General features: G+C 43.6%; 1 protein-coding gene across 1 annotated transcript; it reads right to left on the bottom strand.

Annotated features, from left to right (window-relative positions):
• Nucleotides 1–14,113: 14,113 nt before the first annotated feature.
• On the bottom strand, nt 14,114–28,772 carry LOC139300406 (neurexophilin-1). Its single transcript, XM_070923485.1, has 2 exons — nt 28,716–28,772; nt 14,114–14,887 (listed from the first exon to the last, which is right to left on the bottom strand). The coding sequence occupies exons 1-2, from the start codon at nt 28,770–28,772 to the stop codon at nt 14,114–14,116; spliced, it is 831 nt and encodes a 276-aa protein (XP_070779586.1).
• Between the last annotated feature and the right edge of the window lie 43,317 nt (nt 28,773–72,089).

The raw sequence follows: 72,089 nt of genomic DNA, 5'->3' as shown, positions 1-72,089 counted from the left end.
AGAGGAAGGAGGGGTCGATGGAGAGTGCAAGGTTGAGCTGCAGATACTCAGACTCAGGGACATTGTGGCTGTTTTTTATCTATATCAGTGACTTGGAGATTTAGAAAAAAATTGGTCGTAAAATCTAAATGAAATATTTCTATAAGTCTGCAGGACATTTTTCACAAGTAATAACCAAGATTTTTTTAATGTGAAGAAATATTCACTTTGCTACCGTCTGTCCTGACTGATATAACTACTTAACTACTAGTCGACTGGTTCAGTTCTACATGTTGTCAAGATTAGCCAAATCATTTGCTGTACAGAAAGTGCTGCCACCGACGACGATCATTTGTTTTGAATGAATGAATACAGAGAAAGAACTAGAAAGTTCACTCAAACAATTATAGATGAAAAAGACTAAAAGTGTATTGGGTGTACTTGTCCATTCATCAGAGCAAATGGGTATTAAACTAGTGCGTGAAGACCACAAGTATAACTGCAAAATACTTTTCAAAAGAACATCACTAATATGTCAAAGTATGAGTCCAGTATCATTTTCAGATGTGCATCCTTTGTATGTAAATGCCAAGTGAACAGTTTTCTATGTGAAAGTGCGCTAAAAGTATTAGTATTAATCTGAAAAACCGGCAAAAAGTACTGGTATCACATACTTACCCCACTTTGCTACCAATGTTGTGAGCTAGCAAAGAAACACAAGGGAACACCAGTTAAAACCCATGTAAAAGTGTCGGACAGGTCTTTCTTATGTTCAAACTTGTTTGGTAAAATGCACCATTAACACACAATATAAACTGAATTGATAAGGGTCTTTAGGGGACTCCTGCATCTTAAACTTTTTTTTAATGCCCTGTCCTGTGGAGGGGCCCTCTGTTGAAATCTAATTAAAATACCTTTAATATTTCAGCCTGTGTTGTGTTGACAGCGTGCTATATTCCTGCATAAATTTGGGGATGGGGGGGCGGGGGAGCCGGATTGACGACCCATAACTCATCTTTGCGACGGGGCCCCCTTGTGGGTTAATCTGGCTGTGCTTTGTTCAATAACAAAAGTAGAACAGATAGTCGTATGTTAGCTAACAGACAGGTGTGGCTCGGCTCTGTCTGATGACACAATATCCAGCCGGGGCATTACAACATTACAGCACATGCTGGTCTGCTAACATCCCCTCTAGCAGGTTCGACTCTGCTTCTGTGAGGCTTCAGTTCAGCTCGGCCTCCGTGAATTCTGTCCACAGTTGACCTGCCTCCCCTGGCGGTCCAGTCCAGCGGTCCCTCAGGGATCAGAGCCATTAGCATTAGCAAGCAGTAGGGATGTTGGGATGGACGTCCACCTGCTACAGGGCAGCTGCTTATGCCCGCTCAGCTAATTGGCTGGCAGTTGGCCGGGAACGCAAGTGTGTCTCAGCCAGGAAGAAGAAGAGGGAGGACATCAAGTCTCCCGGTATCCTGGACCAAAGATGAAAAGGCTTCTGGGTAATGAAAACAAGTCTTACGCGCACACACACACACACACACACACACACACACACACATACATACTTCCTATTTCCAATTACAAACAAGCTTTAACACACACATGCGTGCAAACATTCATACACTCGCACGTCTTGCAGCATTTGCTCTCAACACACACAAACACAAAATAAACGCCTGCATGCGCACACTTTCCCTCTACTTTATTTTGTCACACACACACACACACACACAGTCACACACACCGACACACAGTCTTTGAGCTTCGTAGAATAACCTTGGCACCAGCATGGTGCCTGCTTCGCCAGCCTGGTAGATGGATGGTCCTCAGCGCAGGCTGGCACAGGCTTTTCATTATGTTCACTAGCAATCCATAGCAACTGAGTTTTGGATTTCTTCCCTTTTTCTTCTTTCTCATTTGTTCCTGGCCTCCAGTTTAAGGCCAAATAACAAAATACATCGCAGCCGATCGACACGTCAAAACTGCAAAACTCCCCATTGTTTTCTATGTACAAACCCACACTGAGGTGACTCGGTGCGCACCGGCCCTGAAAGAAACACATTTCTTTTTCTAGAGAAAAAGCTGTTTTGTACTTCAGTGTTGGCCCAACTACAGACAGATGTTAACTAGTTTGTTACTTGCTTTTCACTGTAGTTTTAACTATTTTACTTCTATCGTATCTACAAGGCAAAATTTAAATAAACTCTACTGGCTCCTACTTGTACATCCCGGCTCCCGTAGCAGCTTTTCTTCCTCTTCTCTCCTCTTGCTGTCGCTGTCTCTCGTGTGTGAGACCAATGGATGAGGAGAGAAACATCCCGAGCTTTACGACCCACAATCCCAAAATCCCCAAAAAGACATGACCTGGCGAGCCATAGCTCTGGCTCTTTAGTTGAGAAATCAAGTTTAAGTCGTGGGTCTCCAAACATAATTTTAAGCTAATGTCTGCACGTTGTTGAATACATTTTTATACCGTGGCTATTTATTTTATGGTAGTGTAGTTTGATCAATGTTTTACATGTTATATCTTCTCATCAGCCACATAATGTATGGCCGCCCTGTGTTTTACTCTTCTGTACTGTACCTGTGCTGCTCTCTTTCTGCATTGTCGGTGACCATCCTTTTCTCCTCTCCTGGCTTAATTGGGATGTGGGGGAGCTGGTTGTCGGTTGAGTAAGCTCAGTATCAGATGATTAATTGCTGGAGGGGGGTACAGCAGCCCAGGGGCAGTATGGCCGGGGGAACACAAGGTTACAGGATGGTATAGCCCCCCTCCATCCTCCATCCCATCCTCCTCCTTCCCTTCCCTCTCTCTCTTTCTCTTTCTGTCTCCTTCAGCAACTTGCTCTCTCCCTCTATCCCCCTCTCTTTATCTCTGTCTCATTTACCCTCTCATTCTCCCCTCTCTCCTTGTTGATCTGTTGTAAAGTAAATTCCCCACGTTTCCTTGTCTGACCTACGCATGTTTGCCGGTGAGTGCCGGCCAGGGCCGCCTCAGAGTGAGAGCATCGCTGCACATATGTGTGCCATTAATTAAGATAAAAGGCCGACGGCAGATGAACGGCAACGCAAACCAGCTGTTCATCGCTGCATTGATCATTAGCTCCATGTATTCATTAACAAGCCTGATTTTATGCGTTTCAGGTGGTCAAAATGCTCAGCCTCACACTGTCTGCCGCTGTGATTTGCAGTAATTCTCGCTTCAAGTCTGTGTTGTGGTGGTCAGTGGTCCGCTGACCTTGGCTGCCAGCAGGTTGAGAGTGTCAGACTGTGGCTATGATTAGTTTGCAGATAGTGGACCTTGTCTTCGGTCGGCCAGAGGGCAGAAAATCTATTATGTGATTGGTTGGTTGGCACAGCGCTTGGTAGTGGCAGCATCAATCGGGAGCTGAGTCTAGACTCTAAATTTAGATTAATGGAAGAGTAACTGGCTAAGTTTGTAATTAATAGCAGTGACCTGCAGGGGCTGCACGTATTACTAAAGCCTGAGCAGAGCTGGACACCTCCCTGACCCACACACACCTCACACACTCTGTCACAGGGAATGGAGACCTCATCTATTTTCTCCGGGTCTCTTTTTATTTATGGCTTGTTTGACTTCACTGCTTCTCGCAAAATGTTGTTCGGCAGGCAGTGTGCGTTTGGTTTATTGTGCAGAGTCACAAAATCCTGTAGCGTTTCAGACTGTGCCTGCGAACGGACAGCAGCCCACCTTGAACAAAGAATTTACTGAGACAAAATGCTGCTTCAGCTCTTTGCGCAGAACTCATCTTCGACCATTTCGTTTGTACCTGAAAGAGTCTTTTTCCGTTGCCGTTCTCTGGCTACGACTGTGTTTCGAGCTGCATTCCACTCTTGTGACCCTTTTTTCTCTTCCTCATTCATTTCTTGGTATTTTCACTTTCTCTCCCTCCCCTCCCTGATGCGGACTTTCTCTCCCTCCATCATATCGAGCTGTCCGTCAGTGTGGGTCCTCGTGTCTCTTGGTCTTTGATGGATGGGGAACACGTAGGAGGAGCAGCCGTCCTTAATAGACATGGTGGATTGAAACGCTGGGGAAGTAAATGTTAAGGGCCTCATAAAACATCCACTTCCCCGCCCTCGTCCTATGCTGCCCTCCCCCACATCACCCACACACCTCCCTCCCTCAATCACCCTCCCCTCCCTCCCTAAATCTCCACCCACACACCACCGCTGACTTATCAGTCGCCTGCAAGTGTTTCTGTTTGTGACTGTGTCTTTCTCAGGACTCAGATATCTTTATGTAGAGATGTGTAAGCATTTGTATTTGTGTTTGTGTGGATGTTATTGTATTTATGTGCATCCAGCGGCGTGATAACAGTGATGGATGGAGTCACAGGAGAGAGGACCACCTTCCACCCCAATCGTCTGTAGGAGCTGTAGATCAGATTGTATGGCAGTTTCCAGCAGCGACGTGTCACTGCGTGTATATACAGTGACCGTGTCGGCCCTTTGCCCCTGACCTCAGCTAACCGTCGGCTCCTACTGGGTTGTCGAGATGTAGGAGGGGGATTAAGAAGACATTGGTAAAGTTGATTTATTTCCTCATGCCTCGGGCAGAGACAGAGCAACAATGTTAAAGAGCCTCCATCAATAAGCCTGTGCTCTGGCTACCATGTTTGCGAGGGGCGGTAAGGTCAGCTTTTAAAGTTATGGCTGCAGGGTGATAGCTGTACCACTGAATAACTCAATTCCCCCCAAGGTGGAAGGGTCAAGAGGAGTCAAGGACAGCGGCGAGGTGGGGGTGGGTGGAAAGTGAATTTAGCAGGAGAGGGGAGACTTGCTGTTTCATCTGGAGCATTGACCCTGGTTATAATTCCAATTGCCTGACTTGTTTGATGCAGAAAGAAATCCCTCAGTGTGAAAGGAATTGCCATACCCCAGCAGCTCCATCGCGTGTGTGTGTGTGTGTGTGTGGAGGAGGGGTTCTGCCCATGATTTAGATCTTCAAAAACGGACCCTGAATTGAAAATCTTACCGTAGAAAATATTTGAGGCAGTATCATACGTATGTGTCTGAAAAGACAGCCTGAAGCAAATACGAGGGCTCTGCAGATTCAGCCATTAATCATCATAAAGCAGGAGGCATCCAGCGATGAATTAGAATCCCCTGGCCCATGCAACCTCAATAATCCAATTATTTAAAAGCCAAAATAGAAGTTATAGTAGTATGCTAAAATCTTTAAGGTGAAGGTCGACACATTACACCACAGAAAGGCAAATGGCATCAACTCCCCAGCGTGCTGTTATTCCCCGAGGGCAGTATTTCATAGCTAACACGAAGACCTGTACAGCGAGCTCTTGTTGGGGTCGTGTTTGGAGCTCAGGACAGAACAGCAAATGATGTACGTTATAAAATCATGAGACATTCAGAAGAGTTTAGGAACAACGTGCTAATTTGGGCTTGAGTCGTAATCCTGTTTTACAGTAAGATGGAGTCTGAGCTGCAAAGCCGACGTTATTCTTCAGGTAATGAGCAGGAAAATATTTGCTGGATAGAGATATCTATCACTGAAATGAGCAGGGCGTCAGCACATTTTAGAGAACACTCTTCAAATGTCTGTACACATTTGGCTGCAGTATCTTTGTCATCTTTGACTTCTTCCATTTATTCTGAAGATTTTACTAAAATACAGTATTTTAGTAAAATCTGTGAACTGGTGTACTGCTTGGTGTGTGCTTAGTGTAAGTAAGCCACCGTTTGCTAATGTCGCTAACGTCCGCAGTATCAACTTAAGATGATAATATGTCAATGATAACTGGCCTCAGTGGCCAAACAATATATTAATGTAGGAATGCAGGACTCTTACTTTACTTGTACTTGAATATTTTCACATTTTGGTTTTGCTGCTTTAACTTAAGTAAAGGATCCAAATACTTCCCCCACCACTATGCTCAGATCATTCACATTGGAGGAGCTGCAAAGGTGGCGTTAAGTTCCAGCACTATATGTGAAATAATTAATCAACACCAGGATCCTCTTATAATTTGCTAAAATGTCAGACGGCGACTTACTGCATGGTCATCCATTGCCATTGAGAGGTCACATTAAAGTCTAGTCTTCCAATTACCTTCCGGCAATGATTCTGCTCTCCATCGCAGCTCCCTCTTTTTACTGAGTTGTAAACGGGAAAGCCCAGCCATCGATTTCACTTCATTCAGAGCAATAAAAGAAGGTCTTTGCAGCAAGAAGTTTATTCAGACATTTTAAAGAGGGAGCATGGCCAGACTTCTCCATTTCATATGAAGAAACTCTGATAGCATTTGTTGCTACGTCTTTGGAGAAAAACTCCTGAGGTGAACCAACTGTTTGTCCATCGACTGCAATTTAGAGTTATGAGAGGGAAGCTTTGCTTTTACAGCATTCATGCATGTGCCATTTGCAGTGAGTGCCTGTGGGGGAGTGTGCTGCTGTGACGTGACTGTTTTTCCACTGCCTGCGGCTCAGTCCTGGTTTTGGAGAACCTCTGGACATGTTTCACAATCAGCCTTTTGTGAAAATTCAGCCATTCAAAATAAATCTGTGAGAGGAAAAGAGGAGAGACGGAAGCAAAATAAGGCTTCTCACTTGAGAGATCCCCATTTCCTCTCCCCCATATGAGAGGGAAAGTGTTAAAATATGACAAGGAAGGGCAAATGAAGACTGATTGAGATGCTGGTTGTTGTCTGCAGCTGAGTCTGCACATCTGTGGGTCTTAACTCATGCAGGAGCGCTGATAACGATGTGAGCCCAACACACTCCCATAACAAGCCTGGGGAGGGAAGATCGCTCTGTGTGTGTGTGTGTGTGTGTGTGTGTGGTGGGGGGTGGTTCCCTGTGAACAGCCTAAAAGATAATGAGAGGCATCAGGGCCCCCAACTCTGTGTTTGACATCAAGCACCCAACAGCCCCGCAGTACTAAGGACTGGACTGTCAGCAGAAACAAACCTGCAGAAATGTGTGTGTGTGTGTGTGTGTGTGTGTGTGTGTGTGTGTGTGTGTGTGTTGGGGCTACTTGGTAACTTTGGGGCAATAGAGGGAGCTCGAGGGAGATGGAGCTTTGCCAGGAGGAAAGCACTGAGGATGTGTTGGGAAAGATAGAAGCAAAACCAGGGCCAAAAAAATCCATCAGGCTGCAGTTTTTGAAGGACAGTTTCCCAATGAGAGTCTCATCCCATCAGCCCCTGGGCTGAGCCTCGGTCTGGCCTCAGCGGGAGAGAGAGCTCCTCCTCCCGAGATCACGCCGCTTCTGGTTGAAGGTTATAAAGGAATAAAAAAAGTGGACAGGAGGAGAGAACAAGCTGGCGAGAGACAGTGATGGAGAGGTGGAAAGCTAACCTTTACCAGCTCTTGTTTTATGTCTGCCTCTCTCCTCCCTCTCACGTTTATCACCCGATATGAGCCCTTAGCTGAACACCCTTTCTCTCCTCTGAAGAGTTTGGCATAAACACTTCTCAGTTACATGAAAAGAGGAGAAACTGTAACATTTCACACCTCCCTCACTCCCTCCTGGTTCACTCACTCACACACACGCAGATGCCGAAACAAGTGAAGCATGTGGGCGCACACATGCACACATCCACACATCCACACCTGATCGTCTTCTAAGGGAGTGAATAATTACTTTGCCAAAGGGCACAACTGTGATCCCTGGCTGGTATTTAAAGCCTTGTCACTGAATTTAAATTACCCCTCCTCTCCATCGCTTCCTTTAGTTAAGTGGAAATGTCCTCTTTTCGGGCTAATACAGAGATCACAGCCCTAATGTCTTCATCGTGGCCTCCAGCTAAAATACTGCCACATTGCATGACACGGACGCCCAGCTTGACTTTCCACATCGGCATCGACGTGTGAAGCTATTTGCCGTCACCCACCGCAATCCAAACTCCACTTTCCCTGTTATTGTGTTACAAGATGCAGCGACCTGTAAAACCCCGAGCTTTGATATTAGTAGCTCCATCTCAAAGTCTTGTTTTCTCTGCGTGAGAAGGATTTATAGATAAAACATATTTTTCAAGTGGAGGTAGGGAGTGCTGACTTGATGGAGGTGTGCGTGAAATTCTGCCCTTCTAATTAGTTTATTCAGTTATTCTTTCCTCTTCCCACCATGTTGTAGCCCTAGGCCATCTGTGCTTTCTTTTGCAACAAGCTCTCACAGCCTCCACCACCCCCCTGTTGTTTCCTCAACCCCTTCACTGCACTATAATTTTCCAGCCTCTCTCACGGCCTCCGTCGAGCATGTGTGTCCTGCGTCGTGTGTCCAGTCTGTCTAGAAATACAGTGAATTGCAGATAGGAGCTGCGCTGCTTCATCATGAAAGAAGCTGCAGGGGTTGAGAGGCTGATCCTCTGTTCATCTCTCATGATGCTCTGTTCCCGAGACTTGGCCCACCTGCTTGTCCACTCTACTCCAGGCTCCATGATTGGCATGGCGGGCCAGAGAGACTATTAGGATGCTGGTGCATGAAACCATTTAAGGTGTATGTGTGCCTCTGTGTGTGTGTGTGTGTGTGTATGTGGTGGCAGCAAGCGCTTGTGTACATTTGCAATTACACATTTGTGCTCGTAGTGAGAGCGTGACCGTGACCACCCTGACACACAATCCAGAATATCAAAGAACATTCAAGTGTATTTGAATTCAGCGAGTGCAGCGAGGGGACGTATCATAATAAATTGCATCTGGATGGAGTTGGTATCCAGGTAACAAAAGCCGTTTCTATAAGATCTGCAGTCCTGTGTCCAATATCATGTGGAAACAGACTGCAGAGACACTGAATGGTAGACTAGGCTTTTGTCATATGAAATACAGAATATAAGTTGGCAATATGCTTTCAGTCTCACCAAGTATCCATATATCCCCAGAATTTCATTCTTCTAATGTTGAAAAAGCCTCAGAAGCCACATTTACACCAAAATCTCTGAAACCCCAGACTAATGAAATCTTCAGACAGGTTAGCGGGCTGACCCAGCACACCTATTCCACATGAGATGAGATTTGGGAATACATTAGTCCTTTAAGTGAAGAAATAATTTACAGAAATAGATTAAAAAAACAGAATTATGCCAAGAAGATTATCCTCATCGCAGGGTTTACAGACTGCTTTAATGTGGCTGTCGTCAGGGAGAAACCTGTATCATATTAGTTACAGATGACTGATGAAATCAGATTTTAATAAGACCTCAGTATCACTCTAGTTCTGTATATCATCAAACTGTTATACCAGTCTAATCCTCGTCGATGATTTCAAAGTGTGAAGAAATGAGAGCGCCGCGGTTGAAGCTTCGACTTTGTCAACACTGTTAGCGAGGGGATGATGTTGCCGCGTGCAATATCTACCGCCAGAGCAATACCACACTTTGTGGTGTAACATGTCATGGAGGAAAATGACACATAATAATTACTCCACAGGAAAAACCTGCAAACCTGATAGCCTTGCTATTCAAAACCTGCTAACAAGGAGTCGGCGCCGTCCCTTCTGTCTTCGCTCACTCTCCTTGTCTCTTGTTGCATATTTTGTGCCAGACACACGTTTTCGTACCTCAAGGTTATTTTTCTGAATGTCTATTTATCATTTTAAGCTTTGCACGCCTTCTCCCGCCTCCTCATGCCGTGACTAGTTATTTTGTCAATTGACTATCGTCCAGCTTCCCATTACTCATGCCGAAATGCCCTTTCCTCTCTGAGAAGCTCACACTCTTGAATTGTTTTCTCTTCCTGGACAACCAAAAGCCTCTGTACTCCTTGTAAACCCTTATGTCCATTATCAATGATTGTTGCCTGCAGTTTCCACCCTCTGTGTGTGTGTGTGTGCGTGTTGCAGTATGTGTATTCATGTGCAAGTTTGACCCAGTATGCTGCTCTCACAGATTCCACATAAACCTCAGTCCTGCTTTCATCCAAATTAGATTTCTATTCTTCTGTCTCCATGTTGACTTATTTGCTTCCCTTTCATCATCTCCGGCAAGGTTATCCCGAGGCAGGCAGCACTTTTATGGGAACAAGGGGGCGTGGAGGGCCTGGCTTTGCCGCCAGCCATGCCTTAATCGATCTTGTTTAAAGGGATGTTGTGAGCTGAATGTTTGAACCCGTCCCCTCGTTAACAGTTGTCTGGGATTTAATTAAGAAGTAGAATGAATTTAATGTCAGTTACATCTTAAAATGAACTGGGAGTGTGAAGATGAACAACAAAGAAACCAAGAGTGAGAGAGTGGGGGGGGGGGGGGAGAAAGAGGAGGCTAATTAGGGGATCGAGTTGTGTTCATGCATCATTCCAGTTGAAACATTTCCTTCCCCTCTCTCTCAACCCCATTTTCCTCTCTGCTCCTTATTCCCCTTCTATTTCTCTCTCTGCATGTATTTCTGCAAGAGCCCTCAGCAAAAATTTTGTCACATCTTTTCTTTGCCGTTGGCACACAGTATGGGTATGCAAATATGAGAAAATAGAGATTTCAGCATTGTTGACACACTCTTCCTACACATGAAGCACAACCAGATATAAGACTGGAGTCTGTCTCTCTACAACTGAAGTGGTTTAAGTACTTTGTGTACTTTATTGATTTTTAGGATGAAAACCACAGTAAATGCCATCATATCATCCATACAGTATATCATCCACATGACATAGAGAAACAAAACCATGAGGAACAAAAAGATAAAACAGACAACCTCCACTGCATGACCCACATTTAAATACAACTTTATTCAGATCTGAGGACTCTTAGCTTTTATATATATATATATATATATGTATATTTATGTTTTTGACAGTCGTGTTTTGTTAGTATTCTTTGCTGAGTGGACCAGTGTTGTCTTGCAGTCTCTAAGGCCAAATATCCACATGTCTGTTGGCACAAGATGGGTCAACAGTAAGGCTGCTGCCGTAAAACAACACCGTCCATCCCACAGCAACATGACTGTCTCTTACATGTAGTCCAGCAGCCTTTCTTTAACTCGCCCCGGAGAGGCGGAGAGGGTGGAGTCTCAGTGAGAGTATTGCTGTAAATCTGAGAGGATCGGTAAGGAGCGGAGTGAGGGGCTTCTTCCCGGCAGGTAGCCCAAGAGGAGTCCTTGTGTTTTCTACATGACTTCAGTGCTGTGGGCTCATGTTGCCCAGCTTTGATTCCAACATGTGTGAGTATCCAGCTTCTGTCAGGACTCCCTGCAGGGGAGGGGGTTGTATTGAGGTTACCGGGGCGTATCTGTGGCGGGCACTCCGTTGGCATGCTCTCGAGGAGATTTCATGTCCTCGCAATCCAGGGGCTTATGTAAGATGCTTTGAACAGGAGAGAGGAAAATACCTAAACCAGCACATCTTAAGACTGTGTGCACACGCATTTGTTTGATGGGATATAGATATAGTGAGAAATAGGTAGATAGAGAAGGAGAGAGGGGAGTTCTCACTGCTGATGTTCAGTTGGCTCTGCATTAAGCTCGCAGAGATTAGCCAGCTCAGCTCGGCGCTGTGCGCAGGAGGGTGTGCGGGGCAGCAATGAGGAACTACCCACAGCAGGGTTCAACGCCAGGGTAAGGGAGGTAGAGAGGGTATGACGGTTTAGGCCAGTCAGCCGGGTCACACACAGGGTGAGGACGACAGCGTGAGGACAGCGGGGCGTATGGCTGAGTAACATGCGGACGTCTGGAGGGGAAAAGGGCAGAGAGAGCTGGAGGATGAGGAAAAGGATGAACAGAGCAAGAGGCAGTGGTTCATTCATGCTGGTTGATATGCATTTTACATCATCCAGCTTTACAAGAAAATGACCTTCAGACAAGTGTCAGGCGTTTAGTTTCAACAGCTGCCAAATCTACATCTATATTGCATGCTCCAATGGGACTCTTTATGTATGCTTTCAAATAAATACTGCATAATCAGCTACTGTGATGTGGCAGAAATCAGACTCTGTCTCCACAAGCTAGTTGGCACTCTGATTGATGGTAGCCTCTTTAGGAAAATCCCCTCTGTGAGGATTCTTGATTGTGAGACACTTACAGTAACTACGAGCCAGACAGGTACGTGCGAAGCAAGCAGCCAAGCCGGTACATATAAGAAATATCTGATTCGATAAAACAATGACATGCATGAGGAGACAGAGATATGATTTCGCCAGATGAACAGCCTTTATCATTGCCGCGGGTGGTGTAGCTGTCTGTCGCCTGCAGACTTGCTTGTGCGCTGCTGCCATTGGCTCTGAGCCACAAGTTGATTTGGTTGCATATGGAGAGGAGCTACCCCCCTCTTTAAGAGCAAATTAAAAACTCAGAGCTTTGATGTGCAGATTTACAGGTCTTTGTCACTATCTTTAGCCCTGGGACTGCGTTTCTCCTCCTCTTACCTGCTCTCCAAGCTCACACAGAGCAACCAAGGCGATGCATTTATGTCTGACCTTATGCTACCCCCCACAGGAGGACGGCTTCATGCTGGCCGTTCACTGCTGAACGGGTCCACCTGGGACATTGCTGGGCAGCTCAAGACGATCTTGGCTATATCCCTCATATCTCAGCGCATTAGCATAAAACCTGTGATCTGATATCACAGTTTAATGACTCCTCTCACCTGTCTTGTGACTGTTCATCGTTAATGAACTGAAAAGTCATAGTGTCCTCATAAGCAGGATGGCCGTAACCTCTCAGCACACAAAATGTCAGGCTACCTAATTCATAGCTCCATTGTGCGCTGTGCTCCACTGATATTGTTTGTGAGAGCAACATGAGACGGGCCAGCCAGTGGCCATTTATCTTAATGAGAGCAGTTAACTCTGAGCTGAGCTTTGGCCGCCGGCTCCACGCAAAAACACCATGAGCGTCCTCTTATCCTCCTACCCACTGACTTGATTTTTAGGAATACATTTCGCCCTCTCGTTGAAACCTTAATTAGTTCTAAAGGAGATTAAATTATATGTAATTATTATGATAATATTTTCATTTATTCAAGATAACGGGCCGACTTTAGTGAACACGGTATTTGTCGGGAGAGAGCAATCTCCCTCACACAGTCAAAGTTATCAAGGCGTGAAATCAGGAATCCTGACGGCAACAAAATGTAATCTTTTTCATACAGAGGGGACAATAGAAGGAGCTGCATACTCTACGTCTCCTTCTCCACTTTAATTAAAACAGCTCACTGAATCTCTCCCTCTCTCACTCCCCCACCTCTCTCTCTCTCGTAAGTGTGGAGGGCCAATTCTATCTCTATGCAGAATCTAGTTATTTCCTTTGCACTGAACTTGTCTTAAGCCCTGGCCCTAAATCTTTGTTGAGCAATTGCTTTTTCTTGCAAATTTTATTATTTTCTTCTCTCTCTCTCTCCCTCTTTTCCCTCTTTTCTTTGAAATGGGGTTGACATAACTGAGAAATATAGTGTGATTAGATTTGGCAGGCTGCAAAAGTAAACACTACATATTGACAACACCATGGTGGGATGCTTACATGTGAGGATGTGGACAGTGGGTGAGAAAATGAGTGAGAAGATGAACTTTTAACGTTTGTCTGGGATGGACTTTAAAAAGACTTTGAGTGTAACCTAAATGATCCTGTGGTCGGTTACTACATTCATCTGCTCTTTGTGCTCCCTCTGCTGAGATTTAAGTCATCATTGTTTTTCCCTTTGCAGCGTACGATGTTAGAAACTGTATGATGTTTGTAATAAAGTGTGAGTTTGTACACGACTCTCCAGTGAATCGTATCACAGCATTTAAATGCGCTCTTTCACTGAAAATACTGCCTGGTGACTTTGTAAAAGAGCAATATTGTAAAGGGTGATTAAAAGGACTTTCAGACAACATTCACAAATGACTTAATGGAAGAGAGAAGTAGCTGGCGAGAAGTTGGCATTTAGAAACTGGATTGAGGTAAGAATGTGCGTGTTGGTGATATTTGATTTTCACTACCAGTCCAGTTAATGAATGCTGCAGTTAAGCATTCCAAATGCCTCATTATCTGCATACCGTAGTTTTTGTTTTGCATATATGTTTTTACATCTTACAGAAGTCAGGCTACAGAGAGGGTTTTTTTTTAAGGTGTCTTGCTGCCACAGTGGCACTAAGGACGATTCACAGCCCTGGTTTTCTCATGTGTTGCAGTCACTCCTACTCACCCCCTTTTTTCCTCTCCCCTCCCACCTCTCCTCCCTCCTACAAGTCTCCTAGCCCGAGGGCAGGTAGGGCATCTCGTTATGGTAGTTGTAGTCCGGGCAAACCTTCTGGACCAGGCGGTAGTCCGTACTGTAGAAGGAAATGTAGATACAGATGACCTTGAAAGGCTTGGAGCAAATCCAGGACACGTGGCTCTGAATCTGCTCCTGGAAGCAGGTCTTGGACGGGTCGTAGTTGCACAGCGAGGTGCGCTTGCTGCGATCCACCTTCTCATAGTCCACGCGGCAGTTGAAGATCTTTGAGTCCTTGGGGTAGACCACGCTCTGGCGCTCCAGGTCAAACTCCACCGCCTTGACAGGTGGCACCAGGCTGACTGAGATGTTGCCCTGGCCTGTGGAGTTGTGGCGGAAGTAGACGCTGAACGTGCCGTTACCGTGGTCCACAATCTTGCCAGTGATCAGCAGGTTAAGCCTAACCGTCTTGATATTGGAATAGAAGTCTCCCCAGCCAAACATCTTCTTGAACTTGCCGGTCTTAACAATGGGCCGTCGCTTGACCCTGGAGCTGGAGGCGTCGGGTTTGAGCAGGTCGCTGCCCAACATCTCCCAGAACTCCTGTTTAGAAAACTCCTGCTTGGAGAAGGGGACCGGGGAGCGATAGGGCAGCTCCAGAGAGGTGGTATTAGCAGCTCTGCTCTTACTGTGAAGCATCCAGCGGCTCAGGGGCGAGAGGGGAGCCTGCCCGCTCAGGAGGCCCACCGTCTTGGAGGAGTCGCCTGAAGAGCTCTTGGGGCTGGAGGAGTCGTCTTCTTGACCCAGGGCCACCTGGAGAGCGGAGGTGGAGGTGGGGATCGAAAAAGAAAATAGAGAAAGAAAGGAGGCAGTTATTAGCAGGGTAGAAAGAAACGTGGACAGAAAACAAATTAAAGGTTTAATCGATACTTAATTTACCGTTCATACCTCTAGTGGTAGTACCTGTGACATTCTATCAATGTTATTTATATATATATATATATATGTGCTTGAAATTTTGCAGGTATTGCTATTATTACATTCTTTTGTTTACCTCAGCTGTGAGAGAAAATACTATGAACAGTAATACTATGAAATTACTGTCTAGTTTTCACACAGCCGATGTAATTCCCTCAGCTCACTAGTAATGGGCTCATATGCGTCCTTCGAGCTTCTGGTGAGGCCAGAGGGATCAAAGAACAGATCCAAACATAAAATCCACTCCAAAAACTGAATTCACATAAAGCGTGTTTCTCCTGTGGTCTTGGGCAGTTTAATCAATATTTCTGAGGGTGGACAATTTTCTACAAAGGCTATAATCCTGTAAAACAATAAAGCTCCGTCATTAAGAAAAGCTTTCCAGAGTTGTTTCTCTGACAACACAGGTTGGAGGTTGATTTATATACTTATAAACTGTCTGAACGCATCAAAAGGAGCAGGATTCATGCAAACGATTATAAAACACTCATTTCTACATTGCCTAAACATCGCCGAAGGTGCTATCTCAATGTTTGCCTCTCAAAGAATCTAATTTTCACTGGAACTAAGTTGGAAAAGGTCACTTGAAGATCACCTAACTGGAGAGAAATTGTTCTTATATAAAATCTTAAAGGAAGAAAAAGTAGAAAGCAGACGAAGCTGTGTTTCCTGTTTTAAAGTGAGCTTTTTGCTTCTTAAGCACTGAGTCTGAGAACAGGGGAAACTATTATTGCCTCCAAAGATTTGGTTGGAGGATCAAAGTGTTTGAGAAAGGGGAGTTGGGCAAGCGGGGTGGGGGGGGGGTGAAGAATAAAGTGTAATGTCCAATTAAGACTTCCAGTGTTTTAATTAAAGAAAAAAAATCTGTATCGGCACACACACAAAGCTGTCAGATGTTAACATCAACTGAGGGGAGGGGAAGAGGAGCGGGGGAGATAAGATGGTGCTGCTGTGCTCAGCAGTGGCTTTGTGAAGAGTGTGTGAATGTGAGAGCAAAGTAATGGGTAATTATTCAACGGTAATGATCTATTAACAGGTAGCTTCTGTCTAATGTGCCATGGAAGTATCCAGCGTTATTATGTCCTTTGGATTTGGCAGTGGAGAACACACACACACACACACACACAGACACACACGTCGTTTGTGAATTTTGAGTTGTGGTAAACGTGAACAATAAGTGATGCAAATGTGAACGGCGGGATACGTTTGTGTATGTGTGTGCGCTCCACCCGGAGAGGTTTTACAGTGATGCATAATGCATGCATTCCTGTCTGTGCTCTGATCCATCTACTGTCTTGACTGCCAGGGCTTCCTTATACAGGCTTAGTCAGGATTATTAAGTCTGACTCATTTTTATTCCATTTTATGCAGGTTTTTCAAGCTCTCTCAGATTTGTTCACTTGCGCCGCAGTCAGTCAGCGATATTGATTTTCTGTCTCTCTAAAAACACGTATTTCCTTTCATAACAATGTGTATCGCATTTCAACTGCCTTGCGAGGATTCCCGCTGATGTGGTTGTGGTCTGGTGTTTGGACTCAGATGAGAGGACTCCACTCTTCCCTTAATCTGGCCCTATTACCACCGGGTGTTAGAGGCCAGACGCCCTCTCCTCTAGTTACCTGTCTGCTGCTACGCTACACTGGCGCTCAGATCCTTCAGCATCCCCACAGGGGCCCGTAACAGCCTTGACAAGGACTCCTTCCTCTTGAATCAGATAGTTCTGATAGCTTCTTTGAGAATCCCAAACTCATTAATAATGAACAAAAATTTGGAGGAGCTGAAGATGTATTGATTTTAATGTTTTCAAATGTGTCTTTGTTTTTCAGAGGGGGACATGAGGCCATGCAGTATGACTTTGATGACAAATACACTATTCTCCACAGCTCCTATTGAAGGACTAGTTTGTGTTTGATTTCTCTTGCTGCTGGGCACAGAGGGTAGCACTCTGCCTGCCTCCCCGGATAGCACTTAAGAGCCCCCGCGGCGTCCTACAAAAAAAGCCCTTTAGGGCTCTAGGGTTCTTCAAAAATATTCCACCCTTGATTTCTATGAAACTGCCCCCTGCTTTTAAGATTCTGATCATTTTGCCAGAATCGACGCTCGTCTAGAGTGACTCTCAGATGGCGCCAACACTCGTATCTGAGCAAAAACATATTGCAGTATGTTTTGTTGTAGCTTACATATTGAGCAAGGCATCCCTCCCTCTCTTGCACAGTCTTCATTAGGGAGCCTGGGAGGCCAGGCTGCAGGAGGAGAGATGAAGTGAGCATTGTGCCATTGTTGAACAGAAGATTTAAGTGTCTAGCACTGCTGGAGGTGTCAGATTCAGTGTGCAGCATCATTGTCAAAGACAAATGTTAAAATGAGCTTCATATGGCTCCGAAAAAAAGAAATAAAAACCGAGCCAGAGCTGTAACGATTACTGCAGTGAGAGAACACACACACACACACACTGTTGTTTAATTTTTGCAGGTAAATGGTCACTTTTTAAACACTAGAAGACCTGGTGAGCAATGCATATCAAAGGTCACAGAGGTCACACATTATGCCGCAACATATTTTTCATCATTAAATATTCACTCCATTCTGAAAAACTGCATACTGCTACAACTCTCTCGCCACTCTGCATTTAACTAGGGGAGTATATGAGGTGTAAGATTTAACTATCAGCCCGCTTCTAACTTTGACTTATGCAATGTAAGCAAGTTGAAATGGTGTAGAAAAACCCCAGAGTTCACTGTTGTTTTCACATTGCCAAAAGATGAATGCATTGCTTCATTTTAGTGGAATATTTTAGCATGTATAACCCAACACTGTTTTGTTAACAGCTGAGCACTAATGTTGTCTGCTGTGGGTATTTACACCGCTCACTGGCTTTCATATTCAAAACACAGTCCAAGAAGTCATCCTCAAATAATATCTAGACCAGATTTATAACATTAAAGACGAGTTAAAGAAATGTGCAGCAGCAGAGAGACGTTAGCTGTTCACTAGGTCGCTCTAAAATATGCACGTTTTACCATCTACATAGTGTAACACAGTAAAAGGTTGCTTTGAAAGGCCAGAAGAAGTTACTTTGAGACTAAGTTTGTTTTGTTTCATGAAGCTTGGCAAGATGTATCCCAGATTTAAGTACTGTAGGCAAAGTGTGGGCGATGGGCAATCAGGTCTTAGTGAGGGGGCGGAGGTTCAGAGTGATTTTGTCATTTGTCATGTGCGCTAAGTGAGTCAGTGAAACGGCTGGAGAGGATGGGAGGTGGCTGCAGGCTCTGTCGCTGCGGTAATTATGAGTCATTCAGCCTCAGTGAGCACAGGCCCCAGGCCTCTCTCCCAGCAGGGAGTGTGGGGAGGGGAGCGATCCTCACAAGCCTGCCAGCTCCACAGGCAATAATCAGCCTGTTACAGTGACAGGTACAACGTTTTAACCCCTTTCCCTTGGTGACAGAAGCTCACTGTTGCCATGAAATAGCACAGAGATCAGGGAGCCACTTAACTGAAATCTGTGCCATAACTCTAACAGAAGCAGGGGACTAGTGGAGAAGAAGAAGAAGAAGAAGAAGAAGAAGAAGAAGAAGAAGATTGGTCCAAACTCGCATGTTCACACATTCAGACTTGTTGAGTTCCTGGAAATGAACAAGGGTCGCAGATATCCCACCAAAAGCGACCGTATTTTACTTCAGATACGTGGGGGACTAGAGCTAGATCCAAAATCATTCTGATAATTGATTAATTGTTTGAGTCATTTTGTTCCAGCTTCTGGGGGTCGCTGGAGGTGATGAACCCACAGAGAATAATCACCCAACTCTGCCCCTCAGCTCAGCGGAGCGTTTTAGTGTCTTTCAGCCCTGTTTTGTGCAGTCTTTGCATTGAAAATAAACAGCAGATTAACCAATACTGAAAATAATTGCTAGTTGCAGTTGCAGTTGCAATAGTTGCAGCCCTAGCAGTGACTCTGGTACAGGGCTCTATTTCTTCAATTATTTAGTATTGTTATTACTATGTAATAAAGCTATTTTATTGCTTTTACATTTGCATCCCATTAATAACTGATTAAGTCAATTGCAGGTGAAAAGATTCCAAGAAATCTTATAGTTATATATTATACTATAAATAATATAGTTATATTTGGTGAAAATGTGACAATTTTTAGAGTCCAAGTTACACATGATCATAAAACAGCTTTTCAATGACAAAATTGAACTTATATTTATTTTGCTTCACTTTGAAATATAATCATTTAAATGTCTTGAACTGCAAAAGCTCACCAGGATGTGTGTGTATGTCTTTGGTGTGATGTGCGATGTTGTGAGTACATTGAACTTGTGTTTTTATGGATGCATGATCTGGAATGAAGTAAATTGGTTGATTTATCGATTGATTTATTGATTGACTGATACAGAGAATCTGCCTGTTGAGCCACCCAGTGGGGAGAAAGCATGTAGAGCTGACAAGTTCAATAAGCTCTCCATTTTCCACTGACTGTTGAGATGAAATCTTCATCTCTAATATGACATCAATTTTTAATTAAAGACCCAGGCAGCTCAGATTTCTTAAGTGTTCGTCAACGCTTCATTCTTTCTTCTTTTTTTTTTCTCCGTCTCCTCTCTGCGTCTCCAGATCTAATATGCTCACTGCAGGAGACTTCTCTGTTACATGATTAAAGTCTGAAAATGGCTGTGCCCTTATAACTAATTATTCTTCTGGCTAGTGTAGATCCAAGAGGAGGTGAGGGGGAGAAAGGTAATTTCACAAGAAACAAGCCATTTTACTCGTAATGAATAATTTACTCCAGCTTAGATCTGCAGTGGGTGAACAAACTCACTACACTCTTTTTATTCTAAACTCTTTTTTCCCAGTCTATTCTTTCTTTCTGCATCCTCCACCCGCCTTCCCAGCTCATTTTGGACAGGTTCAGTTGTGGGGTCCCAGTGGACTTGGGCTCATTTTGTATGCTCAGAGAGAAGCTGGGCTCTGAATTGGCTATCAAATTTTTACATTATAAGATATTGACAAGTTGGCGGTGCAAGGAGGGTGGAGAGAGGAGACAGGGGACAGTTTCTCCCCAGTTTCTCCCCGGGGAGAGCGGGAAACAAAGCATGGGCTGATGGGACGGAGCTGATTAAAGTGCCACTACAGGATTCACACCTGTCTGGTAAAAACTGGAAGGACAATTGTCTCTTGGAGGTTCGGGTATAAAAAGCTTCAATCAAATGCTGTCTTGTCAAGAGGCTGTTGTCCGACTTAATGCTCCAGTCTTTCAGCTGGATTTTGAACCAGGAGCTTAAAAGTTTCAGTCCCCAACAAAAAAAGGCAAATGAATTATGCTTTCTTGTTATGCTCTTAAGCAAAGCAGTTAAACAGCTTCAGTGAAGGCGCTAAGTGGTCAAATAAAAAAAAACAATGATTTAACTGTGCAGCTCCCAGCTGGCAATGTGCGTTACTGTGTGAATGGGCTCCGTTCACACTTAAACTAAAAGGCAATGAATCTTGGGATCCGCTCATTAGTGGACAGCTTTAAATACAGATGTGGTTGCACCCAGAATGCGTTGGGACTCACTTCAGCGACATTTAGAGGTGGGCCAGATGTGCCCACATTTGTAGAGTGAACATGAATGTACCCCTGACTGCTTTGAAGCTCTGTCAAGCTTTGCAGATTGCATGCACATGACTACAAGACTACCTTCAAAAACCCAGTTTATTTGCATATGCCACGCAGCTCGGACAGCAGAGAAGCACCAAACTGCCACAACAATCTGCTTCTCTGGCTGAAGTCAAGCTTTTTTTTCTGGTTTAGCAGCAGTCTTTAAGAGATAAAACCAAATGTGACCGGGGAAGTGAAATCTGATCACAAGTGCTTACTTGTGAAACATTTGACACGCATCCTGACAGCAGGTGTGAACTGCAGCAGAGTCACCAGAGAAACAACGTTGTTCAAACTCTGAAAACAACCTACGTGTGAATTGACAAGTGACCTCTAATAACTGTCCAGGAAGATGACAGCATTTCTTCAAATAACATTTGTTAACTTTCAGTAGTCAATGTTGGTTTCTTTTAACCAACAATGCAATCTTCCCTTAACCTTAACCAAGCAGCAATAGATGCCTAAAGCTAACCAGACCATAACTACAGAGGCAACAGTCGAGACAATGCTTGCATGTGTCATTTTTCAAACAGTTGTATGTCATGAAAACCAATCTATTTTGTGCTTTATCTTATTTATTTAATCTCTGTTTAATCAGGCCCTCTCTTTGGGTCAGTGAACCTCTGGCAAATAGAAAACACTTCAGCTCTTCACAGGGTCACTGTGAAGTGGGGCATGGACAAGTGCACTGCTCAAATTGTCATTTCCTGGAGAAATAAAGGTTGAAATAATAACTAGTCATTGTTGTCCTATTTTCTACAGCAATACATTCTCAATTCAGAAATCACTGCACTCTGCAAAAAATGTTCCTGTTATCCATTTATTATACTTGAAACGCTCTTCTTTCAAGCGCAGCCAAATTCCCTGATCCCTGTGGCTGTGCACTGCTTTAATTGGAAACCCCCGTAAAGACCCTCAGTGGGCCTCGCCTGGACATGTGCACAACTCTGACCCTGAAAATCACTGTACCGTCACCGGGCAGCACGCTGGTGAACTGCACACTAGATGTTCATTCACGCAGAACAGACTGTTTACAGATTGTGAGAGAATTGAGAATATAAATGGGCTTCTGCTCCCCCGTCTCATTCTGCCGTGTTATCCAGCGGCTGCAGTCGCACCACGATGAGGTCAGCGTGAACCTCCGAGCCTGCGGCATCAGAAAAGCTTCAGTTTCCTTCAGCATTAAACTACACTGACAGCCTGGTGTTCCCCCTTCAAATAAACCCACGTCCCCTTGTCCCATGTCGCCTTTTTTAATATTGTTTGGATGCCAACAGATCTTGAAATGATGAAATTTTCATTCTATATTGACACTTTCCAAAACATTTTCACAATGCGGTAAAAAAAAACTTTTACTATTGTCAATTCCAGCAGAAGCTCACTGAAATTAAAACGTCTGTTATGGATATTCCCATCCTTAGTTATTCCTCCGTGTGAAAGTCAAGCGCATCTTTATCTGGATCCCCTGGGAGTTATACCCACTCATTCTACCCGGAGCTACGAGTCATTTTCCTTTAAGCTGTGCACCGTAATCCACCCTTCACTATCCAAATCAGCAGCCAAACCTATAGATATTCTTCCAGGATTTGCTCTGTCTCCCCTGCAGTCTCCCAGAGAGCAATGCCACAATAAATTGTGCTGGTTTTGAGCAGACAACGTATTCCGTCTGAGGACAGCTCGCCGCTTCACTATGAAGGGCTGTCAGTGTGTCAGGGAGCATGCTTCTCTCTTGGTCTCTCTCTGTCTGTCTCTGCTGTGGGGCTGCTGGGAGCCTGAGGGGGGTGGAGGGGAGGTGGGAGGACAGGGGGATCCCCCGCTGGCTTCCTTAGTGGGTGGTCAGGGGGGAAGAGGTGCACCTCTGGGGTCATTTTTGCTGTGGTTGTGCATAACTCAAGCTGTTTCACACCACAGGCAGGAAGCCACAGAGGTTGTCTATTATAACCAGCAGCTCTGCTCGTCCACTGCTTCTTCAGGGTTATATATTGTTTGTGATTGCTCATTGTTGGGCTATTTATTTGAACAATATAAAATGAATGAGGGAAATAGGTTAAAACACAAGGAAAGAATCATACAGTTACACCAGATGTGCTGGCAGAGCCAAAGAAGCCAAGAGGCCGATTGTGTGGCTTCTCTTCAAGAGTGCACATCAAATTTAAGGAGACGTTTGAGGATGACAAACAACAATCATGCAATTATCTGTGCAAACCAACCACTTTCACAAATGGAGATTCACAATAAAAAGGTGCCAGCAGTCGGCAATGAGGAATCACTTAACATTTTTTTTAAATGCTCTGGGAAAAGTTAACAAAAGTAGTCGCAAAGGATTTCTGGATAAATCCGGCGTTTGAAGTTTATGAAAATGCAGACTGAAGCTGAGTGAAACTGAACAATCTGTCGTTTGTGGATTTGGAAAACAGCGATCAGAATCATGAATGCAGAATCTGTAGGCAAGAGACCAGATTTGGTATCAGAAGCGTTCTGGTTTCCATTTGTAGTCCGTTTGTAGTCCGAGTAGTATTGACCAATCATGTTTGAGCAGGCTTTGGTTGCATGCAGGTAAACAGTCCGCGTGGAGTGCAAAAGAGGCGGAACACATTGACCGAAATACTACACCAGAAGCCCTGAAACATTAGCCGTTGCCCTTAGAGGCTAAATCATCGTCAGAAGATCGCAGATAGGTTCAGAGATTGAGAAAACAGCAGCAACTGAGTGATTTAGTTTAACTATAAAGGTTCATATTGTTTGTTTTGTCCCACTAGCAGTCCTAAAGCTAAAGGTATTAATTCTAAATTTATTAATACTGTTTTACAAGATGAGAAAAACTGCTTGAGGTTTAATCGACTAATCGTTGCTGCACTATAAATCGGCGTCAGTGCGGTTCCTGTTTCATGCACAAGATAAAATTATAGGAAACATCGTCTGTGTGCTCATATATTTCAATAAATCAACATGTATCATATTATTTTCTTTTGCAATTGAAGACAGTCATAATGATATCCTTCCAGTTAAACAAGTTATGTCATCATTACTCCGAGGACTCATGTTGAGGTGACTCTCACACTCTTGATTTCCCAAATAAAATGAAATGAGTTTTCTCAATACGGACTGAAAGTTTATTAAACTTAATTTAGAAATCGGATTTAGTTTGTTTAGTTCAAGTCTCAGGTTGGATGCTATTTAAACAGTGTTGGACTGCTTCACCCAAATTAATGGCTGACAAGAGAAGATGAAGATAAAGATGAAGATGCCACAACCTGATAATTGTCCCTCGAAAATCCTTATGAGTCTTTATGCACTCACAGGGGGAAAGCACAGGACGGGCGTCATCAGCACAATAACCTGTTCTGTCTGCTTCCACCGTGGTTTTGCAGCCAAAATCCTCCCTCATGATAGAAATTTGACAATTATGAATGAGTTTTGTGTTCCCTGCGTCTGTGTGGGATGTGAGCTGGAGAGAAGAGGCTTATGAGCTCTGACATGCAGATTGCAACAGTGATGGCAAAGAGGGAAGACTCAAGAGAGCGAGAAAGCCAAAAAAATAAATAAAATTTGTATTCACCCTGCTGCTACTGTCTTACATTTGTGTCTGCATGCAATATATGCTGTATCAGACAGTGAGGTTTTGTTTTTTTTTTCCATTTGTTTTCTCAGGATTAAGGTGGTATTTCTGCTTAGCCGGGGATATATCTGGGTGGACAAGGTCAGCGACCCTGCGAGGAGGACAGGTATCTAAGAAACATGAATCTAAGACTTTGTGACAGGCCAAAACGGAGAGAGGAGCCTGATGTGGATAGAATTAGCGCCAGACAGCCTCTGCATTTTAATCTTACACCCAGATACTCAGGTTTGCACAGTGTGTGCTGTCTTTTGGTGTTCCAGGCAAACTACAGGCAGTTGTATACCTTTTGTTGTCAGTTGTCGTCGTACTGCTATGTTATAATTCAAATGTCCCATTGCTGTGGTGCTCTCTGTACAGCCTAATCACACCCCCTTTTTTGTCATGAAAGGGATTTTGGCTCTGTGAAGCCTTCAATGTAAGGACATAATTTGTTTTTAATTGACGCGCCGTGTTAAATAAGTGCGTGTTTCCTTGCTGATGGCAAAGTCAAATGGAGGGCGATGGAAGTTTAGAAATGGAAAACATACAGTAACAACATACTGATGTGGATTCATACAAGAGTTATGTTTTATTTCTATTTTCAAATTACCTACATGCCCAGAAAAGAGTGTGACACGTAAACCTTGGAATATGTATGAATGTCTTTGAAACCGAAATTCAATCTGCAATAAGTGACACTCTGTGCAGAGCTACAGAGGTGAAACTCAGCTGGCGAGCGCGATGGCCGATGTCTGCGTCCGCACTGAAAGCAATCAGAAGGAGTATAAAGCCGGCCTGTCTCTCATGGCCACAGAGAGGCTACCTGAGGCGCATCCTTTCCAGAAGATTCTTGTGTGAGACAGCATCTGTGAGCTCAACGTGAGCGATGCATGAAGGGCCGAGCTCCTGCATCCCCAGCGATCTTCCCCACATGAAGGTTACAGCACGTGCAAGGTCAGAATACCGAATAAATAAGCCCTTTTGGGGGTGTCCACGTGTATTAAGTGCAAACATTTATGTCTCCATGTAGACTGCTAACCTCATAATCTCTGAAAGCACTGAAAGTATAGTTTTGTTCCTTTTTTCAGAAAAAAGAAAAAGAAAAAAGTATTAATAGCATTAATGATTAAGAGAAAAAATTTACTTCTCAGAAAAGTGGAGTGATTTTGGAGTAATTTCAATGCCCTGTACAGGGGCACTTCATTCTTCTATTGGAAGATATTCCAATTGTTGGAATTGGAAGAGCACTTGCTGTTCACCTCACCCCCTCCCAAATTTCCCCGGCTGGTCTGGGGATTCAGATTGTCAATCTTGTGCTGTGCACGGTTCAGCCACACTGCTGCAGTTGTAATTATATGTGGATTAAGTGTATTTTTCTTGGATGTTTTTGTGCAGAAGGAAGAAAGAATCCGTGATGACTGTCAATGAGGTGCATAAACCTCTGAGGCATCTGTTTAACTCGTACCTTTTTTTTTTAGCACTTTATCTACTTCATCCTTACCTCCTCTCGCTTCCTCTCATTTCCTTTGTCTTTACACACTGCACTCTGTACCTGCAGTCTATTTTCAATGTGTCAACTTTTCTTCTATAGGCCACCTGTCATTCCTCTGCATGTAGTGTGAGATCATTTCACCTCCCGTCTGCTGCATCCGTTGAGTGATTAATTGACTTACAAAGACAATGACTTTAGAACTCAAACGATAAGTCAATTAATCGATCAGTTGATTGAAAGAAAGAAAAATAGAAAGATAAGCAACAATTTTGTTAATCGATGAATCGTTTAAGTAATTTTTTCATTTCATTTGACGGTTCCAGTTTCTTAAATGTGGCACTTTCCTGCTTTTATGTTACAGTGAACAGGATATCATTGTTTTTTGTGGGTCAGACAAAAAAAAAGCAATTTGAATACGTCGCCTTATAGACCAAACTATTTATCAGTTCGTCGTGAAATTAAAAAGCAGATTAATCTGTAAAGAAAACAGTCGTTAGTCGCAGCCGTGTTTCATGTCTTGGCTCTGCTTCACCAACAACTGACCGCTAATCACAAGGACAGTGAAGGGACTCTAAAAATATGAAACTATCCTCCTGAATATCCCACAGATTATTCTCTTGATATATGCATATTAGCCACTTAGTTAACCGAAACAAATCCAGGCAGCTCGCTGAGCATCACAGATGAAAAATAACCCTAACCGCTGCCAAAAATAAACATAATTTCTCAAGCAGTCAATTATACAACTGAGATTGGTTTATATTATTCATAACCCTCCATTCAAATACAGAGAATAATTAACATTTGAAACACATCATTCATCACATAAACAACAACCGGAGTGGCACCTTGTGTTAATAGTCGTCTATATTAGTAGTCATTTGCAAAAGGCCCCTCGAGACCTAAACCCTCTCTGAGAATTGCAGAGCTATTACAACAGAAAATGATCCAAATCGAATTTTAATGCATAGTAGGCTTATACGATTATTAATCACTACTCTGTTGCATAATAAAAAGTTACTTAATTTATTAATTGCTCCATAATTTATCAATGTCACGGGGCTAATGAATTACCCAAGATCTCCTGCTGAGGGATGTCATGTACGTTTTCTCATAGATACATGGTCTGGAGAGGGAGAAAAAAAGCCCCAATTAATTTCATTATCATTAGCCACAGACCTTTTGGGTTACAATAGGCTGTAGCCCTGCAGCTCACAAAACGCTGCCAGAACCAAGACAACACAAGAGTGAGTGTTAAGCCTATTATCCCGCACTCTTGTATCTAGTTATACAACGGCTGAAAAGGCGCTCATCCCCCATATTTTAAGTCAGCGTGTGGTCTCTTCTCTCTCAGATCTGCTGAAACAGCTCTGTCTCAACTAAATAAATCTGTGTGTGTTTAGACTTTCACAACCACTGTCTGTTAGACCTCACATCACCAAAAGGGCCATTACTTTCCACTGAGCACCTGAATAATACCTTAATATGAAACCCACAAGGTCATCCTTGAAGGGATGCCGACACAAACGGCTGCATCAGACAAGCACTCAACCTCACTTGAATATTTCCACTGTACTTGTGTTTTTTTGGAGCTTGTTCATTTCCTGGGCCCTGTGATACTCAGCCCAGGGGTTTCCGAGCAGAAGGAAGAGGAAGTTTTCTCATGTGAATCAAGAGCTGGTTTCTCATTAAAGGCTGCTTTTTAATAAATCTGCAAGCGTACATGAAAGAGGAGTGGGTGATCCAAATTTGATTGTGAGGTTATGTAACGTTGGACGTGTTCATTAAGGCTACAGAAACCGTTCATGTTTACAGTGTTAAAGGTCAGTGGGCGTCCTTAGGAAGGTGTCACGGTGTGCTCGGGTAAAATATATTCTGAGATTTTAGTATTCCTTCATTTTCATTTTCATTCTGCTGAGAGGTTTCACTCAGTTCAAAGTTATCTCACCACCGACAGTATAAATCCTGTATTTAATCAAATCTGACACGAAGGTGAGTCCTCAGAATAAAGACTTCACAAAAAAGAGCTGCTTCTTTCTGCAGACACGGAAAAAGTACTCCACCCTCTGTGTCAGAGCTCCAACAGTAAGTCTGGCACAGTATAACCACATGGCCATTACCCCACGACCTTATGGTGCAAATGAATGTCACAATAGAAACACATCTGATAAAACATGTCGTGTCTGGTCTAAGTTCTTTATTTTGAGGCAGATGTGTGGGCTGCCTTCAGTTTACATACAGCTGTGTCGGCGGTTTGCTTGGCTGACACGAGCTTTGATTCAATACATTCACAAGAAACTGGGGAAAGCTTTGATATTATTTTGTAAAATGCCTTTGCAGTGTTTGTTTTGCCTTTTTTCTTGCTTCGGCTAAAAGTGGATGGTTTCACTTACGACGCATGTGCACTTTTAGTGTTATAATTTAGGGGAAAATGATTACTTTCACGTGCAGCTACATACTTTCAAGTTAAAAACACTGATGTGGCTCCAAATACGCACAGAGTGGCACACCGATGCTGGACAGCGGCGGCACGGTGCGCTCCGCACGCTGACAGCACGAGTGTCCGCTGGGATTAGAGATCCCTGAACCCAGCATGATTAATATAATGTATTTAATAAATATAAGTTATGGCCAAAATAACACAGACATCAGCACGAACGCGTTTGGAAGCAGTGAGCAGAAAGCAGCAGGCGAGAACTATCTCTGCATCTCTGCAAGGAACACATGACGACTATAGATCTCAGCTGATAGATTTTCACGTTAGTCCACACAATCTGTGTCTACTTATTTCTTATATAGAGTTTGGAAGTTTTTGGTGCAAATGGGGCGCAGACACCTGATCGCACCTCATGACGCAGGTACAAGGTGTTACACGGATGATAGAATGTAAAGACTACAGTGTGACTTTTCCCCTCTCCCACTCTTTCCTTACCAAACAAGCGGTTCCGTTGAGGAGGAGTAGGATGAAGCCGCGGTTGGGACGCATCATTCCGGCGCGTAAAACCCACAGCTCCCCCTCCCCGGCAGCAAAAGACAAAAATCAAAAAACTCCCGCACACGGGCTTTTCCTCCTTCAGGAAGACGCTCTTCCTCCGGCACCGGATCCCTCTCGGCTGACGCGCGGTCCCATGTCCAAGACAGGCTGAACTGCAGCTTCCACAGACCTAAAAAAACCCCGCTGGAAACCACTTGGAGTCCCCCCCCTTTTTTGTCTTTTCTTTTTATTTCTCACCAATCCCGGGTTTGAGTCAAATTAGTTGTGATATGAGAAATCCATGAATATGCGGTAGGCTGTTATCATCCATGCAAACAAATGAAGAGATCCCAGCTCAGAGTGGACTGGGATGACTGGGAAGTGGGTTGATCATATCTGGTCATCGGTGCCAGTGGAGATCCTGAGCTGCAGCCTCCTGCAGAAACTGAGCGATGCTGAGACTGGCAAGAGCGAACACACGTTTTAACAGTTTCTACTCTCTCTCTCTCCCTCTCTCTGTGTGTGTGTGTGTGTGTGTGTGTGTGTGTGTGTGTGTGTGTGTGTGCCCCCCTCCCTTATCTCTATCTCTCTCCACCTATCCAGCATCTCCTCCTTTCTCTCTTTCAGCCACTTTCTCTGATTCCATCCACTCAATTCATTCTGCATTCAATCAAATAAAAAACAATTAAAACAAATAACCAGCACAACAATAAACATCTGTTCCACTTGTATTCCAGTCCCATTTCTGACATCCGTTTTTCAACCCACAACAGCCTGCCTCACTAATCCTAAACACTGAGGGCATTTCTCATCACCAAGCCTGCCATTAAATATAATCATCACTGCGGGTGGGTGAAATCATTGATTGGTCCGTTTTCACACCGTGCTTGTCTCAACAAACACAACTCCCATGTCACAACTGAGGATGTTCAAACTGAGGATTGCAGCTGCAGGAATTTGTCACAAATCCTGGTCCTCACGCGTGCTGTCACATCTCACGATGTGATTGTTTGTCCTCCCCACAGGCCCGGGCAGTGATCCGGAGCCCTGCTGAAGAGTATCGACGTACGCGGTGAGCACCGATGAGGCAGTGACCGTCACCTCGGTGTCAGTGGGGTGTGATTAATAAAGACTTTCCCCAGTAACACACAGTTCATTCGGAGCAGGTTAATGGACTGAAATGCAAGATACCACTGCGCAGGTCCCCCCGGCTCCATTCCTGCTTAATTGGACTCATAGATGAGCTGTCCTCGCTCTGTCCATCTCTGTGTGTCTTTCCGCTCTGCAGCTCTCTTCTATCTGACAAGCAGCACAGATGATCTGTATCTTTCTGTCATCAGGTCAGAACCTTTGCAATCAGGGCTATTTTGTCCTGGATCAACCCTTTTAAACCGCTCTGATCTGGTGGTTTTCCCCTCACCTGCTAATAATGCATGTGGTGTTATCTGCCTGCGCTGGTGTAAAAGGGTTAATTGATCTCAGTTCCGGGGTTAATTGGCTCGACTGGCCTGATGCTGAGGGACCCGACCCCTGAAGGTGCAAGGTCAGAGCTGAGGGGTCACCGGGGGAGACGTCAGTCCAGAGTGACTGAGACATCAAAGAGTTTGGGTCCAGGAAAGTCAAGACGACTGCTCTCTTCCACCCATCGGACTGAGCACACATACAGATTCACTGCTCATTATGATGCAGGAGGTGCTGATGAAAGATGGGAATGAGCTCATCGACTTAGGAGGTTGCTTGATCTCTCTCTCCCTCTCTCTCTTTCTTTTTTATTAGATTATTTCAAACGCTAAACGTGTCTCTGTATAATTCGAGGCGGCCTCTTCAGTTGCCCAGGGTATCAGGGAGCTCTCTGGGAGAGGAAACAGCAACCTATAAAGGGAGATCCGCTCCCCGGCCCACAATCTGAAGAAACAGCAACCATAATAAAACGACTTTTAAAACGGAGCACGTTCATTCATACACACACACTTTCACTCCTGCACATAATTATAGGGCCATAACTCAGTCTGTATACTCTCTGGGGAACAGCCAGACAAGCGGCTGCTATTTTTTACTCACTTGGAAAAAAAAATAAAAAGCAGCAGTGTGGATGCTAAGATACCCATCATTTGACACCCAGGATCGACTTATCTTAATGTTGTTTCACAGACGACTCGCATCAGCATGACAAATAGGAATGCGTGTTTGTGTATTTCCTTTTTATTCCGCTCTCCTGCCAAACTCCCAACAATTGTGCTCAATCATTGCATTGCTTGACACGTAATCCTATTTCACAGTATAATTCAGTTTGAATGAAGAGCTGCAGGCAACAGACAGCCTGGTGAGATGTCAGAGACCCGGACTGCAGGGTCTATAGACGAGCATTGGCTGCCCTCTAGTGTCTTTTGTCTCTTCTGCACCTCCTGGATGGAGGCAAAGCTTCAGCAGTGGTGGCACTAAGGGGTGATGGAGGTCATTTAAAGGGTCACTTCACCCAAATGTCAAATAAAACAATGTTTCCGCTTACATCGAGTGGTACATGCATGTAGTTTTATTTGTCCAGGTTTTGAGACAATAAAAGGAAGAAAGGAAGGGGATTTAGTTTAGTTGCATATTTACATTTAAAAGAGACAGAGCCCCTGTTACTCTGAGTTATCCGTCAGCAGTTTTCTTATGGATTATGGTAATCTGTCTCTGGTTGACTTTTTGAGCACTTTACACACACTTTCATCAAGTCCACAACGCTGCACTCTTCCATCAAGGGAATAACCCACAATGCATTGCACTATGAGGTTAAAGTGGTGATGAAGGTGGAGTTCTGCATTGTAAAAAACAAACAAACAAACAAACAAAAACATTGGAAGGAGTCAGTGAAGGGACATCGTCACTAACCAACACTGCATGCACTTGTTTTCTCTCACGATGGTATTTCAAAGATGTTAATTTGGTCCCACAGAAGGCGGCGGCTTTTCTTATAAACAGGAAGAGAGCAACAAACAGTCCAGTTCATTGTCTGAAATATCAGCCTCAATAATATCAAATAAAGTGCTGTCCCATTACTCAGACAGTGTTTGGAGCCCTCATGATGCTGATGACACAGACAACGTCAACTAAAGTCTGTGTGGATTCAGCTGAAAGGGCTCAGAGGGACATTGAAACTGGAACTATTTCTTCTGTAAAAGATAGTTCCAATAAAAACAGTTCACAGGATTATAGAGAGTGAAAGTCACTTTTTTAAAGCTTTAAGCAGCACAACTAAAATCTCAAAACCAGATGAGATAAATCCAAAAATATGTGGATACCACTGATGGTAAGTGAGGAAATATGTTTCTTGTAATTTGTGTGAACTGCCCCTTTAAATACCATGAACAACGTTTCAGGGGCCAAAGGAATCAAACTTATATGAATTCTTAATTTTCTTTTTGTTTGCATTTTTGTCATGCTGCTGATCATATTTATATTTGCAAATTGATCTCACACCATATGTAATGCAGATGTGCAAGTGCTACATGTACCCAGATGTGACTGAAGAGTGAGCAACAATCCTGAACTCCAGCAGCCACCAGGGGGCGCTGCAATCAAAGGAAACCCCTTGGAGCCGACGAGCGCCGCTGGCTCTGTGCAGACTCCTCCTGCCTGGATATCAATAACCTTCCATCAAACCTGGGAGACTGATGTCTGACAACGTGGACGAGGTGTCTTGTCAGCGTTTGTTCCTCAGTTGTGAGGAGCACATGAGCTGAAAAGAAAGAAATCTGTCTATTTCTGGCTGGTGTTCCTGGTTTGGGACGTACAGATAGTATCAAGCTTCAAGCCTGGAACATATTTGAGTCTCTATCTTGTTTCAGTGTGACACAATCTGATGTACTGCACCATCTGTAAGTACAATAATAGTGGGAGGGGGGAAATTTACTGTAAAGAAATGCCTGATTAACACCAGCAATTACTTTCTCTTTCTATGTCTCAGCTTTTCCCCACCGCTCCGCTTCTCCATCTTAATCTTTAATCATCAGAGATATAAATATACGAGGCACTTCAAGCTAACAATGGACTGATTGAATCTCCACGAGCTGCCCTGCGACAGCGCAGTCAGTCATCGAGGCCTCTGCTAATCAGTGTCTTTCTTGAGAAGAGGACAGGGCACGATAAGAGAACAGGTCAGGAGGGAAGTGGGAGTGATGACAGACGCTGGCACTAGAAACATAAGGGATTGGGGGGATGAAGGGAGGTTTAAATGTGGATCGAGGGATGAAAAGAGGTTTGGATGGATGGAGGAGAATCAAATCTCCAGCTCTGGGGAGGTCTACACACCCAGGATCCATTAATCCTGTGCAGATCCCCCTTTTCTTTATGTTTCATTTCCTCCCTCTTCCTTGAGAAAAAGGAAGTCTATAGTTTTCCATTTACTTTCCCATAATCACAGTATTCTCTTATCAACTGTTCAATCATTAAGTCTTGAATATGGCTTCTGTATTTTAATGCCTGTGTGTATTTTCTCTCTCTCGTTTCCACTGAAAACATTTTCTGAAGTTGAGTATTCTCCTTCTAGCACCGCCTTGAGATCTGATGTGAACTTTAAATGTACCACAGAGGGTTAATTGAGTTACAGGAGGGAAGGGTTACACATTTGGGACTTGTCAGCTTTATAATTTTCCTTCTTTTTTCCTCACTGAAGAGGAGTGAATTACTTCCAGACCTTGACAAGGGAACTCAGGAACAGAGGCTGGTTCCATCCAAACACTTTGGAGGGAAATATCTTGACAACAATGAAGACTTTTCTACTCTACTTCTCATCTAGAGACACTTGTCCAACACCATTAAACATCAGCATGATAATATCCAATGGTTGTTAACATGAATGTAAATATCAATCTATTGCATAGATGTGAAGCATCTTCATAAAGCTGAACCCGTGAAGAGAGGAGATAGGACAGGATCCTGCAGGAGTCTAGATCCTGGTGGTGGTGAAAGCCAGCAGGTGGAACAGAACATGGATGACAAGGTGTTGGGGAGGTGGTCTGAAAGACAGAATGACAGGATTGAAATATCATTTAAACAGCAGCACCTAAGGACCTAGTGGCTCTGGGAATGTGAACAGAAAGATCCAGATATGGTTTAATCAGAATTTGTAAATGCAAGGAGTGAAAATGTGGAAGAGATGACGAAAACTAAAGCAGGAAGAAGAAATAACAGAAATGTATCAAGAGGAATAAAGAAAAATTCCCCAAAGCTTCATGGGGTTGAGCCAGTCTGACAGAATGACATGATACAACATGGTCTGGTCATCAGGCTGAACTTTAGTGGTCAGAATCAACGACAGACTGACTATTTGGTTTTCAAGCATCACAGCTTCATAGATCCACTTGCATTGCTGTAGACTTTTAGTCTGGTTTCCTTTATATTTAGTGTCAGAGTTGATGAATTTATTACTCCAAATTTCATTTCATTACTCGTTGTTGTCAGCAGTGTTTCCAGATGAGATCCGTTGAAATAGATTATAGTTGTTTCTTGGAAAGGAGAGACTGACAGAAAAGAAAGTGTTAAGAGTTGTTTCTCTGTGGGCTGAGAACATTCCTGAAACCTTTTATAAAACTCTTTGAAAACCCATTGGAAAATGTCAAGAATGCTTTGTCATCAAGTCTAAAACCAGGCTTTCACCAAACAACACTGCAATAACTGCGACTTCCAACTGCACAGTGGCGCCTCTTTTAAAGTGTTATGAAAGAAAACGGCAGGGAGGTAGTTTTAATCGGAGGAGACAGTACGGTAGACCTACGCTCACATTGGATGACACACGATCTCCGTAATAATCCGCAAACCATTTTCACAGTTTCAGCCAGAATACGTCGTCATCTGTTCACGTGCTTCTGATCAGTCGTGAGTCTCTGCCTGCTGACCGGTCCACGGCTCGTGTTTGGGTCCAGGCGTGTCTAAAAGTGTTAGTGACTCACTGCTGCATTGCTGTTTGTTTGGGTTCTGACAACATGGGGGGTGAGAGTGACTCAGTCTTAACACCAGTGGACGTCAGCCTCGGCACTTTCCCTCTGTCTATACTGTTTAACCTCCATCTAATACTAAAAATAAATATCTCAGGGAGCCCAGAGAGCCAATTTAAGATTTCCCCGCTGTGAGGCATGATGGGGTTTGTTCAAAGTCCCTCTGTCTATTGAATGACACAGTTTAAGCCAATCTGGCTTTTTGTGTAACCTCTGATCTTAAACAAGCCAGTCGGCCCGCTCATAAACATTTCCTGGACCGTTACTGGAGCCATGTATCACGGCGGAGTGCCTCAGGGGCTCAACCTGAATACATTTGTTCTTTTGTCAGAAGCCCTTCCAAAGGAAATCTATTAACACTTGGGTTTACTTAATCAGCATGAGTGACGGCCATCACTGTTGGTTGAGGAACAGAGAAAAATAAAAGCTGTGTCACAAGGTCATGCTCCACAGTTCCCTAATGAAGGTGCCTTTTGGTGGTTTGACCTGCTTAACATACCCATCACCTGGAAAGTGTGAGATTAAAGGAGAATATGAGCAGCATTTAGAGTTATGGCCCATTAACTTGTAAGTCTGGTCCACATTTTCCTCAGTTATCCTGCAGTGCTGTGACTGGATGCAGTAAAATAGCAATATAACTTTGTAATAAAATGAAGACTCTGATTTGCAATGATGGAATATTTAGTTCTGTGGAAGTTTCAATATATTGAAAGTAAACTCTGACTACCTTTAACTAAACTGACTGCATCTCACGATCCAGGAAAATGCAAAGAAGAGAGGGACGTACACTCCTAACATCGTCAGAAGTCATCACATAATGGAAATCTGTCATCTCGTCACCCGACCCTCTCACATGCATAATAACAACCCAGAGAACAGGTAAGGCTTTGTCGTGTCCATTGTATCTTCTTCTCTTTTGTCCTCTTCCCTGATGACGGAGAGGCCTGCAATATGTCTCAACCTATATATAATATATTCCTTTTAAAAGATAGAGCAGCCACAGCAGGTTGGTCCATATGGTCTATATGGTTGAATCGGAGGGAGTCTTGTGGTCCTGATGTGGCGTCCTCGAGTTACACAGTTTCTTTTAGGGTAGATCAAAGTGGAGCCACCATCAGCTGGGATGCTCTGTGCATCCGCCACACAGGGAAGGTCATCAGGCAGGGATGCTGGGAAGGTGTCCGACTTCAAGGGCTTTCTTTTTTTTGCGTCATCCACCATTGTGAGGTGGGCCAGCCGGTTGGGGGTGTCACAGAGGGAAAACAGCAGGGTGCCCTCAGGGATATGAAGGACAGGGACCCTTTGAAGTGGGTAGGCCTGCAACTCTGTGGCTGCGAGACCCTCCCAGAACCCCACCCTACTTCCACACATCACATATGGACACCTCCGAGAACTACCCCTGGGAGCACTGTGGCTCCCAGACCCAGGCAGTGTAACCCGAGAGTGGCTGTAGCAGCCTGTCAGACCACTGATGGAGTCTCCCCATTGGTCCAAACAGGAAGCGAGCTTGACCCCGCGAAGCCCTGGGGTCGAATACGTCTCTCAGAACGGTGACAATTGGATTAGTGTCTTATGTAGGCCAGGCAGCCTTGGGATCCCATAAACACAGACACATTCACACAGGTAGAACTGGCCTGGGAGCACTTACACATCTCAAACACACACGTCTTATTTTAGCTGCCTAGCTCTGAGGCACTAAAACTTTAGATTTACCCCCCCCCCCCCCCCCCGTTATATTCAGGCGACAGCAGCTAATCAAGCGTATGATGTCACCATTTTCATTTGTGTTTTATGATAATGGATCGATGAATGAAAGTGTACTTATCTGTTTTCAATGGATGAGTCATACGGTCCGCCGCGCTGCCGTTTCTATCTTTAGCCCTGCATTTATTTTTTAGCATAATTCTTTATGTGAACAATCAAGCAGCACACACACACACACACACACACACACACACACACCTCCTCTTTAGGGAGACAGTGTTTTATAGCTCTGCTCCCTCCTGCCCCTTTTCCTCGTCTGTCTTCCTCTCTGCCTTTCTCTTCATCATCCTCCCCGTCTCCTGCTCTTTTCTTGCTGTCCTTTCCCACTCTCTCGAGTAGATGAGGGCACGCCACACAGACTTAAAAAAAGATGATTTGACAGATTTAATGCCAGGAGAATCAGTTTGGTTGTCTGGTCAAACCATTTTGCATCCACAAGTGCATTTATATACGTGTGTGCGTGTCGTATGTGTGTGCATTTATATGTACTGTACATACATGTGTGTGAGTGGTCATATAAGTGCATGTAAGCATGCGGCGGGCTCAGAGGAGCAGTGGTGCGTACGCTTCCATCAGTCAGAGCCCGGAGCCAGCCCTGCTTTAATGGCTGCCATAATTAAAAAAGCTTTTAGAGGAGGGTGTGCCACTAAAGGGGGCAAGGTGGGGGCAGTGCTGGGCTGGTTGGAGGTGCGGAGTGAATACTGCAGGACAACCGCCTGCCAAAAAAACAGGCTTGTTTTGCATGGACGTACTGTAAAAATGGCAGAAAATGTCCTTTCTTCTGAACGTGTGGCTAATTTTCAAACTCAACTCAGATGTGTTGTTAAGCACACGATGTCTCTGTGGAATGGATAGTTTTTCTTCCTTTCAGGTTTATAATATACAGTGAATTTGTAAAAACATATCATCACCTTTTAAGTTGATATTACAAACTTGTTAGCAGTTGCTTATTAGCATATCCAGTGATGGATCCATGCCTCTGACATGCAGTGGAGCAAAAATATAATGTAGCATAAAATGGAAATACTCAAGTAAAATACAAGTAACTCTACAAGTAACTTTAATTTAAGTGTAGTATCACTGTGAATGTACTGGTCGTGTACAGTACAAGAAAAAACACAGTCAGCCGTCTTTCATGAGTGTGTTCTGCTGTAATGTTGGTTTCTATAGCATGAAGCGCATGTGGAGAGTCAGGAAGTTCATGCTGATGTAAAGAGGAACATGGAAGTGCTTCAGGCTGCCTGCAGCACAGACTATGACCTCAGCAAATGTATTAGTTAATCCTGTAAAAGATGTTACCAAGAGGTCATCGAGGTGTCCACTGGCCACGAGAGTGAGAATTTAGTTGTAATCTTGAACTTTAGATTCATTAACCACATTATTCTACTATGCTATACCTACCTCATGTAGTGATACCACTCATGCACCACCATCCTTGCTGCTATTAGCTGCTGTGTTTACATGTCTAGAAAACATTTATTTTGCTGGCAAAGCTCTGTAACGTAAACACCACGAACGTGGATGGAAACAATTACAGGTCTCGGACATTCCCCCAGAGATAACAGTGTAACAGACTCTGATCTAAACACACTGGAAAGCATAAATATTCATGAGAGTCAGGAGAGAGGCCGGATTAGACGCTGGTATAAATGGGATTCAGGAGTTGTGATGGAGGAAATGCATGTAGCTATGTTCAGCTGCTGGTCGGTGTTTTGTACAGGAGTTCATGTTACATTACAGGCTCCAGCTAGGAAATTCAAGTTAGCCAATTTTGACTATTATTTATCAAAACCAGATTTGTCAATGAGATACTTTTGCTTTGGCAAACTCTGTTTTCACACAGTGCAGGTTGTACTGTAATCCAGTGTGTAGGCGTCTATCCATCAGGTGTGTGGGATTGTGTCAAAACGGGTTTTGGACGTGTGGTTGTGATTAGCGAGGTCCTTAAACTCCCCCCAGGTTGTGAAAACATTTGAAAACACTTTTCATTTCCTTAGCTTGAACTGTAGAGCATCCTCTCTCTCTCTCTCTCTCACACACACACACACACACACACACACACACACACATATGAAGGTAAATTATCCCACTCTCTCACAGAAGTCCAGTGGAGCAGACCTGCTTTACTGTGGCCTCTGGGGTCATCAATTGGAGGTCTGAGCCTGGTGCATACAACTACTGTGCCCCACAGTTTATCTCCACTGAACCTATTGAATATCACCGAGGGGGGAAACATCCCTCTGTTTACCGCTGCACCCACCAGTAAAAGCACTGACTCGGGGGGAGAAGTGTGAGTTTTGGGTTCAGGCGCCGGTCAGAGTTAAAGAAAGGTTAAAGGTCTGTGAGCTTAACTGTTTCTACCTCCACACTGAGTGTCGTCTCTCACATTTATTTACGTTTCACTGCAGCTGACAAGCTCGTAAATGTACCCATGATGCAAATCTGCACATTCTGTGTGAACGAAGGATATATAGCCGTATCAGGCATAATTGTGATGTAGTTGTACTGTACATGTGTATTATTTGTCCTGCTGTGTACATTCTCATGTTCATGTACCACTGCCTGCTGCCAATTAGCACATCATATTTTACATCATTTTTATTTTTAATTTGTGCAGTTTTATTTACTGTAATTTGCTTCTCTGCTCAAATTGCTGGATGTGTAGCTCTAATCCCTCGTATTCGTCTGCGATTATATGTGTTCCATGTTTTTTGCTGTATCCTATTATCTGCTGCTGGAATGACCCTTTAATTCCCTGTGGGGATCATTAAAGTTTCATTTGGCCTGATGTTGCACAGTGTTTGACATGAAGTTGATGGGGTGTATGGGTGGACTGGACCCCCCTGTCTTGCTCCAGAAATGGGTGGCTGAGTGAGTGGAGGTGAAGGTGTTCAAGTGCGCGGGGCAGACAGAGTCTCCTGCTCTCAGGCCCAGGTGGGGGCAGCGGGAGTTTCTGGGCTGGTTCTTATGTTCAGGAAGAGAGCAGGCAGGGGCGCAGGATCTGAGCAATTACACTATTTGGGTTACGGGGGAGCTATTTATTTGCGCGGTTTGACATGTTTCTGTCGACTGGGGGAGCTGTGCAGTATGGAAAACCGATAGCGCTGAAGTGTATTTATTTATTCTGCAGGCGAAGCAGCCAAACAGAGCAAGGCTGGGGAGAAGAACTGGAAACTGGAAATTTAGAAAGTGCACAGAGAAAGAGACAATTTCTGGGTTTTTCAGAGTCCCAGCATGCTGTGCACTGAGTCCTGCAGAGTTGTGGGTGGTAGAGAGGACACGTCCTCCATCTGCCTGTAAGAGCCAGACCACAACACGATGCTGGCTGTTGACCAACGGTGAGATGAGTTATGTTTTAATTCATGGTTCTGTACACAATCATAACCATCGAACTAAAATGTAGTTTTTTATATCTCTACATGTCCAACCACAGACGTTTATGTAAAATACACCTTATAAATGATAAATTACGCATTTTACAGTCCAACAGTCGCAGTCGAAATGTTAAGTACATTTTTAAACAATAGGTCTTTGATTTTTAGACAGGGGTAGACAACTGCAGGCCTCTCATTTCTTGCTAACGACTGTTGAATTTGACGCTAAAATGACGACTGGCACAAGCAGATTAGCTGCAGCTAAACGGCTAATTAAGTTAACGTTGCTTCCACGAGTTAGTTAAAAGACACACAAAGACTTTTTAATGTTTCCACGTGACTCGTTTTAAAACTGGAATCTTGTAAAAGGGTCTCAAATATGCGTAAATACAGACGTGTAGAGCTTGTTAGCCCGTGTATGATATGCATGATAAGGAATTTTATTTAGTCTAACATAACCCTGTTTGGCTGCTCAGCAAGGCTAGATGTGCTTTATTGTTTGTATCCTAAAACAGTATGTTATTCTGTTCACATTAAAAACTACACAATACAATAAAACTAAAATAAATGCATATGAAAAGCTCCTCGGCCCTGATTGTAACTCTACCTTAGCGTTACTTCTTACATTTATAGGTTACATTAGAGCAAACACACTGTTTAATCCAGTCTTTACCCCTTTTTCTTGTGTTTTTGGTTTTGAAGAAGGTAAAAAACTAAGACACCACCCGTCAAACTCTACAGAATATCTCTCTTACTTCAGCCCCAATATGGTTCCCTCTGTAAAAGTTTTGTATTATTGGTGGCAGGAAATCAAGAAGGGAAGAAATAAAACATAAAAGTGGAACGGCAGTGAGTGAGAGCACGGTCCAAAGAAAACTGGCCTCCCCAGTGTTTTGCCTCTTTAATCCATCATGGGAAACATGCATCAGCAGGCTATTGGCAGTTTACTGACTTCAGAGAAAAGCTTTAGAGAAAGCTGCCACTTGTAGCTGCTGACATGTAAAGTTGGCAAGTACAGTTTTAAATATCATGTTGTTGATTTTACTGTCAACACAACATCCTCAAACAATCCTCAGCCTCCCTCCGCCATTGTGTGTGTGTGTGTGTGTGTGTGTGTGTGTTTTCACTCTATGCACAGATTCCTTATGTCTTCCCATCACACCATTCTTCTTTTTCAATATCACATCTTCTCCCCTTTATTTGACTCACACACACACACACACACACACACACTAATGTTGACCATGTGTATATCTGGCAGCTATTTTAACCCTTAAATGCATACCTCGGGTAGCGACCCAGCACTTTATTACACTCCAATTCAGTCCAATGCATTAATTTCATTCAAGTAAGCACTCGACTGGTATTCCTCAAACTATTTGTCAATGTTCTGTTGTCAAAAATGATTTTAAAAAAAGCACTGTCTTTCTAATGTTCTTCTCAGAAAAGTGTATAGGGTCGCTCTATAGACTTTTCCTGGATACAAGTGTTAGCGGGTAATGTTGTGTTTCCTGTTTGGCCTTTTCCAATGTCTTACTTCGGAAGCTAGACGATTTCACGAGTGTCATACTTTCCTGAAAAACCTTGGCCTTCAGTTGGAGAAAGGTAAAGAGGCGCCATGACTTCCAGTGTCAACGCTGACATGTATGAATTCATTTTGGGGAAAAAAGAAAACCTTGTGGGTTGGATTAAATGGCTTATCCCTGCATTTTTTCAATTCCTGGTTGCTAAAAACCGGAGGTATGTAGAAATGTTTGAATTCAAGTGTTGAACTCCAAACCGTTGCCCTTGAACTGCACTCAGATCATTCCTGGGTAAACACAACTAATCCAGCGCTCATGCAGCTACAGGGGATGCGGAATCAATACAACGAGGAGCGGGTGTTTTTTCCAATATTTTGAGCTTTTCATATTCATAATTCACACTATTTATAGCCTTTTCCGTGGTCAGAAGAACAGGTCGTGCCTCTCATGGTGGGAACGGGGGGCTGCTCTGCAGGCTCGAGAGTGGCTTGAAAGATAAAATCAAGCATGACGACTGCATCCAGATTGTGCAGAGATGCCCCCCTGATGGCTCTCAACACTAGATTACAGGTGGATTACCTGCCGAGCAACATGACAGGATATGAAATGCTTCACTCTGGCACCACACATGTCAGTCCAGGGATATTGATTCTTCTTGTGCTCACGAGCAGCACTGATGTAGGAGAACCTGACTTTGAGGAGCAGCAGAGCCATGCCCCTTTGATATTATTGCTCATTTTAGGCTGTGTGTATATATATATATATATGTGTGTGTGTGTGTGTGTGTGTGTACATGTGTCTAAACCTGTGCCTGTTGGGGCTGCTGATTAAACCAGTTCTAATGAAAAATGAAGAAGTTGTACGTGACTAGCTGTCTGATGGGAGTTGAAGTTGTTGTCGAGGCACTTTGTCACCTGGAGACTCATTAGGTGCTTATGATGCTGATGGTGACTCACAAGTATGATTGATTATTCCTCATAACGAAAATCAACTGCAGTCTGGCTATGTTTAAAGAATATGAAGTGGCTTCAGAGTCATTGTTTGATTGCATTCGGGGCACGGGGCAGGCTGGCCTTATCTCAACATAATTCTTCTGCTTTGGCAGGAGATGCGTCACGTGGATCCCAGTACACCAGCTTCTGTCACGACCTTGCAGAGTCTCTCTCATCATGATTACTTGATTCTCTGCTCTTGTTTGATTCTGTCTGTCAGTCTGCAGTGCACATCGTACCCTATAACAGGTCAAATCTGCCGCATTCACGCGTGAGCGGAAAAGTTTTGCGATGAACCCTAAATTTACATTCCGTCTCTCATTTGACTGATTTCGACTAATGGTTCTTAAGTTTTTCAGCCACAAACAATACAATTAACTGAACAGCCAGCTGTGTTTTCTTTTCAGTTAAGTAGGTATATTTACAATCTGAGGTGTATAACATCTATTAGGTCCAACATCACTTATCTTTATTGCATAACATGTTTCGTATGGGTAAGTAGCAGCAGCACAAAGCACTTTAGGATTTAGATATCTGAATGTATAAAAGTGATAACTGTTATACTTTATTTACTAATGCGTGTATTTCTTGCCTGTTTTTAATTGCTGTATCTTATCTTGTAAGGAATTCTTGTCTGAGCACTGAAAAGTGTACACACATTTGTAAGACTTAAAAAACAAGCTGTCTGGCTGATTCATTTTAGTTGGCACCGATGTGTAATAATGCATTTACATCACCGTCCCCTTGTGTAGTGACTGTTGCTGTTAGACATGCGAGTGTCTGGCAAGGTGACAAAGATCTTATGTTTTTTTAATGAAACAAGCGGAATTCACTTTCAATTCTCATCCGGACCTCCTGGGATTATTCTACAAGGTTGCATCCTGAGGCATGCGGCCCACAGCGTATCTGACTTCTGTTAAAGGAATTTTCCAGCAGTGTTATTACATTTGGTAAAATGTACTTTTAAATCCTCGGTTTACATTAACCCATCACTGAAATGTGGTCACTCTATTAGCACAAACATCCAATATTTGACAAATGAGGAATGGAGGAAAGGAGGCATGTTGGACAGGGAGAAACCAGTCGAGAGGTGAAGTTTTATTTACAGATAAAGAGCAGAGGGCAGCACCTACTTATTCACCTCCTGTAATTAGCAGGGAACATTTTCACCAAGGTGATTCATCACGACGGAGACTTCCTCTGCTTTCTTATCTGGTGTTATTTGGGTCGAGGCCCTGCCCTGCTCTGGCAGCCTCAGTGCCCTGCCCCATGATGGATAGTGCAGAGGTGCTGTGACCGAGATCCACAGCCACACAACCCCTCTGAAACAAACCTCCTGCTTCCACAGCGGCGAGGCTCGAAGAAGTGGCATTAGCTATGTTCTTTGATACGTGGTGTAACACAACCTCTCGTTACTCACACGGACGTTTTATTGCAAATGTAAATGAAAATGGCCCTGAGCTTAAAATTTATCAATGTCACATCTGTGAAGGCTGGGAGACTTTTTTAAACTTTGACTGATAAAGCAAATAACGCTGCGAGAGTGCAATTTGGCTACAAATGAAGCGCTGTTCTGCCGGGGTGTGTAATGTCTGTTGTTGTTTATTTTCACACCCATTTTTGCTCAATACACTTATGCTCACCTATTTGTTTTTCCATCACTTGAAATAGGTGAACACGACCTTGACTCCAGCATGCTGAGCAGAGTAGCCGGGGGTGGGGGGGGTGACACTGAGCATGGGTGGCCTCAAAAGTGGGATCGCAGTTAGATTAACAACTTGGGGAGATTTGTTTATGAATGTCAGGGAGTTTCTCTCTTGGCTTTGTGAAGGCGCAGAGGCCCTAATTTGTCTGGTTAATGCTGCTAATCCTGCTCCTGGAGATCGTCCGGGGTCTGCCTGCTGTAATGTCTTCCAGGCTGCTGTCAGGAGGAGGACAAAATTATTTTTATTAATCTGTTTTTAAAGGCTCACAAGGTTCTGCTATCAGAGTGAACGATGATCAGGCCGAGACAATAGGTTTAAGACGCGCATTAGAGCACCTAATGGTCCTCTCCATCTTCCACACACACACACACACACACACACACGCATATACTGTACACATTGTGCTCATAACGTCATCATCCAAACCTATGCACACAAAAAATCACATGCATGAAAACACACACACATTTTCTGTCAGCAATTGATCTCAAATGATGAAAAACCAGATTAGAAAAAAAGACATTAGACTATTTTCACTTCATGCCTTTGTTTGGAAGAAAGCAGCCAGTTTCCATTACAGTCTTCTGTTTCTGTTTAAACTGAGCCAGGCGAGCATCCAAGACTCAACAGAACGAGAAAAAAGAAAGAGAGAAAGAAAGAAAACAAAACCCTCGGCTGGCAGCACCATCTATTGTCTTTGTGAAAAATCATCTCACCATAGTTCCCTCTCTGTAATCCATATAATAAGCTCACTTTGGGTCTAAATACCTGATGCTGCACAAAAGTAGAGTTCTGCCGCTGATGGTTGTAATTGTCTGCGGGTCTGTTTACTGCGGTTGCCCTCAGCATGGAGCTTAGCTTGTAGTCGCTCCAAATTTGCAACAAAATAATAGATTTTATGACTTTTGCGTTCCCTTGTTTAATTTCCGAGTCTCTGCGCTGATTGAAAGACACTGCTGTCGGGGCTCTGGGTGGATTAGCAGTATTTTGACTCGGGCAGCTGCTTGATGGACGTGCTTACAAAGAGGATTGCTGCTGAACACTGATGACTGCTGATTATCTCAATTTAAACTACTGTATCGCCTCCTGGAGTCGTATACAGCACCGTCGTCATGTTTCTGTGTATATAGACTGATGTTTTGCTTGCTTTACCACATACCTTGCACATTTGCAGAGTGAAATAATCAAAAGATGTTTCTGATTTGCTCAGCCCCCTCCTCCGATCGCCTTATGCTTTCACTTTTCCTCACAGGAAGTGATTTACTGTCGAACACATTCCAACAGCCAACCCCAACTACACACACTGATCCATCCCAACAGACTCGTGCTTTTATTTTTCCCCATTTTCTCGCCTCCTTTCTTCTCCTGCCATGGTTGAACATCATGGCTTCGACCTCGACCTGTTTTTTCAGGCTCATCTCTTCATCAGGGTGTCTGTGATCAACTCTCAACCATGAGCAGGTTGATGTCTTCTGGCCTCTCTGTGGCTCTGATGGTTATTTGTTATGCCGTCGTGTGTTTGTCCCAGTGTTCTGGCTGATTTATGTTATTGCTTTTTCTTTTTCGGGTCTTTTTGTTTGTTTGTTGTGACATGGGTTGCACGTTGAGAAAACCTGGGGAAATCATGCATCTCACACGTTATTTAAAATGTTCTAATCTACATTTCTGCACCTTTTTGTTGTCTTTTCTGTCGATATTTAACAGTGGCATGAAATAAATCACCTATTTTATTTTGGCAACACGTGTAGAAGAAAAGCATCACACCTCAATGTTATGCTAAAGGCATTTTCAGATCTGTGCTAATTGTTCCAAGTGGGCAAAACTTTTTCCTTTCTCTCAGTAACTTCCTCATCCACATTTCCCACTCTTTTTTGTCCTCCATCCTCTCTCCCTCACTTTGTCCCAACATGTTTTCCTCCTCTTCTTCCTCCTCTTCCCTCCTGTCTCTGCATCCGAGTCGGAAACATCCTGTTCACGGCTCCATATTGACAAAGACACAGCTGGTCTGGGTCTGCATGTGGGCCGGCTGCTCCAGCTTTATTTACGCCTCTCTCCTGGTTAGGCAGCCGAGCTCTGGAGCAGATGGCTGCAGTGTTCAATTGGACTCTGCCATTGTACCCCTCGTAATTGGTACTTGGAACCAAGTGCCTCATTAATTATGCAAAAGGGACTGTTTTAATGCATAGTGAGCTGGTCTTACTGAAGTGTAATACTAATCAAGTGAGTGCTTTGCTGCATTATGCATTAGAGAATTTGATTTATTTTAATTGTAGGCTTGTAAGGGGATGGATTTGGGTCTGAATCCCTGGACAAAGGTAGGTGGGGGAAACATTAATGAGGAATGTAGCTTTGTTCTTTACCAGTTGTCCTCGTGTGTCCTTGAGAAAAGTGTTTTAGGATGTTTTCCACATGAGAGGCTGTAAGTATGTATGACTGAAAACTGTTTTTGAACTCTGATGCAGTCCAGAAAAGTGGACTGGGATGCAATGAAAACAGATCTCAGGGGTTCATGTTAATGTTATTATAGAAATGTGAAATGTGGTGCAGTCTGCAGCAGGTGTTAAAGCGATTCATCCCATGATCTTTTTGTAAATGTTACATGTTTTAAGGAACTGAGTTTTGCAGCTGGATAAGCTCATCCTCAACTGCATGCAAAGGCAGCGAAGCGCAAAACTAGGCGCAGTTACAGTGGATTGTAAACGCACCTCAACATAGCTGATGCTCACGATGAAAAACAAAAACAGAAATTTCTTCTGTTCTTTCTTCAGTGTTTGCTGGTGGAAATTACAAAAAGTGGCTTTGTTGAAATGTAGCGATACACAAAAACACGCTGTGGTTTGGAAAGATGTTCTTGTGTATGGAAGCCATTTTGCGAAAGTGAAAAACACCTTTGAACTGATCTTAAGTTCAGAAAGAGTGAAAACACCTCCAAACCCTCAGCTGCTCCAGTGGAGCCGCTAAATGATCGACTGAAGGCTGCGGCGGCTCTGAGAAGCTCTGAGTGAATGTGAAGCAGGTTTTGTTGGAAAACAGCAGGTAAGTTGACTTAACCATCCCTGCAGCAGTGAAGTAAAGAAGGTCAAACGCACAGAGGCAGTTCATGAAAGTCAAATCCCTCCTTCTATTTCAACTTAAATCCATAGTCTTGCATCGTTACCCGCAGCCATTTTCCTACACAATACATCTGCTGGTTGTCACAACAGCCGGCCGTCCAGTTTCAACATGTGTGTTTGATATGGCGGCAGATTTGGTTGGTATGTAAACGGTTGTCACTGGTAGTTTGAGGGGGTACGACCGCAGATTCAGACCACTGCTGCTTGAGACTGAAACATTACACCCTCTGCCTGCAGATTCGCTGGACTGGAGCTACCAGGTCTGCGCAGTTGGCAGTGTTGGGTGTTTGTCTCCTGAGGTCCGGCTGGTGTTTCAACTCTGTGCTAATCTATAGTAATTGGAAAGATCCATCTGGGCTACAGTGAAGCCGGTGGAGTGAGCCGCACACATGTTCACGCATGAAGTACTCTGCTCACTAAGTGCTGGATGTCGTCGTGGCTTTATAATCACATCAGGAGAACACAGTAGGGTCGCGTGTTACCTATAAATTCATTTAGTAATGGCATTCATTTCTGTGTTCTCTGTGTGCAGATACAGTATGCATGCAGATTATATATGTCTCTCGCTCTGACAGCATCCTGCATCATATAGCAGTCGGGTCAACGTAACTTAAAAATCCATCATATCATATTAACATATAGATATAATGTTTTACTGTAATGTTATGCCTACAAACTGGAGCTCATGTGAATGTGTGTGTGTGCTGGCGAGCGGAGGATGGTGATGGGGGAGGGGCTTCGTTGGAGCGTGACCTTGTTAAGGTGTGTGCCAGCGCTCACCTCATGTGTTTAATGTAACGCATGAGGCCCAATTAGATCACTGCAGGAGCCAATGTGTGAGGTGGTGTTTAGTACACTGAGCTCTGCCTCAAGAAAGAACATTGTTAACTGTAAAGACTGTGTGTGTGTGTGTGTGTGTGTGTGTGTGTGTGTGTGTGTGTGTGTGTGTGTGTGTGTGTGTGTCTATCACTGCTCTTAAAGGTTCCCTGTGGTATTTCGGACTTCTAGTATGGAGCTGTTTTTCTGGGATCAACACGTGGCTGTAACACAAGTCAACAACAAGACATGACTGTAAGCTAATAACCATGGATGTAAACAAGAACACACAGAGTGCATTTTGGTGAGAAACACTGAATGTAAACATAACTTCTGTTTGTTTAGAAGAAAGCTCCTCAAGGCACCTTTAATTTATTTTCAAGTCTGTCTAAAAACAATAGCCAGGCGCCCATATGAACACTGAAACTGTAATATGTCCTTCTGTTTATAGTAGCCATTAAAAGATCCCGTCCTAATGTGGGAAGAAAATCCACAGTCCTTTATTAGTACAAAATCTTTGTGCTCCTCTCCCTCCACTGCAGCTCAGCAAGGAAACTCCCCGGGGGAAACACAAGCAGGGAATTTCTAACTAAAGACAGTATAACTTTGGTAGATACCCCTTAATTAGACTGCTGAACATATGTATTGGCATGTATTTTGGCGCAGAACAAGGACTGTGGATTGTGTCCCCCATCACTCACATTCGATTCACATTAGGAGGTTTCCACTTAGTGGCCAGCATGAGCAGGAACGATTACAGCAAATAGAAATGACACATCTCAGACTAACACTGTGTTCAGTGGCTATACATTAGTGTTAATGTGAAATATCGTTTTTTTATTTGTTATTAAAGCCAGATTCACCAAGTTGGATTGTTTGTTTAAGCACCACAAATTAGTCGTATTTCTAGCCCCCAGGTATGATCACGGTGTGAGTCAAGCTTCCTTGTTCTGTAACACCTCGACGTAGTTACTGTATGATCCCATCTGATGGTCGAGATCGTTTTAAGCCTGACAACAGCATGTGCATCGTTCCTCTGAAGGCTGCGAACTGATTTTCATCGACAAAACAGTTTGTTGGACTGATCGTGCTCAGCCTTCGTTGTGCAAAGTACTTACTCGTCATTTGATTAACAATAAAAAAAAAAAAGATTTGCCTCATTTACATTTTTTTTATGTTCACGAAATGTTATTTCTCGTTGGCAGCTTGTCTAATTCAATGCACCATAATTTGCATGAAAATACTAAAAGGTGGAAACCCCACCTTCAGTCTGCAGCTCTCTCTTCACTTATTCTTTCTCTCTGCCTGTGATTGCAGGCAATGACTCATCCCTGTGTCGGCCATGAGGTCCATACAGAGATGATTACAGCGGTGGATCAGGAATGATCAGGTCTTCATTGTGCAGAATTCTAACTTTTTGAGTCTCTCTGACAATGAAAACGGGGAGGTATCGAGTCTTTGAATGAGTCTTCTTCCTTCTCTTGTGTTTTTTTCCTGGTGGGCCGACAAACGTGTCCATTTCACCTGGTCCCAGTCTGAGTAATAGCAAGATTTTGTCATTCTTAGTCAGATGAAACACAAAAATCTCTAATGATGATTACCGTAATTGCCGCTCAATTTGTCTGCCTCCACCTCCCCTATCACCTCCACAGCACCCCCCCCCCCCCCCCCAGTCTCAATAATCTGCCATCAGCAGACTTTCCCTGCGTTTTCTCATGCAATTACACGGAGCGGTGTTACTGGTTTCCATGGTGAGTTTCTAAGATAAACATCAAAGAATGTGATAGGAGAGTGGCTTATTGATGTAAGAAATCTCGGGGTTGTTCTCATAATGTGTCCACATTTGACCTTTGATCCGTCTTTGTGTTCTTTGACAACACAGAAGACTGTGGTTGTGATTGTGGTTGAACCGAGGAGACTGTCTTTCCCCAAAGCTTACAGATCCCGTCATCCTTCCACCCCCTCAATTCACAGTCTCCACTACCTCAGACCTCACCGACATGACAAACAGTCCCAGTGCTCATTGATGGTGATGAATTTTTCTGAGAACAATTTTTCATGTTCACAGCACAGCTCCTACTTTATTTGACTGATTCAGTAGGGCATAAAAAAAATCAATTACTGTAAGTAAATGAGTAAAGATTTATTTATATAGAACTTTTCAAAACAAAAGTTACAAAGTGCTACACAATGTTTAGTTAACTTCGGTCTTATTGTGGTAGGTTTATTGTGGACAGTCAAACTGTCAGATAAATAAGCCGAGAGTTTATCCAGATTATCTAAACCACTGTATTTGGAGGTACAATGCAAAAGTAAGCACACCTGAAATGAAACTAACAAACCTGCAATTAAACAGGAAAACTTGGCAAGTACGGTGGGTCGCTCTGTAAACTGTCACAGCTTGGGTAATAATTTTACTCTTCACCTTTGTTTTCTCTTCCAAATAAGGTTTTCTAACCCGGAGGTTTGTCTAAAACCTGTCTGATTTAGTGATGTTGTTGTTTTCCCAGATATCAGCAATTAACTTGGTGAGTACAATGCTAATATTATCACTAAGACTCAGACTCAGAGAGTCAAAAAGAGAGGGAAAATAGAAGTGAGTCTTGTCTAAAGATATTAACAGCCGGAGTTAAACTATTCAGCGTTTAGGGGCAATGTCTCCCTTCATGCCAAACCAAGCCAAGGTCTGGGATCATCTAGTAGACCTTGTTTAGCACACCTGAGACCTTATGATCCACCCCGGGTCACTGATCTGAAAAAGTCTCTTGATCACTTCCATGTAAAAAAAAAAAAAAAGCTCTAACAAAGTGCATGACCTCTTAACGTCTCTGTGTTTTCTATACAGTAACTCATGTGCAGTCCTGTAATCTACAGAATATAACCACATCCCTCACAGAGGCCACTCTGCACTTGTTCGTCACAGTGAAAATCCCCTTCTGTTTTCCGGCCGCAGTCTAGCTCTGTCGGACAAACCGCTCTCTTCATGCTGTATCTCTCCCTCTCCCTCTCTCACGCTGTCATAGTGCCTTTTCATCACTTTGTGTTTGCGATCAGAGTAGCGCTCACCACCACTCTGTGGCGGGCTGGTGTGGTTTCAGCCCCCAGACATCCTCTCAGGGAGCGAGGGCCCTGTCCTGTCACGTGACTTCCAGGCCTGTCTCGAGGCAGCGTGGGCGTTGGCAGAGGAAAGGAAGAAAACGGCGCAACTGGGTGAACTCATGCAAGCCGTGGGTCGGCTGTGGTTTACGCTTTGTGAAGAAAGGTTGTTAAATTGGCTGCTTCTACTGACTTTTTTTCACACTTGTCTGCCAAACACCACCAACTCATGCCTGACCTCCACTCCCACCGCTGCTCCCTCTCTCTGTACCTTTTACTCTGAGGGTGGGGAAACACAACCTTCAGTGTAATTACCCCGACTGCATCTCCCTCATTAGACTCCTGCGGTGGAGCCCATAAACAGCTGCAGTATGTAGCCCCCAGTGAGCATTCACCCTGGACTCCTCACCCACGCATAACCTAAATACACATTGCATTAGCCAACCCTACTACCATCCGGTTAGAGAACAGGTTTGCAAAAAAAAACCTGCTTAAACATCAGATTCAGATTTCATAATTACACCTAACAATCCTGGCAGTGTGACAGTAAGCAGTTTATTTCTTTCACATCCGCCAACATCACCACCGTCTGAGCCTCAAATCAGTGACATTTCTCAGCATGTTGCATTTACATTAAGACTAAGACTGATTGTCTCCACTGCCAGAAGACAATGGAGACGCACCACAGAAACACCTGTGTGTGTCCATGAAATGACGCTGATGTATGGTTTGTTTACTCCAGATCCTGGAGCAGCTCGTGCTGTTTCACCTGCAGGCTTAGTCGGGGAGTCTTATTGAACTTTGGCTTTGTTCAAAGCTCCCTCAGGTTCGTTACATCCCTCGTTTTCATAATCTCTAGACATTTTGATTGTGGAGAGTCAGTGTGTTTGACCATAAGTGCAACAGACTGAATCCATTAATAAAAAGTCAATGAGCATGGTCAATAAGGCAATTTAGCCAAATGCATGAATCAACAATAGCGTATTAAAGCTCTTGCCAGTAAGTGTGTCCAAGGGGGATGGCGCTTTGCTGCAAGCTGTGAAAAATCTAATGCAATTATGATCAGAATAATGCCTGATATTGACCGGTGTGAGGGGCCATGAGGTGCAGGGGTGGGGCTGCTCTGGGGATGACCCCTTCCCACTTCATGATTGATTGGGTGTGTCGGAGCAATTCCAGCCCAAATGACTCAGGGTGGGCCTGTGTGCCGAGCTGCGTCCAGGCTTGGCTTACGTTATTAACTTACCCTGGAAGAGGGCACCGTAAATAGCCTGCAGTGGAGCCTCACTGGGGGACACTGCAGAAATAAAGAGGGGAAAAGCAGCCCCGCTAAACTCAATTTGTAATTCAATCCAGGGTGCTGCCATCGATCGAGATCTGCTCCTGCAATAGCAGCCAACCTGCAGCTGGGCAATGGATTAAAGCACGTACCAACTTATCATCCTCACTCCACTGCTGCCCTCTGTTTCCCAGATAGTCATGTAACTGAACATCGTCTCGTTCTTTGTCTTCATCGTACAAACAATACATACATTCATTCATTCAAGTTTAAAAGAAACGTAATACAGCAGCCTTCCCTGATTCTCCAAAGGTCTTCATTAGTGAGACTGTGAGACCATGAAGCACCCGCAAGGGTCGAACTCTCCGAGCAAACATGTAGGAGGAAGCAAAGTTTGGTGTGAACCCAAACAAATTTCCATAGTGGAATCTAGCCGAGCAGATAGTTTTGGTTGTTCCCCCAGTTTTTAAGATATCATCCTCTGAGATTTCTGCCTGCTGGGGTGGCGGCAGAAATCTCTGTCAAAGTATATTTCCAAAACTGGAAATATACTTTGAACAGTCTCTATTAATACCATTGATAGTGAATTCCATTCACCTCCATTGTATTGTGTGCAGAAGTATCAGATAACTCCAAACTTTGGCACATGAAACCAAAAGTGTTTTCATGGCTGGATACCACTAAAAGTAAGTAAGAAAATTCGTTTTTTTCTACTTCAATCTACATCAATCATCTTTTAACATTGGTACAGGAAGTCTTTGTGGCATATTTTCAATGTAAAAGTGACGGTTGGGCTCTCTGTGACCTCCAGGCCATTGTTTCGTCAAAGCCCTCAGGACTGAGGTTAAGTGTGGTCCTTTTGTCGGCTGTATAATACGATGTCATGGCAGGGAGGCGCTCCCCCATTCACCTCCGCTGCGTTTGATCTGAGCTCAGCGTTTGAGAGACGATACCTGTGTTAACTACCAGCTGTCATCTGGGACCAGTAGCTCCGTCCACACCAGGGAGCAGATTCACATCAGTCATGGATAAAGTGTTGTAGCACTCCCATCTACACCTTCTGCTGCTGCACATATGAATGTGTTTCCAGAAAAGCGCACTGTGGCAAATGAGTGTGGGAGGTGGATTTGATGGATGCCTCTGTCTTGTCAGACGGGTGGGACCGACAACTCCCTGTAAAATAAACTTTATGTCTCTCTGCTTTTGCCGTGACAGCATAAGAACACTATTTGTGACAAAAGCCAGCTCTGTGTAAGCAGGGTAAGATAAACTATATATCAGCCTGATCAGACTCTGCAAATACACTGTGGTTGAACTGTTTGCCATATGGAGCAATGAAAGGCTTTTATATTATACGTTCTGCCAGGGTTGTAAGGGTGCGAGGCGAAAGGGAAAATGCGTGGCAGCTTTTCTGTGAAGTGATATGCAGAATTCCCCCAACAGAATTTTTATTAGTTGCGTGTTTTGCTTGCAAAATCCTATATAATGCTTGGAGTACATTGTGGTTACTTTCAGTTTTATTATGGCACCCTTTAATCAGCTACTTACGATTTTCTTTCTTTCATTCTCATAAATTCAGCATCCCTCTTAAGGGTTAACGTTTCATTGGCTGATTCTGTTTAAAAGGTGATATGTTATTGGCTGACCTAATGGAAGCTGTCATGCTTTCCCTGACCCCACACAAACTCCTTCATCTTATTTCCCTTGGTAGATAAGGAGAATAGACTCAATTGTGAAAGACGATCCTACCATTTTGAACATACCGTAATGGACTTCTTTCCCTCCCCCGTAATCTCCCTTTTCTGTGCATCTCCCTGCATGCAGTCCATGTATTTTGTTCAGCAATACCGCATGACTCTCAGGTTTTTATCGGTTCCATGTGTTTCATGCCTGGTCGGGGACTTGGAGGCAATGAATTGATCCCTAAAGAAACAGCCTTCTTTAATTCTCTGCATCGGTTTAGCCAATCAGCACCCCTGCTGCTCCCACTCACTCTCATGATAGTCTCACTAGAGTTTCAGTAATATCTCTAGGAATGCTTGCAAGCACACACACACAAACACAATCTATCCCTTGATCTCTCCGTCTGTTACATACAAACTCTAACTCATACATCAACCACTACCCTAACAGGAGACAGTCCCAGTATGTGAAAGACTGGTTGGTCTCAATCACAGTCTCACACTAACAGGATGATTTGCAACCTATTGTTGATATTTATTAAGTCTCAGTAACTTTGCAACAATTCTCTCAAGTGTCAAATGAGGTTCTAATATTGAATTCATTGCCTGAATCGCAACACTACACATGATACAACACTGCAGGACACTTTCACTGTGGTCCTTACGGTATTTATGGAAACAGCCAATGAATCCCTGCACCACTTTGATGATGTAATGCTGCCCTTTGCCCTGGATGTATATCTCATTTTTATGATTATTGTGAGCGTCAGGAATCACCCAGCTGCATAAAGTGCTGGGGGAGGAGGTCATTTTAGAGATTGGGTTGAGGTAATTTATAGTGAGTCTGTGATTTCTTCTGAAATTGAAAAACGGGATCGTTTCATCAGGGGTTTCGGTTCAGCCATTGAAGCACACACCTTCTTTTCTACCACACGCTTTTCGTGGGCCACTATTCCCAGACAACTTTCTTTTGTGGTATGATTTATGCGCTGGCTAATCCGTCACAATCACAAGCTGGGAAAGATGTTTTCAGCACCATCGCACGCTGTCAAGGGCATGGGTTGTGATTTAGGGCATGCGGATCTGTTGCCGCTGTGAAGGGAGGAAGAAGTTCGAGTCGAGCCCGGTCCGCTCCGACATGGGTCAGTGGAGAATGTGAAGGCCCTGAAGGAAGTGGAAAGATTTTCGTGTTTTTCAAGGTTTATTTTTCTTTGTGTTGGGGGGTGAAGGGGTGCTGGTTTACAGGTTTTTGATTGGACAAGATGGATCAAACATCTTGGAAAATAAACACGCACTCACAGAGACGCACACTGTGTCATTCTCTTTATTGCACATTGAGTAATTCACTCCATCAGTTGTGCACGTGTGCAAGAACACACACACGCGCACACACACACACACACACACACACTCAATTACCACCGCTGCTCACCATGCAGTAACACTCCAGCTCCCCTGACACTGACTACACTCCAAACAAACAGCCAGATGAAAGCTCAGGTCCACGTCAGAGTTAGCTCCACTCTAATGAGCTGACCAAAGGTAATGGATTGCTCATTACTGCTACTTAACTGAGCCTGGATTCTTTTAAAGGGGAAATCTAACTTTTATGTCTGGCTGTCAACTTCAGTGAGACTTTCTGCTTTTTCTTAAGGCCTGAGCTATAGGGTGAAAATGAGGGTTAAGTGGGAAATGAATGAATGATAGCAATTCTGTGAATCATACAATGTGAGATGATAAATGATGTGATGAGACGTGAGCGATAAGAAATGAGAGATGAGATTTGAGATGAGACACAAGAGACAAGATATGAGATAAGACATTGGAGACAAGATATGAGAGATGAGACAAGAAATAAGATAAGAAATTAGGCATGAGACATTGGAGATAAGATATAACAAATGAAATATGAGAGATAAGATATGAGATACGAAATATGAGATGAGACCTGAGATAAGATAAAACAAGAGATGAGATATGAGACATTAGAGGTGAGATATAAAATGGAATGAGACATGACCAATGAAATATGAAAGATGATATACAGTATGTTGGATTACATGTGAGACATGAGAGATAAGACATAAAAGATGAGGAATGAGACAAAAGGGAGGAAATATGACATATGTGAGATGAGACCTGAAAGATAAAATATGAAAGATACCATATGAGATTAAACATGAGAATTATGATATGAGAGATGAGACATGACTTAAAAAGATATATAACAATAAGACAGGTGCATCTGTCAAAAACAGGGAGAAACAGCAGTCACAAGTTGAAACTAAGCAACAGGGACATGACAACATGCAGTGTACAGTCCACTGATGTATGAGTTAAGGACAGCCCTGCAATGAAATGTATTCTTTCCCCCTTACGTACTTCCTGTCAAAGTGGGTGGACAAAACATTAGAACCATCTTTCTATGTTGCTCTGGATTGTATTAGACTGTACAGCTGTACGTAGTAAACCCATGAATCATTGTATATATGAGATTTAAAGAAACTGCTGATTGGCATGCAACCTAATATGACCCCCCCCCCCCTATTCGCCGTGTTTGTGGTGGTCCTTTATTCTTTAGTCCTTTATATTCATGTAATTTTGTTTACCTCTTGTAAAATGGCTATGATGACTGATGGATATGAATATAATCACAAGGATTCCTCTGTTGTCATTGACGGATATCACCAGTAACAACATTGGTATTATTAGAATAGCTGGTACTGCTCTACTCTCCTTTTCTGGCAGATCCTCAGTTTGTCAGAGAGAGGACAGCTCTGTCGTTCAGTCAACGCCGGCAAAATTAGAAATTCCTCATCGCGACCCCACAGCACGCGATCTAACACCTGTTCAGTAATGACGGATGCAATGAAGATGAAGGTCAGACAGTAAACCCCAACCTGGTAACACTCTTTGATGTGTGTGTGTGTGTGTGTGAGCCGAGTGGACATGTGGCTCTGTGAGGGGAGTCGTGAGTAGAACAGACAGACGGATGCTGGAATAGCACAGAATAGTTGTCAGGTGTTAGACATTACAGCCCCCCCCACCCCATGTTTCACATCTCACATGGTTTATAACACTTTCTGACACACATGCAGCTCTTTCTCCTGAGCGCTGAAGACAAGCCTGTGCCCACTACCCTTCCTTTCTCCTCCAAAGCGTGGCCGTCACGGCTGACACCTGCTCAGGAAGCGCTTAAAACAATTAGAACTCCTTTGAAAGCTCAAAAAACGCCGCCTGCCAAGAAGAGAAAAAGAGATATAAAACGTAGTTCCCCTCTTAGATTAAAAATCCTAAATTAAATCAAGTGTGCCTTAAGTGCGTGCCTGGGAGGGTCCCTAATGGCAGGCTTCTCATTCTTTTATTTTATTAATTCCCTCTCCTTACTCAGCCATCTCCTACTGTAACAGCCTCTCTGACTCATCTGCTGCAGGAGAGGAGGAATGAGAGGAAAAGCACCCAAGAGTGGAGGAGTGGGGGTGGGCACAGTGCCCACCCAAGGCAGAGTGAGTCACGACGCACCGCAGGACCCATTCATCACAGTGTGGCACTGGCACTGCCTGCACCTTGGCACTGTCCATCACAGCCAACCTGGGCAGCCGTGAAAATTAGGATGCTTCATCTCTGGGCTCTTATGTTATTGCTGCCTCTCAGCTCCCCCGCCTGTGGTCCTGTGGTTGAGGATGAAAGGACACAGACACAGGACCCTGATCAGCTGACTTTTTAATGTCAGGACACTGGTAGTTGCTGTACACTCTGCACCTAGAAAGGATGTATTTTTACACCCTACATTTGACTTATCAGTCTAAATTACTTTCTACAAAAGAAAAGTGCTCACCCCTCCTCCTTACAGCCCTGCCAGCCCCTCACATTTACTGTGTTAATCCATTCATTTTCAATATCAGTTATGGTCTTCTAAATAGCAGTGAGTTCTTTGTTCAGAGACTCACAGGTGATGGTGACCTGCTTTGACCAGCTGCATCCCAGCAGCCAATAACAAGAAGAAAGGTCTTATGTTCTTGCACAAACTCATGTGTATAAGGAAGTAGGATAATATAAATATTCCATGATACAATGATGGTGACTTGGATGCCTCAGGATTCAACTGTGAGGATGATTTTGTCTGAGAGTGATGTGCATTATGGTGCAGGGATGGTTAGATGTTCTGGTGATACCAGGCAGACAAAAACAATGCTAGGTAGCTAGTTCCCACATCCACATCCAAAAATATGATATCCTAAAAAAAATAAAACAACGTAAAAATGTTTTTATATAAGATAATAAGACTGAATTTACACATGGATCTGCAAAATGTGAAATACAGTATACAGCCATAGCTCACTGCTACTGAACAGCTTCCAATCCATTTCATTTACCCACCGAGGATGGCGGTCGTCTTTAAAGAGACTCGTGAAACAGTCGCAGCTGTTCTAAATCGCCTCTCCTAACATCTTAAACCCACTGAGATGCTGAAGAACAGATAGTGTTTAGGGATGAGACACTAAAGGCTTGTTGTATGTTTACTCTGCATCTCAGTGTATTGCGGGTTAGTCTGTGTGTTACTCATTAGTTAGTGAAACCACATCTGTGTTTCCATCTAAACAGTGTCCTTGTAGGGGAATAGGAACAATACTGAGATGGCATTGATCTTTTCCCATGAGAAGCGGTTGGAAGTTGGATGTTTTTTCCAGTTTTTTTCTCCCTCCGAGGCTGGACTGTGGGATACTGTGCTGACCGGCGAGAACTGAGCAGATTGGAAGTCTGAGCCGTTCAACGCTTAACGGTTGATTCAAGTCGCAGTCGCTGCCTGGTGGGAAGAAAAATGTCAGAAACATGTTGCTTTAATCTCACCTTTCTTACCCCTTCACCTGGCGTCGGCCTGTTTTGTTTATTCAAATCACATGTCGTCCATATGATGTTACATTTGCGTATTGGCTTTCTGTTGTCTTTGATCAAGCTGTCACGGTCAATTCTCTCAATTTATAACAGATATGAATAATGCATCACTGCTCAATCATTGCCATTTGTTCAAATCAGCAATATTAATTCAAACAGGATTGGATTTGTTTAAAAGAATGTATTACAGTCACTATTTTTGGTGTCATATGTCCATATTTAACCCTGGGATGTTTACTAGTGTTCTCATCTTCTTGTTTAGGGACTATTTCATGGTCAGCTCAACAATGTGTGGACCATATGCTTCAACCAACGTTCAGTTTTAACATGAAAGTTCTGCACCACTCCACTCATGACACGCATCGAGTCCCGCATTCCCCTCTGAGCCGAGGAGCCCTCCGGCGGTTTCATCCCTTTTCGTATAAAATTATGGACGGACATCACACATCTTTAGGAGCCTCCACGGCACATCACGGCCCTCATAAAGATTTCATTTACAGCTGTTGAATCAACCCTCTGTCTGCCTTGTTTTCTCCATCATTCCTCCGCTCTGCCAATGCCCACACGCTCATTGTAGATGACAGGACATGCCTACCGAAGGCCACTTTGTTACTCACCACTCTCGTTTTTTTGTTCAAGACTGGTCGGACTGTGTCGCTTCAACCCCCCTTCTCTCCCTTTCCTCTGAACTCAACCGCCCAGAACACCACATCCTCCCCCTCATCCATCTCCCCTATGCTGGTGTCTGGTCCGCCTCCCTCACTTTAATCTTATAAACGTGGATTTCTGATATAGAGAGTGAGAGGGCTTTTAAGTGGATGGTATTGAGGTTGGTATAGAGTGTGTATGATGGGTGAGAGCCAGGGGGCAAAGTGATATGATGGGTAGAGGGCAGGTGGTTCCTGTAATGGCCTCAGCTCCACCTCCCATCACCCCCAACCCTCCCTCCCCATCAGACACTAATGAGCCTATATAGACACCCAGTAGTGGGTTTATGTTGTGGTGAAAATGAGAGCTGGACGTAGAGAGAGGAGGAGAAAGCGAGAGCGGGTCCATCGCAGCGGCGCAGCACAGCCGGTCACTTACTGATATTGATCCGCGTCCCAATCCATCTCAATTTCCCTCATATGTAGTCACATCCAATTATGCTCCATCTTGAAAGCAGCGTGCTTCAGCAGAGGCGTCTGAAAACGGCAACAGTGTGATGAGCTCACATATATCCAACATGCAGAAAAGAACTGCTTTGGGACTTAAGGCTGCACACAGTGTGGAAGCGTACACGTTTTTATGTGTATAATCCACTTTTATAGTCCAAATGCCTGAAATCCCTGGGGTGAGTGTGCTACTCTCTTTGTTACAACATCTCCATTTGAGGAGGAGATGAATGCGTTCCCTTCTTCGCCCCCGCCCTCCCTCCCTCCCCACCTCCTCTCTTCTTTCCCCCTCCAGCTGAAAGCTGCTGTCTGGGTGGTAAAACTTGACCGTAGTGAAGCACGAACCCAGGAGACACTGTCAGAAGGCTGGCGTGTACTTTCCGTGTGTGTTTCTTGCGCCGGTGGTGAATCGCGTACACATACAGAACAGTAGTTGTGGAGATCCATCCTCTGTTTCTTATTATACTCAAGGATACACGGAGAAGCAGCCTCTCTGTCTTAATGACAGCAGTTATTTCAACCAAGACAGAGCACCTTGAAAAATAAGATGTCTAAAAATAGAAGCGCTCCGTGCAGACTAACAATCGCCGGCCTGTGAATCCTATTGTGGCTCAGGGAAAAGATTTTACTGTAAACAAATGAGATGTTTTACTTTTATTACCATGTATACAGTGTTTTGAATACGTGGCTAACCATATTTATCATTTCTTATGTATATTTTGTTGATATTATTCCTTATTTTGTATTACTGTATTTTTGGTATCTCTGTCACCTGTTCTGAAAATCTATCACCCTTCCAAAATGACCCGTAATGGAAATAAGTCCAGTTTACAGTGGCCTAAGAAAGTATTCAGAGCTGATGGCAGTTCACAGATGCTCCTCGTCCAATCTGACTCAGCTTGAGAGACTCTTCAAGGAGGAATGTGAGAATCTGTAACTGCAGCCAAAAGGTCCCTCTACAAAGTACCTAATAAAGCGTCTGATACTTTTGTAATTTGTCATTATGGGTTATTGTGTTTAGTTTTAGGTTTTTTTTTTGATCAGCAGATCAGCAGCATTGCATTAAGCCATTGTTTTTCCAATGAATTCTGATGCAGCATAGTCATGGGTCATTTTATGCCCCAAAGCCCTCAGACTACAAAAAAAGAGAGGTCTCTGGGTCTCAGCAATGACCGTGTTTCTTTAGAAACTTAATTTGACGAGTTTAGTGAACTCTCAGCAGTATATTCATTAAAATCATTATTTCAAGTTAAAAGACTTTATCAGAAGAAAGTGGTCTGAAAATAAAAAACTACACATTTTAAGTTGAAATAACTTGATAAAGATAAAAGATTTGTTTATTTGTTTAGTCCCTACATGAAGTTTTACAGTGTAGACACATGAATACATTTATCCATCTAAACCGTTTCACGTATTCAGTACAGAGTTTCTGTATCTAATTTGAATCCTAAATGCTTTAGGAAATGTACCTTCATAATTCATAGCATTATAATTCAAAAATACAAATGATCCCATTCTCAATAATGACATTACTGTGTTAGGAAGAGACTAAAGATATAACTTCAATAATATTTCACAGTTTAACTTCATTTATTTTGCATTAGGTTGGTGAATATCCTGACAAGGATATGAAACTTTATTCTGCTCTGTAAAAAAAAGCTTTTTACATCATTGTAAGCCTGGAAAACTTGTTTTTGTACAGCAGTTCAAGAAAGCCTGAGGGGTGAATAATCCATTATTCATCTTGATCATCTGGGACTAATATATGTGACACAGTTTAGAAGACCTTAGTTACTATGACCCCAGTGAAAAACTGACCTCTACCATGTGACAGCCTATAAAAGTTCAGTCAAGTGCTGTAAAGTGTGTTTTCAGAGCGAGTTAGCTGACCGAGTGGTGTACTTTGGGAAATGACATTCTCAGGTAAGTTTCCATAGCGACTGCAGGTTGAGGTTGTCTCTTACCTGGGAGTCACGGGTGGTGGGGGCAGGGGAGCCGCATGGAGGTGTTAATGGACTGAACATGCACATGGAACCGTCCCAGAGTCTGGTGAGAAAACCAGACGGCAGTCAAGATGGCCTTCATGCAGAAAATAACACCTGTTCAGATGCATGTTTCTAATGTTGGAACAAAAATATGAAATCATTTCAAGCCAACCTGAAGACATCTGTAAAGTGTGAAGGTGGCCTCATGGTTGGGAAAACCAAAGGTTGCAAATCCCATCAGCAAGAATCCAGCCATGATGACTGAATCTCAACAATTTCTCATTCGAGATACGCAGTGAGCTGTAGCCCTGTGACTTTAATACATGCGTAAAAGTTCAAAATCAAAATCAGTGATGCTCAAAGTTTCTTTTTGCATTCAGTGTTCTTATAGCTTTAAGCGTATTGCGTGTTGGTGCAATGTTATAATGTATTAGCCCATATTTATTGAATACTCTAAAATCATCCACTCATCCATCCAATCCAATCATCCCTAATTAAATTTTTATGCCACATGGATAAAGGCATACTTTTTCCTCTTACTCCCACCCCCCCTCCACGAGCTCCAGGGGGCGTAGCGGACATCAGAAGGGCTCCTGTAACCACCTCTTCATCAACGTTTATGGATGGCCCAAAGTAATCTCTAAGTGAATCCACAGTCAACACTGACACGTCCATCCATTAAACAAAATTGACTGAATCTCAACCAGCTTCATGGCTGCTGCTCTGTAGCCCCTGACCTTTTTGACCCTGTGTGGCGAGCCAGAGAAGAGTGAGGCTCCAAGAATGTCTCAATTAATCCCAGAAAAGATTTTGTCATGTATGTCGACTGATATCAGAGAGACGCCTGGAAAAGATGCAAAACTAAATATGGATATGGGAATTTGGGGATTTTCTAGAGTGTGGGTACTTTTGGTTTGTAATTGTTGGCTCTACTGTTTAATTACACACCGTTTAGGTAAAAAACCTCAGCAAACATTCCACCAGTCAACAAAGTGAGTCTATTGCCAGTTTATTGTCAGTGGAGGGTTTCCAGGCTGTAAATCATGACAGTGTTGAGCTCTGGGAGAGATTTGTCCACATTTACTAACATTGATTAAATCGTCCCAGGCCAATTGTGTTTCTTTCAACTTTGTTCTATTCCCATTTAATAGAGATGAGACAACTGCGACAGACGCAGAATACTAATGAGAAACAGCAACAACAGCGTAGCATGCGTGTGTCCATTCGCCTCTCTTTGTGTGTGCAAATGAGACTGTTGTGTAATTTGCTGTGTCGGTGCTTTAAATGCTACCTCTGCCCTCATTCCATAAACATGCATGCTTTGCAGCGGGATACCCTCAACGTAGACGAGATAAACATCCTACACACTGACCGTCACCTCTGGTTTCAACAACAAACACACACACACAAAGACGTCTGACAGTGTTGATGTCGCGCTTCATAGACATCAACACCAGCGGAGGCCAGTTCAAGTGTTCGCTCTCACAGACTGACGTACAGTGAAATCATGGACTCACACATGTACAGTTCATAGATTTCTTTACAGTCAGCTAGAGAGAAGAAAGGGGGGGGTGTCATTCTGGATGGTGTCCAGGTGTGGAGCCGGCCCCTCTGTCATTAAACTGCAGGCCTGTGGGAAGGACGGTTTACTGGGCTCCGCTGAGTGTGCTGACCCCGAGATGAAGCCGTCAAGATCGCCTCAGTGTGATCACTGCTAACAGCTCACCGCCATAACTCACAAACAGCCAGACGCACCGAACTTATTTATTGCTCATATTCTGCTTTTAAATGAGAATCTCTCAGGTGTTACGCTGATGTGCCTGTGCCAGTGATGACATTTTTATTTCATGTTGGCAGCCCGCTCACTCACCCGCTTCATGAACTTTGTTTTACATCCCAGTGTCAGTTTGGACATTGCCATCGTTTTTTGGTGCCTGAGGACCATCAGCATTTAGAGCTTCATGAGGCTTTTTCAATCAGGAATCCATACACGTACATAAGATCCTAGTTAATAAATCAACAACAGCAAAAAGGAGGAGGTTGGGGTGGTGGAGGGAGTAAAAGTGAGACGTGTTATCATGGCTGCACTGTTCACCTGTATGAATATGATTAGATGTTACTAATCAGCTGGTTGCTAAGCAGCTGATGACATGACATGTTTAGGCATAAAAGCTTCAAGAACTCACTTGTAATTTTAATATCTTTAATTCTGAATGTTTCCTGTTCAATACTTATTTTCCTGATTATTATCTGAATAATTCATTTTTATGCTCTCTGATTATGAATCAAATAAAATGTATTATTAATAGTATTTGTATTTAGTAATCCCTTATGCAGACTTGTACACATGGGAGGCTGCGGTGGATCAGTGTGCATGTTTTCTGGCTGGCAGGGGGATGAGTCAGACGCCAGGTCTGGACGGGGAACCATTAACCAGGCTTTAGGAGGTGGGCGGGGGGGCCGGGCCCGGTCCCATGCCTATCAGCACACTGGCTGTATAATCCACACTGACAGCCTGAGGTCCAGTCTAAAAGGGTTTTCTCACTCAGCCAGCAGAGAGGTGAGGTTTGATGGCTTCTGGGTCCCAGGAAACACTGAGACAGCGGTGCTGCAGCCCAGTGAACATTAACTCTGCAGGTGCCTGGTGCTGGACTTTGTGTCCCAAAGCAGCGCAGCGAACCGTGAGTTTTTGACTGATATCCTGTTGTACGGCTGGAGAGACAAGTACAGTGGTTAAGCCGTACAACATGTGTTCAGCCTCGTATCACTTGTAATCGATTTGCAATGGCTATGCGAGCTACAAGCACAGGGAAAAGGCCTGCGAGGTTATTGACAGTGACGAATGACTTCTCCTACACACACCATATGTTCGATTATGCCATGCAGCAATATTACGAGTAAAACGAATTTAGTCCATTTCTATTAAGTCCTCATGTCTGAGATGTTGTATTTCTAGATGTGTTATGAATTGTCTATAATCAGCTCACGCACGTCCTCTAAGTGGTTCCTTATCAAACAGGAATTTCTCGTTCTGGATGGAAGTGATGCTGTGAACACACGCTCGCCACAACTGGTTCTTCTGACACGAGACAAATTGGAGGAAACCAGACAAGGCTGATGGTGATGTTGCATTCCTCCTCTGATAAAATCTGCTTGCATGGTTAACCTTCGTCACTCAGAGGGCTGCTCCTGCGCATGTTTGACGAGATGGCTGCCTCTCTAATTTGATGTGTTGCTTTGGTGATTTCTTCCACTTTGTATTTGAAGGGCCACACACACACACACACACACACACACACACACAACCCACATGATTTCACACTCGTTCACATGCTTGGGATGTAATACAGCATTACAGCTCTAAGGGCGATATGAAGTTTCCTCAAGAGGCAGCGATACAGTCGCTCAACGCTGCACATGTGTATATGTGGCTTCTGTTAGCTGAGAGTTAATGTTTGTAGGTGTGATGTCTTAGATCTCTTCCCTCAGGGTGGGACGTCTCATCATTTTTTCATCATCATTTTTCTTAATAGCCGTCATGGGAATAATACCAGTGATTGGTTTATTTTAAAGTTTGTCTTACCGTATACGTCTCCAGGCTACGCCATGATTACAAACTTTAGTCCCAGTAACGCTGACATATGGGAAGCATCAACCCTCTCCAAGTTGTCACTTCCTTCCTCTTTACTTTCTCTGCTGATGATGGAGAACTGATGGCTATGTCCGTTCTTCAATGCCCTTCCCCATTAGAAAGGTCACCTCAGGTCATTAAGGGGGTTGCCTGTGGACCAGAGGTAGACTTTGGACCAATGGAAAGCCAGCAGGATATGGATCGCAAACGTGGACGGGAGTTCTACATGTATTTGTACTTGATCTTTATAAGGAAGGAAAGGCTCAGTGGTAATGGCTTGTTTACACTGTTTGGAAAGCACTGATCTTGTGATTCATGTAATTGGCCCCCAACTCAATCAATCAAGGTATCAATCAGCAGTCCGCGGTTTAAGTAAACATATTAATCGTTTTAGATTTCTGCTCTCCTGATGGAGCCCCAAAGAAAAAAGGTCAACAGCAACTTTGAGTGAGAAGATTGTTACGAATCCCGACTGAAAGGTAGAGTTTCCATCATAAGCAAACACACTAATTAGTTGAATAAGCAGTACAACCATCGTTAAAGGCAACTGGTCTGCTGCGATGCACAGGACATAAAAGCTGCTTGGTCCTTTTCCCATAAAGACAGGAAATGACAAGTTATAGTGGCAATGGCTCCTGGAAGACTCTCAGTATTGAGGTATTTGTTTCAATCAGCTAGAGGACCATTTACCCAGACTCTCCATGTGTGGTTTTCAGTTTTTGTTGCAGACGTACTGTCTCTCTGCTCTGTGGCTGGTGAATAGACTGGATCTTGCTTTAATGTTCAAGAGGGGCATTTTTCATCTAATTTGCGGACAGTTTGCCTGGTTTACATTTTCTGTGTATGTAGCATGGAGGAAGCTGCAGACATTTCATTTCTGTGCAATCCTTTAATGTGTAATGACAATTAAGTTGAACCTTGAAACTAATGTGGATGTTGTGTGGGTGAACAGTACTCACACAGTTCTCTACAGTACGTAGTGTTGTGATGTGATTTTTATCATTACTACCAATCTTATGGTCCTACTTTAAGGCTCTATCTCCAGCTCTTCTTCCATCCATTTATCTGTAAAATAAAAACACCAAAAACCTGCAGCAGACTTTGCTCCCTCTCCACAAGTTGTATTCATTGTATTATTGTGAATGTTAATGTTAATAAATGTATTTTTAAACACTTACTCCCATAAAAACTCAGCCTACTTTTAATTAACACTTAAATCAAGACTTCTTTGTGGTCTGTGACTTTCACAAACAGTAAAACCTGCACAGCAGTTTAGAGTAAAACATTTATTTCTGAAGTGCCTGTTGTTCTGTATGTGATGAGTACAGTTTCTTGTTTGCCATGGCTTCTCCACCTTCATAAAAATCACTTTGTCTCCACCCACTGAGGCTCAACTCCGCCAATAATAATAATATGCCTCTCTCACTCTCACTCACTGTCACTGGTGTTGGTACTGCTGCTATTTTATCTGAATTCTTTAAATGTGTGGCAGCTGAGAGTTTGGGCAGCAGCCGCCCTGGTGGTCTTTCACTACTCTAATTGCAACCCCTCCTCCCGCCACCCTTCTCCAGCCCTCTCTGCTGCACCGTTCCTCCCATCATCGGTGGATTTACAGCCCAATCACTGTTGCCATGGAATGCAACATCTCGTGAAACAATAAAACAAGTAGTTTTCATAATGAAGGTACGGTCTGACCTTACAAGCGGAGTCGAGCGTTGCACGTCAGCGGGCTGTCAGGTCTGCTCAGTGTGGTCAGTCAAACTGCAGTTCTTTACAAGGATTTGTCTCTGTAATGTTACACTTATCCCTGCTCCAATGGGGTTGAAAGGACACCTTATAAAGTCAGGCTGAAGATTAAGTAACTCCTGCCTTCATTACAGTGCAGAGACAGGCCACTCCAGTCATTAGACAGAGCCCTGCACTACTGTAACCACACGAGGCTGGCTCCGCTCACACACACCTCCTAATGGCTTTCCCAGAGCGGCCCCCGGCTGGCCCGAACTCTCGCAATAAGGATCTGTAAAATGAAACAGACATGCCATACCTCCAGCTGGGCACGGTGCTGCACAGTACAGCAGAGCAGGACCAGGGGTCCACGTTAGATTTAGTGAGCATATAATGCGATACAGTGAGACTGAAGGTACTGCAGGGGAGTAGTGGGAGACACGGCTCATGAGAGCATAACCTTGGTGTCCTTCCAGACATCCACTCCAGTGCTTTCACCCCCACATGCATGCACTTCACTCCCCTCTTCTCAGCTTCCTGTGTCCCGAGCGTGGTCGTCTTCGTGCTCGCTTGCAGGGTTAAGAGTTTGCTCCTTTTTTCTTTTTTTTTTTGTAACCAGAGGGGCAGTGAAGTGGACAGCAGGCCTGTGCCACAGAGACAGATTAAACACTGTCATCACCCTCTCCTCCCCCAGAGCTCAACACTCTCCATCACACCGACAGCAGGTCCCAGTCCTCCCAAACCAAAGCCAAACACATGCCAGACTGCAGAGAGACAGACAGGTAACTCCTCTCTGATACGCAGCATGTGTTGTCCTGTTTCCAACCTCAGTGTACAGCTCGACTGCCGGCATCCCCAGCCTGTACAGGAAATGGTGATATTGGACTTTACTTTATTGGACTCTTTACTACGTCTATGCATGGAAAGCATTGACCTCTCATCAAACTACCTCATGAATTTCCTCTAGATCACAAGCAGACTTAAATGCTCACCAGTCCTTGAAAATGGAACTTATTAAAATTAAAATCGTTTAAATAAAGGAGGTTAAATCAAAATGTATTGAACCAATCATGTTGTACCACAATAACAGCCTTGGGTCTTTTCTTTTCATGTGACCCGTTAGGTGCAAATATTTGAAGCCAGTCCTGAAACCTGAGGAAATAAACGGCCATATTGTTCACATCTTTAGTGCTTCACACCTTTTGTCAGTGATTCTTTCTCCAACTCTTTTCCAGACCACAGTGGTATTAGTGTACAGTAATTGCATGGCGGTGGCATGACATTGACATTTTCCATGTGTGCGTCTTTAAATTCAAAGAGATTTATAGGTATCAAAGGATCCATATAGAACATGGCTTTAATTCATTTTAAAGGGACTCAAAGGAAAAGGACCTCAAATGCTTAAAGTCTTCCTGTATATTCTAAAATTACAGTAAAAATGGAAGGATTTAATATCCTTTTTTTTTTACTTCTTTAAATTTGCTTTTTAATTGCTATTTTTCTACTGGGGCTCTCTCAAGAAAGTCCATGTTAAATTATGCAAACAAAACCAACTGAATTCAGCATGCAGACACACAATGGCTGGTGGCAGTCGCAGGAAGGTGGTTCAAGACTCTTGGTGCCCACAGCAGGAGATTACCCACAAAAATTCCAGGAGGATTATTTTAGTTAAAAGCAGGGGGTATTTTGTGGAGGAGGGGCAGAGCAATACACTGTCTGGGACCCAGAATCCTCAGCTATACCACCCTGGCTGGTGGTCCATTTCAAATCATAAAATAAAATGTTTGACAGCTGTCTGAAATCTCAGCCCCTTTCCTCCTTAACGTCAGGTCCTTACGTTTTGTCTGCACTGCTTGGATCTTATTCCGGGCTCTGATTTTCCCACAATAAATCCAAACAATATTCACGTTCAAAAGGGCTGACTGAGAGGACATGGGAGGCAAAAGAAACCTTGGATCGAAGCTTGTGTCATACCTTCAAATCTCAGGAGGGAGAAGTAGAGTTTGTTTTGGATGTAGATTCTGCCTTGTGATGAGTGCAACATGTACGATTGGGATTGAAGCCACTGTGTCAATAAGTTCAATATTTGGGTTCATAGAGTGGAGTAAAAGAAAAAAGGGAGCAGAGAGAAAAACAACGTGGGAAAGAGTAGAGAGGAAAATAGAAACCAGGGCTGTCCAAAGCTTTTACCCCACTGTTTAAATGTCACAGTCTGATGTCTTCAAAAACATCCACCCACTGCCTGAGTAAATGCAATATTAGCTGTAGCCGAGCGTAAATGAAAAGGCATTTTGCTGTGAATATCAAAAGAAACACCTTGGATAATTGTTGTTGAAAACCAGGAAAATATTCCGCTGCGGAGCGAGGCAATGACTCCGTCCTGTGCAACTGTTTTTAATGGAAGTAAAGCCCCACAGAATTTACCCCTCCACCCCCTAAAAGACCAGTGAGCGTCTTGTAGCACCGTTCAGGGTCGGGAGAAAATCTGATTCAGAAAGGAAGGGTCTCCTCTGGGGGGGGGTGAAGGTGTGAATCTGACATGAAGCAGGTTTAAGGAGAAAGTGTAACGGTTGAGGTGGTGGTTTGACGTGTAGAACAGTGGAGTTTGTGTCCCGTCACATCACTAACAGTTGATAAAAGCTTCTTTTTAAACTGTTAATCATACCAGAGTCGCAGTGTGCAGAAAGAAGTTTAAAAGAAAGAGATTCCCTCCAGGAATTTATGATTTTGCAATTGCAAACATTAATGTTAAAATCCACCAATCTTCTTTTTTGAAACCCCAGAGTGTTTAGGCAAAAAAAAAAAGGTACATTTTCACTGTAAGCCAAAGTCAAATCAAACAAAAAGCTGCAAATTCAGTCACTGTTGACTGCAAAAATCACAAGAGGAGGGGCTGGCCCGCCTGTTTCCTAGAAATCATACTTAAATATCATTCATTTGTAATAGCAAATACATTTTAAAAGGAAACTTGTGTTTTTAATCAACATAATGAAAAACTGTCGTATCTGGCAAGTTGCAAAATGCTAAATGTTAAATCAGAAGCAATATTAAACTTTTTTATGGTTTTATTTGGGCGCTCACAGTCCTGGGTTGAGATTATGGAACTATCTGGGTCGTGGTTTAATATTGAAAGAGTCTTAAAGTGTTCACTTTCTTTACATTTAACAGGAATCTTTCCCTAACCTTAACCTAACCACACACACACACACACACACACACACACACACACACACACACACACACACACACACACAAAGGACTTCAGGATGTCAAAACCGGTCTCCAGCTTTATACACACACTTTGCATCCTGACCACCTCCTTATGTGCGGAACAACAACTTTGCAGGAAAATACATAATTCAGGCAGCAACAACATTTCAGATCAAAAACCGAATTAGCAAAGCAAAACAAAAACACTGTAAAAATCTGCTTAAAAAGAATTGCTCTAAAAGAACCACTTTCACAATCCGTAGTCAAATTAGGCCACACTCTTCTCTGACGGCACGTAGAAAACTTGCGGGATCCTGGAGGGCTTACAGTACGTGCTTAAAGCAAAGTGACTGAATGCTCATAAAGGAGTGTTTGTGCATTTACTTTGTGAGTCTCAGACCTGTTTCAAGACCACAGGTAACTGGTATTGAGCTCTGTTTCTCCCTCTCTGTCTGCCGGCCCGCTATACTGTAACTGATCCTGTTTGGATGATATTGACCCTCCGTCGGGCCAGTGCTCTCCCCCCTCCCAACTCCTGGAAGCACTGCTCCTATTGATCTCATTCTTTAAGTGTTACCATAAATTCCCTCCCCATTAGTTTAAACTGGACAGCGTTTGGTCCACCCCATGATTCATCCGGACAGTCCTTCACAGAGAAAGGAGGGTCCTCTCTCCTCTCTGTGCCATCGTCTCCAGACTGCTGTTCATCCCTCCTGTGTTCCCTCTTATATCCCTCTTATGTTACCTCTCCATCATCCCCTCTCTTTTTCCACCCTTTCACTCTCCCCTCTGTTTAAGTGTTGTGCTTCCTGGATTCCTGCAGTACAAAGTGCTTCCATGGTGGAGATTGAATTCACCCCTAATTTGGTTTTGATCCTTTTTATCTGCCTCATTTGCCTGTTAGACGTGTGGCCACTGTCAGCGTTGTTGATATCTGAAATGTACTTTTTAGAAATCTGTATAATTCTCAAAAAAGGTGAACAGTAGGTTCACAGCAAACAAGCCCTGACAGAAAACCTCTCCATGAAACTAAAGTACTCTTCCTGAACAGGCTGTTTAATGGACTACAGATGAGTTTCAACAGCACGCACAAGAGCTGGGTGACATTGCCTTTGCAAATACATTTTGCGGTTTGTGAGAGCTCGCCTGGGTGCCAGATATATGTGTGGAGGTTGCCAAGTAGAGCAAAAAAGTCAATTTAGGTGTTTTATCTTTTCTGTTATTGCCAGCTTATCTTATGCTATCTGGTGCCCCTCCTCGAAAAGTCTTCAGAAATGGTTAAACCAATGCAAAAAAATTGTTCTAAATTACCATTTCACCCACACGGAGCAGCCGACAGCGACTCCACGTCAATGCCAACGCTGTCAGATATGGTTTCTTGCTCCTATCACATATCTCATGATTACCC

This window comes from Enoplosus armatus, chromosome 17 (genome assembly GCF_043641665.1).
Source record: "Enoplosus armatus isolate fEnoArm2 chromosome 17, fEnoArm2.hap1, whole genome shotgun sequence".
NCBI lineage: Eukaryota > Metazoa > Chordata > Actinopteri > Centrarchiformes > Enoplosidae > Enoplosus > Enoplosus armatus.
This window is presented reverse-complemented; position numbering and strand designations above follow the sequence as displayed.

Excerpts from the sequence above, each read along its gene's own strand:
- LOC139300406 (XM_070923485.1), bottom strand. The coding sequence starts at position 28,772 with ATGATGCGTCCCAACCGCGGCTTCATCCTACTCCTCCTCAACGGAACC. Across the intron at positions 14,888-28,715 it reads TCAACGGAACCGCTTGTTTG|GTGGCCCTGGGTCAAGAAGA; the intron begins GTAAGGAAAGAG and ends TCCGCTCTCCAG.